We start from the raw sequence: 72,089 nt of genomic DNA, 5'->3' as shown, positions 1-72,089 counted from the left end.
AGGCATCTGCTATTAACAGTGTAAAAATGGCAGCAATTTAAATATTCCACTTGAAAATCAACAGGTGAATTTTGATCGGCCATTATAGGCTCCACCCACTTCCCTGAATATTAATTTCAGTCACTCAGTGACCATCTGGGCAAAGATTGGGAACCCTGAAATAAACAGTGTAAGAAGGGCTGCAGTTTACACTTTCCCAGTGAAATTTGTTTTTGGCTCCGCCTACTTTTTGTAACCTGGACACAAAGTCACTACTCAATGCCCAAGTTTGTGAGTTTTGGAGTCCTTGGCATCAATAATTTGTATTTTCCCATGAAATGAAACAAATCTGATTCACTGTTTGTGGCTCTGTCCCCTTTTCTGAATTTGATCTTCAGTGACCCAATGACCGACTGTACCAGGTTTGAGGCTTGTGCCATTAACAGTGCAAGAATGGCAGCAATTTTAATATTCTCCTTGAAAAGTGACGTGATTTTTGATTGGCATTTTTAGGCATCAAAATTGTGCTAATGGAAGAAGTTTATCCAGCAAAGAAAAAGACCACTTTACTTACGGTAAAGTCTTTTCCAGTAGTCATGAGGACAGCACCCCTGGATGAGACCTGTCTCCCTCCCCAATGTGGACAGGAAACTGTTAAAAGAAGAATTTGCATAAGCAATAGGCAGCCACATATAAGATACTACACCTGACACAGTACCTCAGTTAATAAAAAGATGACACGGACATTTAATGATGCTTACACAAACTTATTTCTCTTTCCTACCCAAATAAGGGCGGGTTGCAGGGATGCTGTCCTCATGACTACTGGAAAAGACTTTACCGTAAGTAAAGTGGTCTTTCCCAGAACGTCATTTCGGACAGCACCCCTGGATGAGACGATATACAAGAGTTAAAACCTTAGGGTGGGACCACAGCTTGCAAAACTTTCCTTCTGAAGGATAACCCTGCAGAGGCAGATACATTAAGGCGATAGTGCTTTACAAACGTATTGTGACTTGACCAGGTCGCAGCTCTGCAGATCTGATCTATAGGAGGCCCCTGCCCTCTCTGCCCAAGAAGTCGAAATTCCTCTTGTGGAATGAGCCATGATAGAATTGAATTGCTTCCCCTGTGTCTGATATGCTAATGAAATAGCCCAAACAAATTTATAATCTGTGTAGGATTTAATTAAGGAAGATTTCTCCCAATTAATGATCCAACCTAGATCTTGTAGTAAGACTATTGTCGTAACAATCTGATCTCTTACCGAATTGGGAGATGTCCACCAAAACAGAAAGTCAAGGTAACCCAAAATGTTAACCTTTCTCTGTCTAAGTGTAGCCAGAACCCCAGACATTACCTTCATAAACAACCCTGGAGCTGAGGATAATCCGAAGGGCAAAGCATTAAACTGATACATGCTTACCTCTTCCTCCATCTGGATGGCAAACCTTAAGTATTATTGAGAAGACAGATGTATCGGTAATTGAAGATACGCATCTTTTCAGTCTAGAAAGGCTAGGAAATCGTCCTTCTGTAAGAGATGAATAATAGATCAAATCCATCCTGAATTTTCTGTATTTTACCTTCTGGTTTAGACCCTTTAAATTTAGTATGAACTGATAATTTCCCTGTAGCTCCTTTACTAGAAAAAACACAGGGCAATAGAATCCCTGTCCTCTGACATTTCGGTACTTCTCGAATTACCCTTTTTTTCTAAACAGGGAAAGGACTTTCGATTGTAGGGCTGAAAACTTTATTTGGTCCTGCAAGCGGGGAGTAATGCAAAAGCTCTTAAAAGGAGGCTGGCTGCACTCTATTCTGTATCCCTCCAAAAAAAAACACCTTAAAGGCTCTTTCCCACTAAGACGTTGCGTTAGATGCGACGCTAAGGTCACATAACGTGCCCCCAGCGCAACGCATGTGAGCTTTGAAGTTGGATGCTATTTAGAGCCACGTTATGCGTCTCCTGATGGGTCTGTGATGCGTACTTTTTGACGCATACTATCGGACGAAAACGGCACATGCGGCAAAGACTGTGGAGACCACGTGATCGGAAAACTCCGCATCACGTGGTCCTGCCAGCCAATAAGCGGCCGCTCCAGGAAGTTAACACTGCAGTGCATATTAATAAGTCATGTGGATGGCCACAACAGCGGACTCTCCCCTCCTCTCCTGCAAGAAAAAACAAAAAACACACATTATTGAGCATATGCAAACAGTCTAATGCGGCTAAAACCGTGTATAACGCACAGCATGATGCACTTTCTTTAAACGTCCAGCGTTAGGGTGTAACACAACGTGGGCACTGTGAACAGCCCATTGATTTTTCATTACTGTGAGCTGGGCTGCGTTACAAGCTGCTCTAACCTGCGCCTGTAACGTCCCACTGTGAAAAGCCTAAATAACCAATATTTTGTGCACTGTAGTTGCCATGTTTTGAAATTTGCAATTCTCCATCTCACTGGAATACTAGCGTCATTGCTTATCTGACTTCTTAGTAAAAGTGAAGTTGGACTTAGGGCCGGTTCACATTACAAACGCGGACGGCCACGCATGCGGAACGCAACGCGTACGACGTTGCGTGGCTGATCCCATCACTGAAAAGTGAATGGGACAGCCGCGCGTTTTTTGCTAAATCTGCGTGCAGCATGCGTTCCCGGACCGCACAGGTCCGGAACTCATGCAGTGTGAACATCAGGCAGTGCACTCTATGCACTGTCTGATGTCGTGCGTGTTGGCCTTCTGCACGCGTTTCCAAAACGCAGCTGGAAACGTGTGCAGTCTGAACAGGCCCTTAGGCTTCTGTGACTTGTAGAGAGCCCATCTCCTGCCCTTAGAGGACTAGGGATCTGACTTATTCTTAGAAGGAGGGACGAAAGGACCGTTTACTTTGAAAAGGTCCTTTCTTAAAGGAATACTATCAATACCCAAGTGTTCTAAAATGACAGTGTGCAAATAATGTCTAAGTAGCTGTGCAAACATTTTCGTCCTTTATATGTTAACCACTTGAGGACCCACCCTTTACCCCCCCTTAAGGACCAGCGCTGGTTTAGGTGATCTGTGCTGGGTGGGCTGTGCAGCCCCCAGCACAGATCAAATGGCACTCAGAGCGATCAGATCGCCCCCCTTTTTTCCCCACTAGGGGGATGATGTGCAGGGGGGGTCTGATCGCTCCTCCTGGCTGGCATTTTGCGGGGGGGGCACCTCAAAGCCCCCCTCCGCGGCGAAATCCTCCCCCTCCCTCTCCTACCTGCTCCCCCGGGAGATCTGGGCTGCACAGGACGCTATCCGTCCTGTGCAGCCAGTGACAGGACGTCCCCTGTCACATGGAGGCGATCCCCGGCCGCTGATTGGCCGGGGATCGCCGATCTGCCTTACGGCGCTGCTGCGCAGCAGCGCCGTACAAATGTAAACAAAGCGGATTATTTCCGCTTGTGTTTACATCTAGCCTGCGAGCCGCCATCGGCGGCCCGCAGGCTATTCACGGAGCCCCCCGCCGTGAATTGACAGGAAGCAGCCGCTCGTACGAGCGGCTGCTTCCTGATTAATTAGGCTGCAGCTGGCGACGCAGTACTGCGTCGCTGGTCCTGCAGCTGCCACTTTGCCGACGCACGTTATGAGTGTGCGGTCGGCAAGTGGTTAAATATCAGAGGCAAAAGCTGTAATTTATTGAGGGTAGGATTTAGCTATATTGGGACAAATCAATTGCAGAAGGGGTGTCTACTTCAATGCACAGCCAGAGTTGCATATCAGACTACAGGAAGCAAATATCAAACAAACTCTGAAAGTATTTTGCTAACAGTAAACAAAGAAGTTGCTACTAAAATGTATACACCAGTACTTAGCAACACTTCCCAAACAATTCCTGTGTCAATTGAAAATGTGAATCGATAGAATTCCTTTAACAGGAATCCTTTTTTTTTTTTTTTTTTTTTTTTAACATGTGTGTCTGCCGTTCTGTCTAGAGGGTTGTCTAACTGACTCAAACAGCAGACCCCCTTCACAAGGTACACCACATAACTTGATTTTGAAGAATTGTCATCATTCCAAGTTTTTACCCATACACCTCTTCTGGCTGAATTAACTAATGCCGTAGTTCTGGCCATAAGTTTAACCGTATCATCTGAAGCGTCCACTAGATAATTGGAAGCATTCCAAACTTTGGGGAAATCATTCAAAATTTCCCAGAAATCCTCAAAAAAGTAGGTCAGTTTTGTTTGATACCCTTGAAAAATATGGTTCTGATTTAGGTGGGGTTCCCAAAAACCCTGATCTTCAGGAGAAAAACAACATTTAGATAATGATCTGGGCCAAAAAAAAAAAACCTTTTCCTAGGATTATCCCACTCCTTAATCCTAATCTTAAAAGTAGAATGGACTGGAATAAACCGAGAATGAGGATCCGCCAAACTCTCATACATTTGATCCAAAGGTGTCAAAGATTTCTGCTCAGACTTAATACCTATTAGTAAGTCTTTCATTAATTCAGGAAAAAACATTGCGGTTAGGGTACTTTTCCACTATGAAATGCGATCGCAACAACATTTGCGATCCCAATCGTACTTCAATTTCCACTATGCGATTGCGCTACTATACTTCTAGTACAGCTCAATTGCATACAATGCAGGAGGATGACGATTGTGCTTTGTCCAAATCGCATCGCAATCAGATTGCACTAATGGAAATTGCTGCTGCAGTTTCCATTAGTTTAACGTACCTCGTGATCAGAATCAAATCTTAACTCGCAGGGTAATGAAAAAAAGGCCCTTAGTCAGTTTTACTCAAATCTTCCTCCTAGTTTGATACATTTTCTCTGTGCAGAGAGAGTTACTATAAAGGAGGCAGCCCCAGCATTCCTTTACATGTGCATTTTTGTTTAAATTGCCTCTCCTTGCCCTGAATCTGTCTAGTTCTTTTAAACAATCTATTTAATTGCTGCAGCTTAGAAGAACTTCAAGAATGTTACACATGCAGGCTTTCTGATGTGAAATTTATCTGAAAACAGGTACCCAAGGGGTTAAAAACACAGCCTGGGTATTCTGGGATGCAGTTTGTTCTGCTCTCACTGCAGCTGCCCGGGAGGACTGTCTCTCTATTAGCTTGCCTGTTATTGCTGGCTTATCGCCTTCTCTAAACAGCCAGGGTTTCTCTGCTCACATTCGCCTGCTTTAATTTTTATGAATTAACCTTCAGTGACCTGTGTTGTGATAATCTCCGCACAAGGCGGTAATTTCCCGCACCTGCTCAGGAATTATAGATTTTCATGCGGACACAGGTTTTATGAATGCACACTTTGCTAAATGGTGGGAAAAGTCAGCTGTTTTGAGCATTACCGCATGCAGGAATGCTCAATAAATAGAGGCCTATGTCTCTTGGAAGCAGGAGGCATAGTTAGAGGTGCAGAGCAGACAACATAGGAGATGATGGATTAGCTATAACAGGTAGATAAGCCATAGCAGTACTAGTCCCAGGCCCATCTGAAGCAGCTGAGGCGGTAGAAGCAATAGCAGAATCTTTAATTTCCTATTGCTGTGGACCTTCTCTGTACAATACTGGCACCATTTCCATTCAGAGTTGCCAATCCATGCTGACTGGACTGAGTAGAAGATTTTTCAGACTTTTCAACCTTCTCAGTCTTATGTCTTTTGGGTATAAAACATAATAAACGATAGCCAGCCATTAGACAAATCCCTCTATACATAACATACATCCAGCCAAGCAGAAGAAACATAATCACATCTACTTGCCAGAGAGGGATCCTGGGCAGATTCAGCAGATTGTGCAGGAGCTGACCCAGAGGCGTCCTCCATGATCCCAGCCACAAACCAGAGTGCATCATGGACTCTACAAACTTATAGCTGTGCTGCTGATTTGATGCAGCTGATCCAATTATGCATGCAGCCCCTGCCGGCTAAGCATATGCTTAATCAGCTTCTTACCTTAAGGAATCAGCTGTATGCCGATTCCTAATCACCGCCGCGGCCCCTGCCGCCCGGCTCAGACTTCAGATCACGTGGGACGCCAGCGCGTGACTACTTCCGGTTCAACCGGAAGTGAACTCTCTCCAATGCACGCACATGCGCGCATAAAGTTGCTGCCTCCGATGGAGAAGCCTCCTCCACGCTGCAGGGCTCCTGACTGTTCACTGAACAGCGCTGCTTGGAGCCCTGGAAAACGCTGCCCCTGCCGCCTGACATGGATGGCACTCCTGGAGACCTCTCCCATGCATCCCGTCCGGGACAGGAAACTAAACTGAGGTACTGTGTCAGGTGTAGTATCTTATATGTGGCTGCCTATTGCTTATGCAAATTCTTCTTTTAACAGTTTCCTGTCCACAGTGGGGAGGGAGACAGGTCTCATCCAGGGGTGCTGTCCGAAATGACGTTCTGGGAAATCTGGCTGTTTTTGGCTCCGCCCCTTTACTGAATTTGAACCCCAAACACTTAACGACCGACTGTAGCAGGTTTGAAGCCTCTGCTATTAACAGTGTGAGAATGGCTGCAGTTTCAATATTCCCCTTGAAAATCAAAAGGTGAATTTTGATTGGCTCTTCTAGGCGCCACCTACTTTTCAGAATATTAATCCCAGTCCCTCAGTGACCAACTGTGTGAAGTTTGAGAACCCTGCCATTAACAGTGTAAGAAAAGCTGAAGTTTACATTTCCCCATGTAAAAAGTTAGTTGTTTTTGGCTCCGCCCACTATTTCTAATCTTGACATACAGTCACTTAATGACCAAGTTCGTGAGCTTTGGGGTCTTTGGCATCAATAAGTTGCATTTTGCCATTGAAATTAAACAAATCTGATTGGCTGTTTTTGGCCCGCTCCCTTCAGAATTTAAACTCCAGTCTCCCAGTGACTGACTGTAGCAGATGTTAGGCCTCTGCCATTCACAGTGCATGAATGGCAGCAATGTAAATATTCCCCTTGAAAATCAAAAGGTGAATTTTGATTGACTGCTGTAGGCTCCACCCACTTATCTGAATATTAGTCCCAGTCACCCAGTGGCCAACTGTGTCACGTTTGAGAACCCTGCCAATAACAGAATGGCTGAAATCAACCTAACAAATCTGATTGGCTGTTTGTGGCTCCACTCCTTTGGACCCCAGTCACCCAATGACTGACTGTATCAGGTTTGAGGCCTCTGCCACTAACAGTGTGAGAATGGTAGCAATGTGAATATTCCCCTTGAAAATCAATAGGTACATTTTGATTGGCTGTTGTAGGCTCCACCCACATTTCTGAATATTCATCCCAGTCACCCAGTGGCCAATTGTGTAAAGTATGGGAACCCTGCAATGTAAAAAATGTTGTTGGCACCGCCCACTTTTTCTAACCTTGACATACAGTCACTCAATTATCAAGTTTATCAGCTTTGGGTCCTTGGTATCAATGCTTTGTATATTCCCATTGAAAAATAAACAAATCTGGCTGTTTGTGGCTCCGCCCCCTTCCTGAATTTGGACCCTAGTCACCCAGTGACCAACTGTACCAGGTTTGAGGCATCTGCTTTTACCAGTATAAGAGAATGGTAGCAGATGAAATATTCCCTTTGAAAATCAAAAGGTGAATTTTTATTGGCTGTTGTAGGCTCCCCCCACCTTCCAAAATCTTAATCTGTCACCCAATGACCAACTGTGCAAAGTTTGAGAACCCTGCCATTAACGGTGTAAGAATGGCTGCAGTTTATATTTTCCCAGTAAAAGTTGTTTTGGCTCCGCCCACTTTTTGTAACCTTGACACACAGTCACTCAATGACCAAGTTTGTGAGCTGTCAGGTTCCTGGCATCAAAAATGTGTGAATGGAAGCAGTTTATCAACCAAGGAAATCTGATTGGCTGTATGTGGCCCCGCCCCTTTAGTGAATTTGGACCCCAGTCACCCAATGGCCGACTGTAGCAAGTTTGAAGCCTCTGCCATTAAAAGTGTAAGAATAGCAAAAGTTTAAATATTTCCCTTGAAAATCAACAGGTGAATTTTGATTGGCTGTTGTAGGCTCCACCCATTTTCTTGAATCTTAATCTCATTCACCCAGTGACCAACTGTGGCAAGTTTGAGAACTCTGTGATTAACAGTCTAAGAATGGCTGCAGTTTACATTTCCCCATTTAAAATGAACGGCTGAAATTTGATTGGCTGTTGTATGCTCCGCCCACTTTTCCTGGATTTGTAACCTCGGTCACCAAGTGACCAACTGTGCCATGTGTGAGGACTCTGGCTTGATTACTGTGAGAATGGCAGCCTTTTACATTTTTTCCATTGACTTGAATGGGTGGAATCTGATTTGCTGTTTGTAGCTCCTCCCAGGTGCGCAGGGGGGCCGCGAGACCCCCAGAACATATCATCCCAGGTAGTAAGGGATCTGTGTACCAAGTTTCGTTCAAATCGGTCAAGCCGTTTTCGCGTGACAGAGACACAGAGACACACAGAGACACAGAGACACAGAGACACAGAGACACAGAGACACAGAGACACGATTTTATATATATAGATTTAAAAGACTTGTTGAGCGTGTGTATAGGGTAAGCCTGTTTACAAATCAGGGCTGTGGAGTACAATCAATCAATCAACTCAGACTCCTCAGTTTATAAAACTACCGACTCCAACTTCGACTCCATGTTCCCAAAACTGCTCTGACTCCTCCTCCAACTCCACAGCCCTGTTACACACGTTAGAATGAGAGGTCACCTGATCCCACCTTATCGCTGCCCAGGTAGGAGCTGTTACTGCGTACGCTGGTGTATGACAGGACCGAATCACCATTACTGCTACACTCACTGCAGAGAGGAGAGATCAGACACCATGTGACACCAGAGGAATGCAGAGATTTATGTACTGACTATACACTGAACACAAAGATACATTGTAGTGTTAGGATAGAATTACGCCAGGCCCCGCCCCCACACAATATGAATACTATGGCCGCAGGCTAAATAAAGCGCTCAGGTCTGCTTCTAGAACTGATTGTAGAACAGATGTATGGAAAAGACGGTTTCTCAGGTCTGTGATTACCTGAACACTGGCCTGGTGCCTAGCCTCAGCTGGACTGCTCATACAGCTCATGTAGCATCAAAACAAAAAAGAGACGGCACACTACTGGCTCTGCAAAATTTGCTGTGTATTAAGCGAATCAAACACTACATGTTACGGATCATTGATCCTTCATCAGGTGTATAACAACAGTGAAATGTGTAAGAACAGGTATAAATACACAATCAAGTGTGGACAACCACACCCTTAGCAGCTCCACCCACATAACCTTAACCCATTAGTCCATGATGCCCAGTTGGATAATATGGCATCACCCTAGTGTGAATACAGCGGTCATATGGCACTCCATCTTGGCTACCAAAAAAAAAATAATATAAAACTGACTGTGCTTCTGGCACTTCCCCTCAAGGACTGCCACAGAACCACCTGTGGAAAAACATGGGATTAAAAACTAGTGCATATACCAGCCAGATATTATATCGTATCCCTACCAATAAGCTGCACGAGGTATATTATAACATAAAAACAAATATAAAAACACATCCTGTATGACACATATTACAAAAAGCATTTTAGGGGCAATCTTTCGTTCATGCCTCTGGGGGTTACCACATCCATATCATGGATCCACCTCGCTTCTCGTTGTTTTAGCAACTTCTCGCGATTTCCCCTCTCTTGGGTATGGCTACAGCCTCTAACACACACCACCTTAATTGTGCAGCGTTGTGACCTGCTGCACAGAAATGTCTGGCCACAGAGGTGTCAGCTTTTCTGCTCTCCTTCCGCATATTTAGTGATGGCCCTTTTGTGTTCTTGTATGTGGGTCCTGACAGTTCTGGTGGTTTCCCCCACATACATGAGTCCACACGGGCACTTCAGCCCGTACACTACCCATGTAGTGGAGCAATAGTGTCTACCCTTAATTAAAACATCACGGCCTGTGTGTGGATGTCCGATTTTTTTCACCCTTGATGATGCCACTGCACACATTGCAGTTTAAGCATGGGTAAGTCCCTGCCCTCCCTGTTATTGTGTTGGCATCAATGGGGGCTGTATCAGTACGTCTCACCCTGTCATATACAGTCCTACCTCTTCTTATGGAGAATAGGGGCTCATTACAAAACAAAGAACCTAACTCCCTATCATTCCTCAACATTGGCCAGAACCTCCGTACAGTGTTCTTGATCAACTCAGTGTTTTTACCCAAATTGATCACAAAAGGGACACCTTTCTGCTATCTAGTGCATACATTACTTTATAACAGAGTGGACCTGTCTGTTTCACCAACTTCTTTATTGACCACTGCCAATTGGTGTAAATTGTACCCCTTCTGTGCAAATTTTGCGGTCAGCACTTGACCAGCCTTTGAATAATCATCATCGTTAGTGCAGATACGTCTGGCCCTGAGGAACTGTCCCCTGGGTATGGCTTTTACCACATGTCTGGGATGGTGACTGTCAGACCGCAATAAATTCTTGCGGTCTGTAGGCTTCCGAAACAACTTAGTAACAAACCGACGGTCGGAAATTCTAAGAGACACATCCAAAAAATGTATGGCGTCCCTAGATAGCTCAAGAGAAAATGTAATCGTCGGATGCGCCGTATTGGCCTCATTCACCATCTCATGGAGCAGCTCCTCAGGGCCCCTCCACAGGAGTAATACATCGTCAACAAAACGGAAATACTGATCTATATATCCATTGAATTTTGGATTGCATAAAAACATGGTGCGCTCCAATGATTCCACGAATATATTGGCAATAGAGGGAGCAGCCGGGGATCCCATGCTTGCCCCTTGGCGTTGTATGTAAAAATCATTATGAAACCTGCAGAGCCAGTGGTGTGCCGTCTCTTTTTTGTTTTGCTGCTTCTAGAACTGTAGGGGACATAAAAAAAAAGTAAAGGTCATGCAGAAAGCAAATAGGTGGTCTGGCACTATCAGCAGAAAGGAATCGATTCCTTCCACACACAGCACAGCGATTGCATCTCTCCTCCTAATTGAAAAGCAGCACCCCTTCTCCTCCAGCACAGGTAGCCGGGTGGCCATCCCCCCCCCCCCCCACCTTCTTCTCCAGCACAGGTAGCCGGGTGGCTGTCCCCCCCCACCTTCTTCTCCAGCACAGGTAGCCGGGTGGCTGTCCCCCCCACCTTCTCCTCCGGAACAGTAGTGTTGGGCGAACACCTGGATGTTCGGGTTCGGGCCGAACAGGCCGAACATGGGCCAGATGTTCGGCATGTTCGGCCCGAACGCCGAACTCAATGGGAGTCAATGGTACCCCCGAACATGCCCATTTTGGGGGCCCTATGGGGTCGCAGGCATAAGGGGGGAGCATGCCCCGGTCGCGGGGGGGGGTCGGAAATTCCCCCCACCCCCTCCGCTAGCGCTCCCCCCTCTGCCCGCTTCTCCATACAAAAAGTTTGAAACAAGTTTAATAGTACCTGGCTGGTGGCACTGGCTGGCAGTGGAGTGAGGAGGAGGAGGAGTCCGAGTAGCAGAGTGACGTTGAGGCCGGGCAGCGGGCGGTTCAGCGCTAGTACCCTTGTGGTACTTCCGCCCTTTCTCTGACCTCACGTCCTCTGCGTGATGACGCATACGAGGGTACGCGTGATGCGTACCCTCGTATGCAGAGGACGTGAGGTCAGAGAAAGGGCGGAAGTACCACAAGGGTACTAGCGCTGAACCGCCCGCTGCCCGGCCTCAACGTCACTCTGCTACTCGGACTCCTCCTCACTCCACTGCCAGCCAGTGCCACCAGCCAGGTACTATTGAACTTGTTTCAAACTTTTTGTATGGGGAAGCGGGCAGAGGGGGGAGCGCTAGCGGAGGGGGTGGGGGGAATTTCCGACCCCCCCCGCGATTGGGGCATGCTCCCCCCTTATGCCTGCGACCCCATAGGGGGCATAGGGGGGCAGTATTCGGCCGAACAGGGCCCTGTTCGGCCGAACAGGGGCCCTGTTCGGCCATGTTCGGCCATGCATTCTGCAGTTCGGGCGAACCCCGAACAGTTTGGCCGAACACCACCAGGTGTTCGGCCGAACTCGAACATTACCCGAACAGGGTGATGTTCTGCAGAACCCGAACAGTGGCGAACACTGTTCGCCCAACACTACGGAACAGGTAGCCAGGTGGCTGTGCCCCCCCACCAGCACAGGTAGCCGGGTGGCTGTCCCCCCCCCCCACCTTCTTCTCCAGCACAGGTAGCCGGGTGGCTGTGCCCCCCCCCCACCTTCTCCTCCAGCACAGGTAGCTGGGTGGCTGTGCCCCCCCTCCACCTTCTCCTCCAGCACAGGTAGCTGGGTGGCTGTTCCCCCCCTCCACCTTCTCCTCCAGCACAGGTAGCTGGGTGGCTGTGCCCCCCCTCCACCTTCTCCTCCAGCACAGGTAGCTGGGTGGCTGTGCCCCCCCTCCACCTTCTCCTCCAGCACAGGTAGCCAGGTGGCTGTACCCCCCCCCACCTTCTCCTCCAGCACAGGTAGCCGGGTGGCCGTCCCCCCCACCTTCTCTTCCAGCACAGGTGGCCTAGTGGCTGTTCCCCCACCTCCTTCTCCAGCACAGGTGGCTGTTCCTGCTTACCCTCCAGTACAAGTAGCTAGACGGCCGTTACCACCCTTCACCCACATGGCCCAGTTAACGGGCCTAAGAGGCGACTCAAGGCCATGCCATTTACTCTCTTAGCTCTAGACCAGGGATAGGGAACCTATGGCTCGGGAGACAGATGTGGCTCTTTTGATGGCTACATCTGGCTCACAGACAAATCAGTAGGGGTTGAGTCACTAAGCTACACGGCTCAAGCAGTGCAGCTTAGTGTGGCAGCGCAAGTAAAATTTTGAAAGTAGGCATGCTACTGCTGTAGCATGCGCTACTAACCTACTCGCACTCCCCCCAAAACAGCCGCTCCAATTGTCCCACTCTGGACCCAGTCAGGTCTAGTGACTTTGTAGAACGAGATCACACACTCTGATTGGCCCAATAGCTGCCTGTCACTTGACAAGCAGCCTATTGGGGCAAAGTGCAGGGATCTCGTTCTACAAAGTGAATCAACCCCCAAGTCAGCTAGCTAATTGTACAAGCTGTTAGTTGGTATTCCTCCTGTCTGGCTCTCGGGGAAATGGCTGATGTTGCAGAAACCGAAGAGAAGCTGAAGACGTGTCTGACACTTCCGTTGCCAGGAGGATCAACTGTGTGTACACATCACCATGGCTACAGGGACGTGAGCCCTCTGCTGCACATGCGCACTGTTCCAGTTTGAAACCTATTGTATGGCTCTCACGGAATTATATTTTAAAATATGTGGAGTTTATGGCTCGTTCAGCCAAAAAGGTTCCTGACCCCTGCTCTAGACACAAAACATGTTGTCTTATTTCTGTTCAAACAATACCAGTTGCCTGGCGGACCTGCTGGTCTATTTAGCTGCAGTAAAGTATAAATCACAACAGAAACAACCATACAGCTAATCTTGTCAGATCTGACAATAATGTCAAAAAGCACCTGATCTGCTGCAAGGCATGCATGCTCTGGGTCTATGGCTAAAAGCATTATCAGCAGAGACAGCCAGGTATGATCGGAAAGTGCAAATTCCGTTCCACCGGAAATCACAGATTCCGTCAGTGTTAAATTCCGTCGCTATGAAAATTCCGCCGGATTTGTACGAAATTCCGTGGAATTCCGGATTCCGTCAGAAAAATTGAAACTAAATAAATAAAATAAATCGCCAAAGTAACCTTGTTTATCTTATATGGTAGCCCATAGACCCTATTATCCCTGCCTCCTCCTCCAGCCTCCCCTCCTCCCTCCTCCCCAGAGGGAGGAGGGTCTCATGTTTCAGGGAATTGTAGTATTTCAAAAGCCAGCTTACATACCATGGCTGGGAATTGAACCCAGGCTGGGCTGGGAATTGAACCCAGGTCTCAGTGTGTGGTAGGTAACTCACTTAACCACTATACTACCACCAACACTACATGCTGAAGCCAGCCTAGCATGTACCATTATGATCAATCCAAGAGAAAAATTAGCTTGCTTAAGGATTTGTAGCATGTCAAAAGCCAACTCACATGGGCTAGGAATAGAACCCAGGTCTGAGTGTGTGGTAGGTAACTCACTTAACCACTATATCACCACCAACACTACATGCTGAAGCCAGCCTAGCATGTACCATTATGATATACCCAAGAGAAAAATAAGCGCTCTCACTCTCTCTCTCTCTAGGACTTGATGCCATTGAACTGAATTTTCAGCTTAAAACCATCAATGGATACCGGCAGAATATCACAGGCAATTTCGGAATTCCGCCAGATTGAAAAAGCAATTCCACTCCGACCAAATGGCATGACCAATTTCCGCCTAAAAATTCAGGAAAATACAATTCCGTGGAAAGAAGAGGGAGAGGGACAGAGAGAGAGAGAGAGAGAGAGAGAGAGAGAGGGACAGAGAGAGAGAGAGAGAGAGAGAGAGAGGGACAGAGAGAGAGAGAGAGAGAGAGAGAGAGAGAGAGAGAGAGAGAGGGACAGAGAGAGAGAGAGAGAGAGGGACAGAGAGAGAGAGAGAGAGAGAGAGAGAGAGAGGGACAGAGAGAGAGAGAGAGGGACAGAGAGAGGGAGAGGGAGAGAGAGAGAGAGAGAGAGAGAGAGAGAGAGAGAGAGAGAGAGAGAGAGAGAGAGAGAGAGAGAATCTACCTGGCTATCTGGGGTTCTCTTCGGACAACTGTTGAACACAAAAGGCAAGGTCATGCCTGGGTGGGCTTGAACCACCAACCTTACAGTTAACAGCCAAACACGCTAACCAATTGTGCCACACCGACTGTGTACCACAAAGACTGTGCTTGCAGTTGCTGTTGAATGATTTTATGGGGATGTATGTATGTCTTTTAGAGGGAGGTAGTAAGTCTGCTCCAAGAAGTTTCAGCATGTAGTGTTGGTGGTATAATGGTTAGGATAGCAGCCTACAGAGCAGTAGGCCTGGGTTCTATTCCCAGCCAATGTGAGTTGGCTTTTGACATGCTACAAATCCTTAAGCAAGCTAATTTTTCTCTTGGATAGATCATAATGGTACATGCTAGGCTGGCATCAGCATGTAGTGTTGGTGGTGGTAAAGTGGTTAAGTGAGTTACCTACCACACACTGAGACCTGGGTTCAATTTCCTGTCCAGCCTGGGTTCAATTCCCCGCCACGGTATGCAAGCTGGCTTTTGAAATACTACAATTCCCTGGAAGACGAGACCCTCCACCCTCCAGGAGGAAGAAGAAATTAGTTAGGAGAGAAAAGTAAATTTGAATTCCGTAAAATTCCACCGAATTTAAAAGCTTTTCAGAGGAATTCCGTTTTAGAGCTATAGCAATTCCGTTCTGTCATATCGGAACCACCAAATTCCGTCCGGAATCACGGAATTTACAATTTCGCGGAATCCAGCGACTATCCCTACAGCCAGGCAACTGGTTTAGAAAAAATAAATAAATATGGCAGCCATAATATACCACTTGCTTCAGGTTCCCTTTAACAAACAAACCGGAGTTCACACACTTATCCAATCGCTCCAAAAGTTGAGGAAGCTCACTGGAACTCTTCACAACACATTTTTAGCTAATTTAAAAGCGGAGGCCTGGGGCCCCGACGCAGCGGACCGCGGGTCGGGTCCTGCAAGGGGCCCCCAGGCCGGAGGCCTGGGGCCCCGACGCAGCGGACCGCGGGTCGGGTCCTGCAAGGGGCCCCCAGGCCGGAGGCCTGGGGCCCCGACGCAGCGGACCGCGGGTCGGGTCCTGCAAGGGGCCCCCAGGCCGGAGGCCTGGGGCCCCGACGCAGCGGACCGCGGGTCGGGTCCTGCAAGGGGCCCCCAGGCCGGAGGCCTGGGGCCCCGACGCAGCGGACCGCGGGTCGGGTCCTGCAAGGGGCCCCCAGGCCGGAGGCCTGGGGCCCCGACGCAGCGGACCGCGGGTCGGGTCCTGCAAGGGGCCCCCAGGCCGGAGGCCTGGGGCCCCGACGCAGCGGACCGCGGGTCGGGTCCTGCAAGGGGCCCCCAGGCCGGAGGCCTGGGGCCCCGACGCAGCGGACCGCGGGTCGGGTCCTGCAAGGGGCCCCCAGGCCGGAGGCCTGGGGCCCCGACGCAGCGGACCGCGGGTCGGGTCCTGCAAGGGGCCCCCAGGCCGGAGGCCTGGGGCCCCGACGCAGCGGACCGCGGGTCGGGTCCTGCAAGGGGCCCCCAGGCCGGAGGCCTGGGGCCCCGACGCAGCGGACCGCGGGTCGGGTCCTGCAAGGGGCCCCCAGGCCGGAGGCCTGGGGCCCCGACGCAGCGGACCGCGGGTCGGGTCCTGCAAGGGGCCCCCAGGCCGGAGGCCTGGGGCCCCGACGCAGCGGACCGCGGGTCGGGTCCTGCAAGGGGCCCCCAGGCCGGAGGCCTGGGGCCCCGACGCAGCGGACCGCGGGTCGGGTCCTGCAAGGGGCCCCCAGGCCGGAGGCCTGGGGCCCCGACGCAGCGGACCGCGGGTCGGGTCCTGCAAGGGGCCCCCAGGCCGGAGGCCTGGGGCCCCGACGCAGCGGACCGCGGGTCGGGTCCTGCAAGGGGCCCCCAGGCCGGAGGCCTGGGGCCCCGACGCAGCGGACCGCGGGTCGGGTCCTGCAAGGGGCCCCCAGGCCGGAGGCCTGGGGCCCCGACGCAGCGGACCGCGGGTCGGGTCCTGCAAGGGGCCCCCAGGCCGGAGGCCTGGGGCCCCGACGCAGCGGACCGCGGGTCGGGTCCTGCAAGGGGCCCCCAGGCCGGAGGCCTGGGGCCCCGACGCAGCGGACCGCGGGTCGGGTCCTGCAAGGGGCCCCCAGGCCGGAGGCCTGGGGCCCCGACGCAGCGGACCGCGGGTCGGGTCCTGCAAGGGGCCCCCAGGCCGGAGGCCTGGGGCCCCGACGCAGCGGACCGCGGGTCGGGTCCTGCAAGGGGCCCCCAGGCCGGAGGCCTGGGGCCCCGACGCAGCGGACCGCGGGTCGGGTCCTGCAAGGGGCCCCCAGGCCGGAGGCCTGGGGCCCCGACGCAGCGGACCGCGGGTCGGGTCCTGCAAGGGGCCCCCAGGCCGGAGGCCTGGGGCCCCGACGCAGCGGACCGCGGGTCGGGTCCTGCAAGGGGCCCCCAGGCCGGAGGCCTGGGGCCCCGACGCAGCGGACCGCGGGTCGGGTCCTGCAAGGGGCCCCCAGGCCGGAGGCCTGGGGCCCCGACGCAGCGGACCGCGGGTCGGGTCCTGCAAGGGGCCCCCAGGCCGGAGGCCTGGGGCCCCGACGCAGCGGACCGCGGGTCGGGTCCTGCAAGGGGCCCCCAGGCCGGAGGCCTGGGGCCCCGACGCAGCGGACCGCGGGTCGGGTCCTGCAAGGGGCCCCCAGGCCGGAGGCCTGGGGCCCCGACGCAGCGGACCGCGGGTCGGGTCCTGCAAGGGGCCCCCAGGCCGGAGGCCTGGGGCCCCGACGCAGCGGACCGCGGGTCGGGTCCTGCAAGGGGCCCCCAGGCCGGAGGCCTGGGGCCCCGACGCAGCGGACCGCGGGTCGGGTCCTGCAAGGGGCCCCCAGGCCGGAGGCCTGGGGCCCCGACGCAGCGGACCGCGGGTCGGGTCCTGCAAGGGGCCCCCAGGCCGGAGGCCTGGGGCCCCGACGCAGCGGACCGCGGGTCGGGTCCTGCAAGGGGCCCCCAGGCCGGAGGCCTGGGGCCCCGACGCAGCGGACCGCGGGTCGGGTCCTGCAAGGGGCCCCCAGGCCGTCCTTGTTAAAGTGATGATAGTATAGGTTGCAAAGGTTCTGTTCTGTTCTGTTCTGTTCTGTTCTGTTCTGTTCTGTTCTGTTCTGTTCTGTTCTGTTCTGTTCTGTTCTGTTCTGTTCTGTTCTGTTCTGTTCTGTTCTGTTCTGTTCTGTTCTGTTCTGTTCTGTTCTGTTCTGTTCTGTTCTGTTCTGTTCTGTTCTGTTCTGTTCTGTTCTGTTCTGTTCTGTTCTGTTCTGTTCTGTTCTGTTCTGTTCTGTTCTGTTCTGTTCTGTTCTGTTCTGTTCTGTTCTGTTCTGTTCTGTTCTGTTCTGTTCTGTTCTGTTCTGTTCTGTTCTGTTCTGTTCTGTTCTGTTCTGTTCTGTTCTGTTCTGTTCTGTTCTGTTCTGTTCTGTTCTGTTCTGTTCTGTTCTGTTCTGTTCTGTTCTGTTCTGTTCTGTTCTGTTCTGTTCTGTTCTGTTCTGTTCTGTTCTGTTCTGTTCTGTTCTGTTCTGTTCTGTTCTGTTCTGTTCTGTTCTGTTCTGTTCTGTTCTGTTCTGTTCTGTTCTGTTCTGTTCTGTTCTGTTCTGTTCTGTTCTGTTCTGTTCTGTTCTGTTCTGTTCTGTTCTGTTCTGTTCTGTTCTGTTCTGTTCTGTTCTGTTCTGTTCTGTTCTGTTCTGTTCTGTTCTGTTCTGTTCTGTTCTGTTCTGTTCTGTTCTGTTCTGTTCTGTTCTGTTCTGTTCTGTTCTGTTCTGTTCTGTTCTGTTCTGTTCTGTTCTGTTCTGTTCTGTTCTGTTCTGTTCTGTTCTGTTCTGTTCTGTTCTGTTCTGTTCTGTTCTGTTCTGTTCTGTTCTGTTCTGTTCTGTTCTGTTCTGTTCTGTTCTGTTCTGTTCTGTTCTGTTCTGTTCTGTTCTGTTCTGTTCTGTTCTGTTCTGTTCTGTTCTGTTCTGTTCTGTTCTGTTCTGTTCTGTTCTGTTCTGTTCTGTTCTGTTCTGTTCTGTTCTGTTCTGTTCTGTTCTGTTCTGTTCTGTTCTGTTCTGTTCTGTTCTGTTCTGTTCTGTTCTGTTCTGTTCTGTTCTGTTCTGTTCTGTTCTGTTCTGTTCTGTTCTGTTCTGTTCTGTTCTGTTCTGTTCTGTTCTGTTCTGTTCTGTTCTGTTCTGTTCTGTTCTGTTCTGTTCTGTTCTGTTCTGTTCTGTTCTGTTCTGTTCTGTTCTGTTCTGTTCTGTTCTGTTCTGTTCTGTTCTGTTCTGTTCTGTTCTGTTCTGTTCTGTTCTGTTCTGTTCTGTTCTGTTCTGTTCTGTTCTGTTCTGTTCTGTTCTGTTCTGTTCTGTTCTGTTCTGTTCTGTTCTGTTCTGTTCTGTTCTGTTCTGTTCTGTTCTGTTCTGTTCTGTTCTGTTCTGTTCTGTTCTGTTCTGTTCTGTTCTGTTCTGTTCTGTTCTGTTCTGTTCTGTTCTGTTCTGTTCTGTTCTGGAGAATTAACCTCTCAGATCTTCTGTAGATGTGAAGATGTAGGCTTCCTCACAACCTTCTGTCTCCATGTAATCCCAGACACACTCCATGTGGAGATCAGGTCTCTGTGGGGGCCAAATCACTTCCAAAGACTTCTTCATCCTAAACATGGTTCCTAATCACTTTAGCTGTATTTGTGGGGTTATTTTCCTGCTGCAGAATAAATGTGGGGCCAATCATACACCTCTCTAATGAATAAGACCAGCAGCATATAGTATACCCACATATAGGATTTTCACCTTTGTTTCATAAATATCACACGGAGCATCTTGTAAAACAGGTGGTCAAAGTGACAGCCAGTAACCGTGCCAAATTTTGCCAGGAAGAGTGAAGTGGGCGTCATGTGGAACAAACCCAACAGCCAATGAAAAGAGATCCCACCACAGGCAAATATACACAGCAGTGGAGAGAGGGATTAGTCAGTCCATCTTGTGTTCTACAGTGGGATGCCAAAGTTTGCACAACCTTGTTAATCCTCATGATTTTCCTGTACTGGTTATAACGGTTAAAAAGTCAGTTAAATATATCATATAGGGGCTTGCAAAAGTATTCGGCCCCCTTGAAGTTTTCCACATTTTGTCACATTACTGCCACAAACATGAATCAATGTTATTGGAATTCCACGTGACAGACCAATACAAAGGGGTGTACACGTGAGAAGTGGAACGAAAATCATACATCGTTCCAAACATTTTTTACAAATAACTGCAAAGTGGTGTGTGCATAATTATTCAGCCCCTTTGGTCTGAGTGCAATCAGTTGCCCATAGACATTGCCTGATGGGCGCTAATGACTAAATAGAGTGCACCTGTGTGTAATCTAATGTCAGTACAAATACAGCTGCTCTGTGACAGCCTCAGAGGTTTTCTAGGAGAATATTGGGAGCAACAACACCATGAAGTCCAAAGAACACACCAGACAGGTCAGGGATAAAGTTATCGAGAAATTTAAAGCAGGCTTAGGCTACAAAGAGATTTCCAAAGCCTTGAACATCCCACGGAGCACTGTTCAAGCAATCATTCAGAAATGGAAGGAGTATGGCACAACTGTAAACCTACCACAACAAGGCCGTGTACCTAAACTCACAGGTCGAACAAGGAGATCGCTGATCAGAAATGCAGTCAAGAGGCCCATGGTGACTCTGGACAAGCTGCAGAGATCTACAGCTCAGGTGGGGGAATCTGTCCATAGGACAACGATTAGTCATGCACTGCACAAAGTTGGCCTTTATGGAAGAGTGACAAGAAGAAAGCCATTGTTAACAGAAAGCATAAGAAGTCCCGTTTGCAGTTTGCCACAAGCCAAGTGGGGGACACAGCAACCATGTGGAAGAAGGTGCTCTGGTCAGAGGAGACCAAAATGGAACTTTTTGGTCAAAATGCAAAACGCTATGTGTGACAGAAAACTAACACTGCACATCACTCTGAACACACCATCCTCACTGTCAAATATGGTGGTGGCAGCATCATGCTCGGGGGGTGCATCTCTTCAGCAGGGACAGGGAAGCTGGTCAGAATTGATGGGAAGATGGATGGAGCCAAATACAGGGCAAATTTGGAAGAAAACCTCTTGGAGACTGCAAAAGACTTGAGACTGGGGCGGAGGTTCACCTTCCAGCAGGACAAGGACCCTAAACATAAAGCCAGGGCAAGAAGGGAATGGTTTAAAACAAAATATATCCATGTGTTAGAATGGCCCAGTCAAAGTCCAGATCTAAATCCAATCGAGAATCTGTGGCAAGATCTGAAAACTGCTGTTCACAAACGCTGTTCATCTAATCTGACTGAGCTGGAGCTGTTTTGCAAAGAAGAATGGGCAAGGATTTCAGTCTGTAGATGTGCAAAGCTGGTAGAGACATACCCTAAAAGACTGGCAGCTGTAATTGCAGCAAAAGGTGGTTCTACAAAGTATTGACTCAGGGGGCTGAATAATTACGCACACCCCTCTTTGCAGTTATTGATTTGTAAAAAATGTTTGGAATCATGTATGATTTTCGTTCCACTTCTCACATGTACACTACTTTGTATTGGTCTTTCACGTGGAATTCCAACAAAATTGATTCATGTTTGTGGCAGTAATGTGACAAAATGTGGAAAACTTCAAGGGGGCCGAATACTTTTGCAAGCCACTGTCTTTATATTGTACACAGGAATCTCACATATACTAAATAACATCTATGCTGTAAGTATAAAGCCTGATGTGTAGCCGTGTCACTAATCTAGATGTCAAGGAGATGGAAATAATTCTGCACCAATGCAAATGTATGCAAATGTATGCACTCCTTTTGCTCATGAAATCAAATATTTTGATATGTTCAAATTTGGTTTGGTGACTACAATTAAAGGGTACCTGAGACGAATGAAAAGAAAAGTTTTATACATACCTGGGGCTTCCTCCAGTCCCTTCAGGCCAATCAGTCCCTCACTGTCCACCTCCACCACCTGGAACTTCTGCTATGAGTCCCGGTAATACAGCCAGTCAGCGCTGTTCAGCCACATGCTGCTCCTACAGAAAGGAGCGTTCTGCACCTGCACAATAGTGCTGCGCAGGTGTAGTACGCTGCCGGCAGCGGAGTGTGTGCATGCGCACTACGCCCAACTGGCTCAAGTACCTGGACTCATAGCAGAAGATCCAGGTGGTGGAGGAGGACAGCGAGGGACTGATTAGCCGGAAGGGGGCTGGAGGAAGCCCCAGGTATGTATAAAACTTTATTTTCATCTGTCTCAGGTTTACTTTGTCACACAGTAGTACTATACTCTACATATGCACTCTCCACAGAGCTGCAGGGAATCCACTGAGAATGTTGTGCACATTGAACACAGAGGTGTTGTCTATCACCCATAAACCTGGTTCAGATTGTGCATGAAGAATGTGTAATAGAGGAAGAATAGCCTCATTCTCCTGCAGAATACATGCACATCACTCTTACATGTACCCACAGTAACATTGCCTAGGGCCTGATAGATGTTCTTTGTTCCGGTCTGTACCTTTTACAAGTACTAGTTTTAGTCTATGACTAAAGGGAATACATATAGAAGTCTACATATCCTTCTCACTTCAGTTGTCTTTTAAAATTCTTAAGTGTTGGTAGTTAATGGACTAATTTCATTTTACATACTTTCAAACAACAAGATTGTAAAATGCAAATTAGAGGAGTCGGAGGAATCCTCAGCTGAGGAGTTGGAGTCGGTGGATTTTTGTACCGACTCCACAGCCCTGGTTAAAACATACCACCAATTGATGGAAAGCTCCATTGCACATTACAGGTGAATTTGATGCAGTTAAAAGTATGCTTCAGTGCAACTGTAAGGGCAGGTTCACATTGGAGCGCATCCGCTCCGGCGCTGCCGTTCCGTTAGCGGAGTGGAAACGCAAGGTCCCGACATGTCGGGAACGTCCGCTCCGATGAGCGGAAGGCAGGGAACAGAACAGGAGCGGACCGGAGCAATGTAAACTTTCCCATTGAGAAAGAATTGCTGCTGCTCATCAGGGCGGAACGTAACTCAATGTGAACCGAGCCTAAATGTATGTCACAATGCCTTAGTGTGAGTAGCCTTGAGGCAGGGGACAACTGTTTTCATGCATGTTTTCTGAAGGAGTTCTGAGGAACTTGTTAATCAATGGCTAGTACACAATGCGCTTTTCGCGCAAAAAAAAAAAAAAAAAAAAATTCTGCAGGATGATTCTGCACTTTTCTTTAAAGGGACTCCGTGCAGTGCAGAAACTATGGAAAGATGCATATCATTTTAAAGCTCTCTTTCTCCTCTTTCCAATGATATATAAACCACCACCCTACGCCTTTTAGTTTTCGCTATTTTCGCGATTGAAATTGCTGCGGCCGCGATTTCGATCACGAAAATAGAGAAAACTAAAAGGCGTAGGGCAACGATTTAGGGGTCGTCAGAAAAAGGAGAAAGAGAGCTTTAAAATGATATCCATCTTTCCATAGTTATATTGTATTACACAGGGTGACTTTTTGTCAAAGTCAGCAGCTGCATTCAGCAGAATGCTGAGCGGCCTTTTCCTGTTAGATCACGGAGCGGGTCTCTGCGAATAGCCTGCGAGCAGCTGATTGCAGCTCGCAGACTAAATGTAAACGCAGGAGACGTTTGTCTCCTTTGTTTACATTAAGGCAGATCGGCGATCCCCGGCCAATCAGCGGCCGGGGATCGCCGCCATGTGACAGAGGACAGCACTACTGGCTCTACTTTCAGTTTCCACATGACAAGTGACACAGTTTGGCCCTTCCCGATTACAGCGATGCCTTATTTCACTACTAGCTGGGCATGCAGCAGACCATTATCCCAAGCATACATGTCAGTAGTGATCGGATGGGATTGCTATGGCAACAGACCAGGGGCCCCAGTGCTGTACATATGCATCACTAGGTAATGGCAGAGCAATGCATCTGTACAGCACTGGGTCCCAAAATTATTGCCTTAGCAATAACTACTGATCACTACAGGCGGCAGTCATTAAAGGTTTATTAACAGATATAGAGATTACAGGGGCAAAACACTGCACCAACTCAAACTGATTTGCATCTGATTGGCCACCCCCAATTAGCAGCTCTGCCAAGCAACTGGTATTAGAGAAAAAAAAAAAAAATATTACAAAATCAAGTTACAGAATTTTGCCTGCTCATCCCTACATACAAATATGCAAGCCTGGAATATCTAAAACCAATAGAAAGTAGATTATACATCTACTAGTAAAAAAAGCCACCCAAAAATGGGCGCTGAGCTACAGGCGCTCTCTCTCCCCCCCCTCCCTAGCAACGCGAGCACAGACGTGTTCCGCTCGACTGTCCTCCACCGCTGCCTGCAGTATATGCACACAGGGAGAAGTTGCATGCTTGGCAGTTGGAAAAGGCTATTATTTCCCACAATGCAATGAGGTTCTCCAACCAGGGCCAGTTTAACCTCCCTGGCGTTCTATTAAGATCGCCAGGGAGGCTGCGGGAGGGGTTTTTTTAAATAAAAAAAAAAAAACTGTATGAAAGCCCACTAGAGGGCGCTCCAGAGGCGTTCTTCCGATCGCCTCCGGCGCCTAGAACAAACAAGGAAGGCCGCAATGAGCAGCCTTCCTTGTTTTGCTTACATCGTCGCCATAGCGACGAGCGGAGTGACGTCATGGACGTCAGCCGACGTCCTGACGTCAGCCGCCTCCGATCCAGCCCTTAGCGCTGGCCGGAACTTTTGTTCCGACTGCGCAGGGCTCGGGCGGCTGGGGGGACCCTCTTTCGCCGCTGCTCGCGGCGGATCGCCGCAGAGCGGCGCCGATCAGGCAGCACACGCGGCTGGCAAAGTGCCGGCTGCGTGTGCTGCTTTTTATTTTGTAAAAATCGGCCCAGCAGGGCCTGAGCGGCGACCTCCGGCGGTGATGGACGGATATATTCGTCCATACCGCTGAGGAGGTTAACCACTTCCCGACCGCCCACTACACAGGGGCGGCGGGGAAGTGGAGCCCTGCAGGACGGCCTCACCCACAGAGGCGGCGGTCCATTTAAGGGCATGGGCGGAGCGATCGCGTCATCCGTGACGCGATCCTCCGCCGGCGCCTGTCACCGCTCGCTCGCCGCAACATCCCGCCGGCTATACGGAAGCGCCGGCGGGATGTTAACCCCGCGATCGCCGCATACAAAGTGTGTAATACACTTTGTAATGTTTACAAAGTGTATTATACAGGCTGCCTCCTGCCCTGGTGGTCCCAGTGTCCGAGGGACCACCAGGGCAGGCTGCAGCCACCCTAGTCTGCACCAAGCACACTGATTTTCTCCCCCCCCCGCCCCAGATCGCCCACAGCACCCATCAGACCCCCCCCCTGCCCACCCCCCAGACCCCTGTTTGCACCCAATCACCCCCCTAATCACCCATCAATCACTCCCTGTCACTATCTGTCAACGCTATTTTTTTTTTTATCCCCCCCCCCCTGCTCCCTGCCCCCTCCTGATCACCCCCCACCCCTCAGATTCTCCCCAGACCCCCCCCCCAGACCACCCCCCCCTGTTTACTGTATGCATCTATCCCCCTGATCACCTGTCAATCACCTGTCAATCACCCGTCAATCACCCATCAATCACCCGTCAATCACCCCCTGTCACTGCCACCCATCAATCAGCCCCTAACCTGCCCCTTGCGGGCAATCTGATCACCCCCCCACACCAATAGATCGCCCACAGATCCGACATCAGATCACCTCCCAAATCCATTGTTTACATCTATTCTCTCCTCTAAACACCCACTAATTACCCATCAATCACCCATCAATCACCCCCTATCACCACTTGTCACTTTTACCTATCAGATCAGACCCTAATCTGCCCCTTGCGGGCACCCAATCACCCGCCCACACGCTCAGATTGCCCTCTGACCCCCCCTTATCAATTCACCAGTGCATTAATTACATCTGTTCTTCCCTGTAATAACCCACTGATCACCTGTCAATCACCTGCCAATCACCTATCACCCATCAATCACCCCCTGTCACTGCCACCCATCAATCAGCCCCTAACCTGCCCCTTGCGGGCAATCTGATCACCCACCCACACCATTAGATCGCCCGCAAACCCGCCGTCAGATTACCTCCCAAATGTATCGTTTACATCTGTTATCTTCTCTAAACACCCACTAATTACCCATCAATCACCCCCTATCACCACCTGTCACTGTTACCTATCAGATCAGACCCTAATCTGCCCCTTGCGGGCACCCAATCACCCGCCCACACGCTCAGATTGCCCTCTGACCCCCCCTTATCAATTCACCAGTGCATTAATTACATCTGTTCTTCCCTGTAATAACCCACTGATCACCTGTCAATCACCTGCCAATCACCTATCACCCATCAATCACCCCCTGTCACTGCCACCCATCAATCAGCCCCTAACCTGCCCCTTGCGGGCAATCTGATCACCCACCCACACCATTAGATCGCCCGCAAACCCGCCGTCAGATTACCTCCCAAATGTATCGTTTACATCTGTTATCTTCTCTAAACACCCACTAATTACCCATCAATCACCCCCTATCACCACCTGTCACTGTTACCTATCAGATCAGACCCTAATCTGCCCCTTGCGGGCACCCAATCACCCGCCCACACGCTCAGATTGCCCTCAGACCCCCCCTTATCAATTCGCCAGTGCATTAATTACATCTGTCCTTCCCTGTAATAACCCACTGATCACCTGTCAATCACCTGCCAATCACCTATCACCCATCAATCACCCCCTGTCACTGCCACCCAACAATCAGCCCCTAACCTGCCCCTTGCGGGCAATCTGATCACCCACCCACACCAATAGATCGCCCGCAGATCCGACATCAGATCACCACCCAAGCGCAGTGTTTCCATCTATTCTCTCCTCTAAACACCCACTAATTACCCATCAATCACCCATCAATCACTCCCTATCACCACCTGTCACTGTTACCTATCAGATCAGACCCTAATCTGCCCCTTGCGGGCACCCAATCGACCGCCTACACGCTCAGATTGCCCTCAGACCCCCCCTTATCAATTCGCCAGTGCAATATTTACATCTGTTCTCCCCTGTAATAACCCACTGATTACCTGTCAATCACCTATCAATCACCCATCAATCACCCCCTGTCACTGCCACCCATCAATCACCCCCTGTCACTGCCACCCATCAATCACCCGCTGTCACTGCCACCCATCAATCAGCCCCTAACCTGCCCCTTGCGGGCAAACTGATCACCCACCCACACCAATAGATCGCCCGCAGATCCGACATCAGATCACCACCCAAGCGCAGTGTTTCCATCTATTCTCTACCCTAAACACCCACTAATTACCCATCAATCACCCCCTGTCACTGCTACCTATCAGATTAGACCCCTATCTGCCCCTAGGGCACTCAATCACCCGCCCACACCCTCAGAATGCCCTCAGACCCCAGCCCTGATCACCTCGCCAGTGCATTGCTTGCATCCATTCCCCCCTCTAATCACACCTTGAGACACCCATCAATCACCTCCTGTCACCCCCTAGCACACCTACCCATCAGATCAGGCCCCAATTTGCCCCGTGTGGGCTCCTGATCACTCGGCCAAACCCTCAGACCCCCTTCCGATCACCTCCCCAGTGCATGGATTGCATCTATTTTCCCCTCTAACCACCCCCTGAGACACCCATCAATCACCTCCTGTCACCCCCCTAGCACTCCTATCCATCAGATCAGGCCCAATACAACCTGTCATCTAAAAGGCCACCCTGCTTATGACCGGTTCCACAAAATTCGCCCCCTCATAGACCACCTGTCATCAAAATTTGCAGATGCTTATACCCCTGAACAGTCATTTTGAGACATTTGGTTTCCAGACTACTCACGGTTTTGGGCCTGTAAAATGCCAGGGCGGTATAGGAACCCCACAAGTGACCCCATTTTAGAAAAAAAAGACACCCCAAGGTATTATGTTAGGTGTATGACGAGTTCATAGAAGATTTAATTTTTTGTCAAAAGTTAGCGGAAATTAATTTTTATTGGTTTTTTTTCACAAAGTGTCATTTTTCACTAACTTGTGACAAAAAATAAAATCTTCTATGAACTCGCCATACACCTAACGGAATACCTTGGGGTGTCTTCTTTCTAAAATGGGGTCACTTGTGGGGTTCCTATACTGCCCTGGCATTTTAGGGGCCCTAAACCGCGAGGAGTAGTCTAGAAAACAAATGCTTCAAAATGACCTGTGAATAGGACGTTGGGCCCCTTAGCGCACCTAGGCTGCAAAAAAGTGTCACACATGTGGTACCGCCGTACTCAGGAAAAGTAGTATAATGTGTTTTGGGGTGTATTTTTACACATACCCATGCTGGGTGGGAGAAATTTCTATGTAAATGGACAATTGTGTGTAAAAAAATCAAACAATTGTCATTTACAGAGATATTTCTCCCACTTAGCATGGGTATGTGTAAAAATACACCCCAAAACGCATTATACTACTTCTCCTGAGTACAGCGGTACCACATGTGTGGCACTTTTTTACACCCTAAGTACGCTAAGGGGCCCAAAGTCCAATGAGTACCTTTAGGATTTCACAGGTCATTTTGCGACATTTGGTTTCAAGACTACTCCTCACGGTTTAGGGCCCCTAAAATGCCAGGGCAGTATAGGAACCCCACAAATGACCCCATTCTAGAAAGAAGACACCCAAAGGTATTCCGTACGGAGTATGGTGAGTTCATAGAAGATTTTATTTTTTGTCACAAGTTAGCGGAAAATGACACTTTGTGAAAAAAAACTATTAAAATCAATTTCCGCTAACTTGTGACAAAAAAATAAAAACTTCTATGAACTCACCATACTCCTAACGGAATACCTTGGGGTGTCTTCTTTCTAAAATGGGGTCATTAGTGGGGTTCCTATACTGCCCTGGCATTTTAGGGGCCCTAAACCGTGAGGAGTAGTCTTGAAACAAAAATGACCTGTGAAATCCTAAAGGTACTCATTGGACTTTGGGCCCCTTAGCGTACTTAGGGTGTAAAAAAGTGCCACACATGTGGTACCGCCGTACTCAGGAGAAGTAGTATAATGCGTTTTGGGGTGTATTTTTACACATACCCATGCTAAGTGGGAGAAATATCTCTGTAAATGACAATTGTTTGATTTTTTTACACACAATTGTCCATTTACATAGAAATTTCTCCCACCCAGCATGGGTATGTGTAAAAATACACCCCAAAACACATTGTACTACTTCTCCCGAGTATGGCGATACCACATGTGTGGCACTTTTTTGCACCCTAAGTGCGCTAAAGGGCCCAAAGTCCAATGAGTACCTTTAGGATTTCACAGGTCATTTTGAGAAATTTCGTTTCAAGACTACTCCTCACGGTTTAGGGCCCCTAAAATGCCAGGGCAGTATAGGAACCCCACAAATGACCCCATTTTAGAAAGAAGACACCCCAAGGTATTCCGTTAGGAGTATGGTGAGTTCATAGAAGATTTTATTTTTTGTCAAAAGTTAGCGGAAATTGATTTTAATTGTGTTTTTTCACAAAGTGTCATTTTCCGCTAACTTGTGACAAAAAATAAAATCTTCTATGAACTCGCCATACTACTAACGGAATACCTTGGGGTGTCTTCTTTCTAAAATGGGGTCATTTGTGGGGTTCCTATACTGCCCTGGCATTTTAGGGGCCCTAAACCGTGAGGAGTAGTCTTGAAACGAAATTTCTCAAAATGACCTGTGAAATCCTAAAGGTACTCATTGGACTTTGGGCCCTTTAGCGCAGTTAGGGTGCAAAAAAGTGCCACACATGTGGTATCGCCGTACTCAGGAGAAGTAGTATAATGTGTTTTGTGGTGTATTTTTACACATACCCATGCTGAGTGGGAGAAATATCTCTGTAAATGGACAATTGTGTGTAAAAAAAATTAACAAATTGTCATTTACAGAGATATTTCTCCCACCCAGCATGGGTATGTGTAAAAATACACCCCAAAACACATTATACTACTTCTCCTGAGTACGGCAATACCACATGTGTGGCACTTTTTTGCAGCCTAACTGCGCTAAGGGGTCCAAAGTCCAATGAGCACCTTTAGGCTTTACAGGGGTGCTTACAATTTAGCACCCCCCAAAATGTCAGGACAGTAAACACACCCCACAAATGATCCCATTTTGGAAAGTAGACCCTTCAAGGTATTCAGAGAGGGGCATGGTGAGTCCGTGGCAGATTTCATTTTTTTTTGTCGCAAGTTAGAAGAAATGGAAACTTTTTTTTTTTTTTTTTTTTCCTCACAAAGTGTCATTTTCCGCTTACTTGTGACAAAAAATAATATCTTCTATGAACTCACTATGCCTCTCAGTGAATACTTTGGGATGTCTGCTTTCCAAAATGGGGTCATTTGGGGGGTATTTATACTATCCTGGAATTCTAGCCCCTCATGAAACATGACAGGGGGTCAGAAAAGTCAGAGATGCTTGAAAATGGGAAAATTCACTTTTGGCACCATAGTTTGTAAACGCTATAACTTTTACCCAAACCAATAAATATACACTGAATGGGTTTTTTTTAATCAAAAACATGTTTGTCCACATTTTTCGCGCTGCATGTATACAGAAATTTTACTTTATTTGAAAAATGTCAGCACAGAAAGTTAAAAAAATCATTTTTTTGCCAAAATTCATGTCTTTTTTGATGAATATAATAAAAAGTAAAAATCGCAGGAGCAATCAAATAGCATCAAAAGAAAGCTTTATTAGTGACAAGAAAAGGAGCCAAAATTCATTTAGGTGGTAGGTTGTATGAGCGAGCAATAAACCGTGAAAGCTGCAGTGGTCTGAATGGAAAAAAAGTGGCCGGTCCTTAAGGGGTAGAAAGCCCTAGGTCCTCAAGTGGTTAAACAACAATGGGGCCCCAGGGCAAAATAAATCGCCCCCCCCCCCCTCCAAAAGCTACCCAGGAGCAAAAATTGGCATTAAGGGACCTTTTTTGCAGCTAGTATAGTCAGGGTTTGAAGCCCCAATCGGTCGGAGCTCCACATTCTGGCTACCCCAGCCTGCATGGGGGACAAGGGGTTAAAAAGTTTCAGGAGGGGGGACCCCACATAATTAAAAAAAAAAAAAAAAATTCCCACACTCTAAACATAAAATTTTTTGGGGGAAAAAAGGAAAAAAAAAATGCCAGGGATCTTCATACAGCCATATTGCAGCTGTATAGCGATCTCTGGCCAAAGCGCTGCGGCTGCGTATGGACCCCCTGGAAACCCCGTCAGGAAATGTATTGCTCTTTCTTTTGATACATGTAAAATTACACTACCGTTAGGTACTAAAAGTGACATTTACCGCATTTAAAAGTATACTTTTTTCCTTCGAAACTTTAAAATCGATTTTCTCAAAAACTATAAGGTCTTTTTGAAAAATTGTTTATTCCCAATGATCTCCTGAAAGAGACTCTGTAACAACATGTTCAGCCTTAGTTCTTCTATCCTATAAGTTCCTTTGCCTGTTCTAATGTGCTCTGGCTTACTGCTGCCTTTCCTAATTGCACAGTAGCTGTGTTATCTCTGTTATATGATCTAATCTTCTCTCTTCTGTTGGTTCTGTCAGCAGAGGCTGGAATGTGTGGAATGTGCTGCACTGCTTGTCATTGGCAGAAGCTATACACACCCCCTCCAGGCCCCCTGCAGCCTCTGTATGACTCACACACTCTGCTTATGTGAGCCTATCACAAGCTGGTTAGTTTGTTTGTAAACACTACCTAAAACTGGCAATTACAATTCTAGCATTTAAGGTGGATTTTCTATTAACCATTAAAGTCGGAAGGTTTTTAAATGTGTATTTTTTTTCCTTTGAAACTCACCAGATACACCAGATACGTGCTCACCAGATACAAATGCCAATCACAACAGTTGGCAGTAAGCGCGTTTGGCCCAGCCTGTTAGATAAATCCAGTATTCCTGTGTCCTCAGCCGTGTTTCAATGGTATATGCAAGGGAAAAAGAACACACATACTATGGCATAGTATATTTGAGAATTATCACCCAAACGTGCACCACACACAACAGCTAGCGTGACCCAGCACCTCAATATCCTCCTCATATGAGGGCTATTCTGATGTTCTGGCCTCTTACCATGTGTTATGGCTGACCCAGTTTGACCAGCATGCTCGCTTGTAGATCACCCTTTGCCTTCACTTCATCCAAGTAACAGCAGTACCTTAGACTCAAAAAGAGGCTTGCATAGCGTAATATTGTTTTTATTCCAGATAAAAAAAGATTAAAATTGCACTCACAATTCTGCAGATAAAATGCGCATATCAAATAAAATCCTCGAGGTCTAGCGTCTCCTTCCGCGTTTAGGCTCCGCCCAACTAGTTTCGTCAATGATGACTCATCAGGGGCATGACCTTACAGCAGAGGAGACGCTTTGTATCTGGTGAGCACGTCCACTATCTCTATGAGGATAAAGCATGTTGGTGTAGAAATTTCGCTCGACTATAAGCAACTTTTAAATTTGGGACTTGATAACTAGGACATTTGCGTAAATGCATGTGATATAGGTGTTCTCTGTGAAAAGGCATCATTGTGAATGTTGAAACCTAAGGAAAAGATTCATAGGAGAGTGGATTAATCTTTCTTTCCCCCTACAGGGAGTGTGGGACTCTTTTATGTGGTTCTTTTTATGAGGCCATTTTCCTTTTTAGATATTAGAGCATGTGTATGCAATTTTATTTTTGGTGCTGTTTTTGGGCAAATGTGTAATATCAGTTTAATTGCATAGTGGGAAACTGGGGTTTAGTGACCCACATTTGTGATACATATCTAAGACCTGCTGAGCGCTACTATCACTTGTATACATTACACCACTAATATTGCCAGGATCTTCTGGGGCGCCAGGATCCTGATGAAAACGACCGTAGGATTGTCGAAACATGTCGATCTAAGGAGGGGACCTTCCTGTACTCTGCAGGCTGTCTCCTCAGCGCCTGACTGAAATATGCAGTGTTTCTTCTAACACTAAGAAACAAGCGCTGAGGAGACAGCCTGCAGAGAGTAAGAGCGAGGACCTTAAACTTTCAATTTTCAACTGCTGTAGGTCCGTCCCAGGAGTGCTGATGCGGTCTAGATAATAGTGATGAATGGGCTGCAATTGTTCCTCTGCCCAGGCGGGACACAAGGGGTGGGGGGGGTGTCGCGGGACAGCAGGACACGCCCCCCAAACCGTGAAGGTCCCGCAGGATCCGGGACAGTTGGGGGGCCTGGCCCACCCAGTGTGCAGGAACTCCCACAATGCAGTAGTAGGGAGGGGCAAAGAGATGCAAATACTGCCAAGTTAAAGCAGAATCGTGCAATTTTATATGCAAATATATGCAGCTTGGAAATGGGACAAATAAATCCTGCCAAGGTCATGGTCCATTTTCATGCTTCATACATTTGTATGTAAAACTTGCATAATCCTGCACCAGCTTGGAATGATTTGCTTATCACTGATGATCCCTAGTCAGCGGCTCTACCACATAAACTGGCTATATTTTATTGTTCCAATTCTAAGCAGCAAACATTGCATACCATTAGCATAAAACTGACATCAGAGAATGGTTACAATTTCATTGACCAGGGGAGTTGTTAGGGTCCCGGAAGATCAGGAGCCCCTCTGCAGCGGTTTACCACTAAATAGCGGCAGTTGTGTTCCCCCCACAGAAATACCATAAACGGCAACTTTCAGACAGGCGTTTCATTCACTGCCTGTCAGCTGCTCTCCAGCACCAGCTGGGCACCTGTTAGCGCCTCGGTATCAGCACTGGAGTCAGATCTAGGCGTGGCCACAGCCATGCTCAGACTGGACATGTCACGGTGCTCTGCTGCTGGGTAACACCACTGCATGTTAGCGCCTCGGTATCAGCACTGGAGTCAGATATAAGCGTGGCCACAGCCATGCTCAGACTGGACATGTCACGGTGCTCTGCTGCTGGGTAACACCACTGCATGTTAGCGCCTCGGTATCAGCACTGGAGTCAGATCTAGGCGTGGCCACAGCCATACTCAGACTCCACATGTCACAGTGCTCTGCTGCTGGTAACACCACTGCATGTTAGCGCCTCGGTATCAGCACTGGAGTCAGATATAAGCATGGCCACAGCCATGCTCAGACTGGACATGTCACGGTGCTCTGCTGCTGCGTAACACCACTGCATGTTAGTGCCTCGGTATCAGCACTGGAGTCAGATCTAAGCGTGGCCACAGCCATACTCAGACTGGACATGTCACGGTGCTCTGCTGCTGCGTAACACCACTGCATGTTAGCGCCTCGGTATCAGCACTGGAGTCAGATCTAAGCGTGGCCACAGCCATACTCAGACTCGACATGTCACGGTGCTCAGCTACTGGTAACACCACTGCATGTTAGCGCCTCGGTATCAGCACTGGAGTCAGATCTAAGCGTGGCCACAGCCATGCTCAGACTGGACATGTCACGGTGCTCTGCTGCTGGGTAACACCACTGCATGTTAGCGCCTCGGTATCAGCACTGGGGTCAGATCTAAGCGTGGCCACAGCCATACTCAGACTGGACATGTCACGGTGCTCTGCTGCTGCGTAACACCACTGCATGTTAGCGCCTCGGTATCAGCACTGGAGTCAGATCTAAGCGTGGCCACAGCCATGCTCAGACTGGACATGTCACGGTGCTCTGCTGCTGCGTAACACCACTGCATGTTAGCGCCTCGGTATCAGCACTGGAGTCAGATCTAAGCGTGGCCACAGCCATACTCAGACCCGACATGTCACGGTGCTCTGCTGCTGCGTAACACCACTGCATGTTAGCGCCTCGGTATCAGCACTGGAGTCAGATCTAAGCGTGGCCACAGCCATGCTCAGACCCGACATGTCACGGTGCTCTGCTGCGTAACACCACTAGGGCTGATCGGAACAGCTGAATTCCGATTTCGTCGAAATTTCGTGTACCGCATGCGAAAACCGAGTTTCGTGTTCCGAATTTCTGTTCCGAGTGCATTTCTATTGAATTAAATAGTGTTAGCTTCTGCGGTTAATTGTAAAGCCCCCGTACATGCTATCATCACCAAATTTGCCATGTTTATTAAGCAGATGAGTAGGAACATGGTAAAAAAAAAAAAAAAAAAAAAAGTGAAAAGAGCTTATAGTTTTTGAGCAAATCGATTTCAAAGTTTCATAAGAAAAATGTTTTTTAAACTGTGTAAAATGACACTGCTGCAGAACAGGTTACTGCATTCCGAGTTCTGTATACATATTGTATACATTTCATGAAAACAGACAGCGTGGGGTCCCCCCTCCCAAGCCTCCTTAACCCCTTGTCCCCCATGCAGGCTGGGATAGCCAGAATGCGGAGTCCCGGCCACGTGGGGCTTCGCACCCTGAGCTATACCAGCCCGCATGGTCCATGGTATGGGGGGGCTCTGGAGGAGAGGGGCGGCCAACCTCCCCCTCTCCCCCAGAGCCCTTGTCCAATCCATGGACAAGGGAATCTTCCCCCACCTCCGGTGCCCCAGGAGGAGGTGGGGCCACCGAAGTCCTGGGGGGGGGGTTCATGGTGCCATCCGGGGTTCCCCTTTAACAAGCGGACCCCGGAAGCCGCCCCCTCCCCAGGAGAAATGAGTATAGGGGTACACGGTACCCCTTACCCATTTCAGCAGAGTTAAAATAAAAGAAATAAAAACACGACAACGAAAAAAGTCCTTTATTCTAAATTAACCAGGGATACTTACCTTGGGATAATCTCACGCCAGTAACCTCAGGAGTGGTTCCACGCCAGTATCCTCTTATGACATCCCACCTCCCTCCCACACTGACGAACTCCCACCACTGAATGGTCACAGTCAGCCTCTGCATCTGTATAGCAGAGGCTGAGAACACAAATGTTGCCTTTAAAACAAGAAATTTCGGCAAACAGTGATGCAATCAAAATGGCCACTGGGAAATCCCTGATCGCTGGAGGCCACACTAGAGTGGCGAAACCAGTGATTTTTCACATAGATGGTTGGTCCAGGTGACCAGAGCAGGAGGTTCCCTAATCCCCTGGACCCACCCCATCATGTGAAATAACGCGTATTATGACACTCTGAGGTGGCCTCCGGGGAACGGGGATTTCCCAGCAGCCATTTTGTTTATGACACTGTTTGCCGAAAATTCTTGTTTTAGCAAACAATTTTCGTGTTTCTAGCTTATGCAATACAGATTGCAGAGGCTGTCTACAGCCATTCATCCCCAGGAGTTCTGCAGGATCGGCAGGTGCGTGGGACCTCCTAAGAGGATAGAGGGGGGCACAGCGCAGGAAGGTGGGAAAGCCTCCCCTCCCTCACCTAGGGCCCCCCCACCTCCAGAATTCCAGCCAGCGGAACGGCTTGCCGAGAGCGATAGCTCTGTGTGCCGCTGGTCTGGTATTCTGCACTGACACTGTCCAATCACGCTCTCGCAGTCAGGGCCGGGCCGAGGCATAGGCTGGAGAGGCTCCAGCCTCAGGGCGCAGTGTAGGAGGGGGCGCAGAATTCATTCAGCTGTCATTCCTAATTGTGTTTGAAGCAGAAATAAATAAGAAAAGGGGATACATGGCAGTGACTGCAATCCAGATAACTAGATATTAAGGTGTTGGGGAGGTTGTGGGCCCTGTGGCGCCTCTTAGTCTAATAGCAATCAGTGTGTGACGGCTGAGGTGGGAGGGATGGAGGGGCGCACTTTGGTGTCTCAGCCTTGGGTGTTGGAAGACCTTGTCCCGGCTCTGCTCGCAGTACTTCCTGTGAGAGCGTAATTGGACAATGCAATGCAGGAGACCAGACCAGCAGCGGCACACAGAGCTCTTCTCTCGGTAAGTGATTCCCGCTCGCTGCCGCTGCTGGCTGCAATTTTGGAGAGGGAGCACGGAAGGGGGACCCTAGGTGAGGGAGGGAGGAAGGCTTCCACCTGATATGAAACTTTGAAATCGATTTGCTCAAAAACTATAAGCTCTTTTCACAAATTTTTTTTTTTTTTTTTTTTTTTTACCATGTTCCTACTCATCTGCTTAATAAACATGGCAAATTTGGTAATGATAGCATGTACGGGGGCTTTACAATTAACCGCAGAAGCTAACACTATTTAATTCAATAGAAATGCACTCGGAACACGAAACTCGGTTTTCGCATGCGGTACACGAAATTGGAATTCAGCTGTTCTGATCAGCCCTAGTGGTGTTATGCAGCAGCTGAGCACCGTGACATGTCCAGTCTGAGTATGGCTGTGGCCGCGCTTAGATCTGACTCCAGTGCTGATACCGAGGCGCTAACATGCAGTGGTGTTACCCAGCAGCAGAGCACGTGACATGTCGGGTCTGAGTATGGCTATGGCCACGCTTAGATCTGACTCCAGTGCTGATACCGAGGCGCTAACATGCAGTGGTGTTACGCAGCAGCAGAGCACCGTGACATGTCCAGTCTGAGCATGGCTGTGGCCACGCTTAGATCTGACTCCCGTGCTGATACCGAGGCGCTAACATGCAGTGGTGTTACGCGGCAGCAGAGCACCGTGACATGTCCAGTCTGAGTATGGCTGTGGCCACGCTTACATCTGACTCCAGTGCTGATACCGAGGCGCTAACATGCAGTGGTGTTACGCAGCAGCAGAGCACCGTGACATGTCGGGTCTGAGTATGGCTGTGGCCACGCTTAGATCTGACTCCAGTGCTGATACCGAGGCGCTAACATGCAGTGGTGTTACGCAGCAGCAGAGCACCGTGACATGCCGAGTCTGAGTATGGCTGTGGCCACGCTTATATCTGACTCCAGTGCTGATACTGAGGCGCTAACATGCAGTGGTGTTACGCAGCAGCAGAGCACCGTGACATGTCCAGTCTGAGTATGGCTGTGGCCACGCTTATATCTGACTCCAGTGCTGATACTGAGGCGCTAACATGCAGTGGTGTTACGCAGCAGCAGAGCACCGTGACATGCCGAGTCTGAGTATGGCTGTGGCCACACTTATATCTGACTCCAGTGCTGATACCGAGGCGCTAACATGCAGTGGTGTTACCCAGCAGCAGAGCACCGTGACATGTCGGGTCTGAGCATGGCTGTGGCCACGCCTAGATCTGACTCCAGTGCTGATACCGAGGCGCTAACATGCAGTGGTGTTACGCAGCAGCAGAGCACCGTGACATGTCCAGTCTGAGCATGGCTGTGGCCACGCTTAGATCTGACTCCAGTGCTGATACCAAGGCGCTAACATGCAGTGGTGTTACCCAGCAGCAGAGCACCGTGACATGTCGAGTCTGAGCATGGCTATGGCCACGCTTAGATCTGACTCCAGTGCTGATACTGAGGCGCTAACATGCAGTGGTGTTATGCAGCAGCAGAGCACCGTGACATGTCGGGTCTGAGCATGGCTGTGGCCACGCTTATATCTGACTCCAGTGCTGATACCGAGGCGCTAACATGCAGTGGTGTTACGCAGCAGCAGAGCACCGTGACATGTCGGGTCTGAGCATGGCTGTGGCCACGCTTAGATCTGACTCCAGTGCTGATACCGAGGCGCTAACATGCAGTGGTGTTACCCAGCAGCAGAGCACCGTGACATGTCCAGTCTGAGCATGGCTGTGGCCACGCTTATATCTGACTCCAGTGCTGATACTGAGGCGCTAACATGCAGTGGTGTTACCCAGCAGCAGAGCACCGTGACATGTCCAGTCTGAGCATGGCTGTGGCCGCGCTTATATCTGACTCCAGTGCTGATACCGAGGCGCTAACATGCAGTGGTGTTACCCAGCAGCAGAGCACCGTGACATGTCCAGTCTGAGTATGGCTGTGGCCACGCTTATATCTGACTCCAGTGCTGATACCGAGGCACTAACATGCAGTGGTGTTACGCAGCAGAGCACCGTGACATGTCCAGTCTGAGTATGGCTGTGGCCACGCTTATATCTGACTCCAGTGCTGATACCGAGGCGCTAACATGCAGTGGTGTTACGCAGCAGAGCACCGTGACATGTGGAGTCTGAGCATGGCTGTGGCCACGCTTAGATCTGACTCCAGTGCTGATACCGAGGCGCTAACATGCAGTGGTGTTACCCAGCAGCAGAGCACCGTGACATGCCGAGTCTGAGTATGGCTGTGGCCACGCTTAGATCTGACTCCAGTGCTGATACCGAGGCGCTAACATGCAGTGGTGTTACCCAGCAGCAGAGCACCGTGACATGTCGGGTCTGAGTATGGCTGTGGCCACGCTTATATCTGACTCCAGTGCTGATACCGAGGCGCTAACATGCAGTGGTGTTACGCAGCAGCAGAGCACCGTGACATGTCGGGTCTGAGCATGGCTGTGGTCACGCTTAGATCTGACTCCAGTGCTGATACCGAGGCGCTAACATGCAGTGGTGTTACGCAGCAGAAGAGCACCGTGACATGTCGAGTCTGAGCATGGCTGTGGCCACGCTTAGATCTGACCCCAGTGCTGATACCGAGGCGCTAACATGCAGTGGTGTTATGCAGCAGCAGAGCACCGTGACATGTCGAGTCTGAGCATGGCTGTGGCCACGCTTAGATCTGACCCCAGTGCTGATACCGAGGCGCTAACATGCAGTGGTGTTATGCAGCAGCAGAGCACCGTGACATGTCCAGTCTGAGCATGGCTGTGGCCACGCTTATATCTGACTCCAGTGCTGATACCGAGGCGCTAACATGCAGTGGTGTTACGCAGCAGCAGAGCACCGTGACCTGTCGGGTCTGAGCATGGCTGTGGCCACGCTTATATCTGACTCCAGTGCTGATACCGAGGCGCTAACATGCAGTGGTGTTACCAGCAGCAGAGCACCGTGACATGCCGAGTCTGAGTATGGCTGTGGCCATGCTTACATCTGACTCCAGTGCTGATACCGAGGCGCTAACATGCAGTGGTGTTACCCAGCAGCAGAGCACCGTGACATGTCCAGTCTGAGTATGGCTGTGGCCACGCTTAGATCTGACTCCAGTGCTGATACCGAGGCGCTAACATGCAGTGGTGTTACGCAGCAGCAGAGCACCGTGACATGCTGAGTCTGAGTATGGCTGTGGCCACGCTTATATCTGACTCCAGTGCTGATACCGAGGCGCTAACATGCAGTGGTGTTACGCAGCAGCAGAGCACCGTGACATGTCGGGTCTGAGTATGGCTGTGGCCACGCTTATATCTGACTCCAGTGCTGATACCGAGGCGCTAACATGCAGTGGTGTTACGCAGCAGCAGAGCACCGTGACATGCCGAGTCTGAGTATGGCTGTGGCCACGCTTAGATCTGACTCCAGTGCTGATACCGAGGCGCTAACATGCAGTGGTGTTACGCAGCAGCAGAGCACCGTGACATGTCGGGTCTGAGTATGGCTGTGGCCGCGCTTATATCTGACTCCAGTGCTGATACCGAGGCGCTAACATGCAGTGGTGTTACGCAGCAGCAGAGCACCGTGACCTGTCCAGTCTGAGCATGGCTGTGGCCACGCTTATATCTGACTCCAGTGCTGATACCGAGGCGCTAATGTATACAATATGTATACAGAACTCGGAATGCAGTAACCTGTTCTGCAGCAGCGTCATTTTACACAGTTTAAAAAACATTTTTCCCTATGAAACTTTAAAATCAATTTTTTCAAAAACTAAGGTCTTTTCACAATTTTTTTTTTTACCATGTTCCTACTCATCTGCTTAACATACATGCCAAATTTGGTGATGATAGCATGTACGGGGGATTTACAATTAAACATGGAATTTAGCACTATTGACTTCAATGTAAACGCGAATTTGGTACTCGGAATTGCCGAATTTTCGGGTTTCGAGAGCTTACTCGGAACTGCCAAATTCCCATGGCAAACTCGAAATTCGGAATCCGAGAGCTCAGCCCTAAACACCACTGCATATTAGCGCTTGACAAACGTCATCTAAGAACCACAGCAATTCTTTGTTTAAATTGCACCTGAAATGCACTGACAGGCAGCAGATGGGAGACTGAACTACCCAACAAGCGCACAGTTCAGCCTCCTATCTAAAAGAGACCTAAAGGAAACCAAAGAATTACAAGCATTTATACTTACCTGAGTACTTCCTCCAGCACCCCCTGTAGGCTGTGGGCTTCCTCATCATCCTCCCAGTCCCGCCCATTTTTCCACTGTCTAGCTCGGTAGTCTGGGAGTGCTGGAAATCTGCAGCCATGCACATTCTTGATCATACTCCTGTGGCTAGGAGCATTCTGCGCAGGTACACTGTGCTACTGGCCAAAGAAGCACAATGTGGGGGGGGCGCATGCACGCAGCCAGGTATACACATTGGATCATGACTGCGCCCAGACATGGCTTTACCCATTCCAGCCAGCGGAGGAACAAAACAGCCCAGGAGGTCAGCGAGGGAGCCCACAAGCTTCAAGGGGCTAGAGGAAGCCCCAAGTATAAATGTTTGTACACTTGTAAAGTACACCGAGCATCAGTACAGAAGAAAAAAAATGTTTTTATAATGAACCCGCCATAAGTGAGGTTTGCAACTCAGTATGCTGTTGGGAGGCCAGAATCCTACTGTAAAAGCACAGTCCCTGCCACAATGCATGCCAGGAAATGCAAGTGGCAATATATACTGGGAGCTGTAGTATGCATTGCGGCAATATATACTGGGAGCTGTAGTATGCATTGCGGCCAGAAGATGCAAAAGGCAATATATACTGGGAGCTGTAGTATGCAGTGCGGCCAGGAGATGCAAGCGGCAATAGATACTGGGAGCTGTAGTATGCATTGCGGCCAGGAGATGCAAGCGGCAATATATACTGGGAGCTGTAGTATGCACTGCAGCCAGGAGATGCAAGCGGCAATACATACTGGGAGCTGTAGTATGCACTGCAGCCAGGAGATGCAAGCGGCAATATATACTGGGAGCTGTAGTATGCACTGCAGCCAGGAGATGCAAGCGGCAATATATACTGGGAGCTGTAGTATGCAGTGCGGCCAGGAGATGCAAGCGGCAATATATACTGGGAGCTGTAGTATGCATTGCGGCCAGGAGATGCAAGCGGCAATATATACTGGGAGCTGTAGTATGCATTGCAGCCAGGAGATGCAAGCCGCAATGTATACTGGGAGCTGTAGTATGCATTGCGGCCAGGAGATGCAAGCGGCAATACATACTGGGAGCTGTAGTATGCATTGCGGCCAGGAGATGCAAGCGGCAATACATACTGGGAGCTGTAGTATGCACTGCGGCCAGGAGATGCAAGAGGCAATATATACTGGGAGCTGTAGTATGCATTGCGGCCAGGAGATGCAAGCGGCAATATATACTGGGAGCTGTAGTATGCATTGCGGCCAGGAGATGCAAGCGGCAATATATACTGGGAGCTGTAGTATGCATTGCGGCCAGGAGATGCAAGCGGCAATATATACTGGGAGCTGTAGTATGCACTGCAGCCAGGAGATGCAAGCGGCAATATATACTGGGAGCTGTAGTATGCATTGCGGCCAGGAGATGCAAGCGGCAATATATACTGGGAGCTGTAGTATGCATTGCGGCCAGGAGATGCAAGCGGCAATATATACTGGGAGCTGTAGTATGCATTGCGGCCAGGAGATGCAAGCCGCAATGTATACTGGGAGCTGTAGTATGCATTGCGGCCAGGAGATGCAAGCCGCAATGTATACTGGGAGCTGTAGTATGCATTGCGGCCAGGAGATGCAAGCGGCAATACATACTGGGAGCTGTAGTATGCATTGCGGCCAGGAGATGCAAGCGGCAATACATACTGGGAGCTGTAGTATGCATTGCGGCCAGGAGATGCAAGCGGCAATACATACTGGGAGCTGTAGTATGCACTGCGGCCAGGAGATGCAAGAGGCAATATATACTGGGAGCTGTAGTATGCATTGCGGCCAGGAGATGCAAGCGGCAATATATACTGGGAGCTGTAGTATGCATTGCGGCCAGGAGATGCAAGCGGCAATATATACTGGGAGCTGTAGTATGCATTGCGGCCAGGAGATGCAAGCGGCAATATATACTGGGAGCTGTAGTATGCACTGCGGCCAGGAGATGCAAGCGGCAATATATACTGGGAGCTGTAATATGCACTGCGGCCAGGAGATGCAAGCGGCAATATATACTGGGAGCTGTAGTATGCATTGCGGCCAGGAGATGCAAGCGGCAATATATACTGGGAGCTGTAGTATGCATTGCGGCCAGGAGATGCAAGCGGCAATATATACTGGGAGCTGTAGTATGCACTGCAGCCAGGAGATGCAAGCGGCAATATATACTGGGAGCTGTAGTATGCACTGCAGCCAGGAGATGCAAGCGGCAATATATACTGGGAGCTGTAGTATGCACTGCAGCCAGGAGATGCAAGCGGCAATATATACTGGGAGCTGTAGCATGCATTGCGGCCAGGAGATGCAAGCGGCAATATATACTGGGAGCTGTAGTATGCACTGCGGCCAGGAGATGCAAGAGGCAATATATACTGGGAGCTGTAGTATGCATTGCGGCCAGGAGATGCAAGCGGCAATATATACTGGGAGCTGTAGTATGCATTGCGGCCAGGAGATGCAAGCGGCAATATATACTGGGAGCTGTAGTATGCATTGCGGCCAGGAGATGCAAGCGGCAATATATACTGGGAGCTGTAGTATGCACTGCAGCCAGGAGATGCAAGCGGCAATATATACTGGGAGCTGTAGCATGCATTGCGGCCAGGAGATGCAAGCGGCAATATATACTGGGAGCTGTAGTATGCACTGCAGCCAGGAGATGCAAGCGGCAATATATACTGGGAGCTGTAGTATGCATTGCGGCCAGGAGATGCAAGCAGCAATATATACTGGGAGCTGTAGTATGCATTGCGGCCAGGAGCACACTCTACAGCAGGATTCTTATAGGTGCGGCCAGGTACAGCTGGCAACCATCACAGGGACAACGGGCTACATGAACAGTACTACAGGTAAGAAATTGTGCTCCCCTAACCCCCATCAGCATACTGAGTTCCAAACCTCCCTTATGGGGCGCTTCAATTTGGCAAAGAATACAAATTCTACAGGCGCACGTGAAGGAAACATGAGGCAAATGAAATCAGTGTAACTTTATTTACCTGGGACTTCCTGCAGCCCCGAGAAGTCTGTGTCCCTCGCCGCAGTTCTGCTGTCACCCATTCATCCACTCCGTATGTGTCAGCGGCTTCTGCGCATACATGGGTGCATGCGCCGCTCATGGTCACGGGTCTGGCCAGGAGTGTTCTGCGCAATAGTACTGCATAGAATGCTCCCAGGCAAGGCAGCACAAGCATCACCACTCCGTATGGGTCAGCGGCTTCTGCACATGCATGGGTGCATGCACCGCTCATGGTCACACGTCTGGTCAGGAGTGTTCTGCGCAATAGTACTGCATAGAATGCTCCCAGGCAAGGCAGCACAAGCATCACCACTCCGTATGGGTCAGCGGCTTCTGCGCATGCATGGGTGCATGCACCGCTCATGGTCACGCTTGTGGCCAGGAGTGTTCTGCACAATAGTAATTACAACAGAGAGAGAAAATGTGTGCTTCAACCAAGTGAACCTGACAAATCTGGCTTTGCAAATTTGGCCTATTGGCTAATCACGAGACATTGCTCATGCAAATAAGCATTTGCTTTCGCATGCCTAAATATGCAGGGTCAAAAACCGCAAAACAATCGCCCTGCGGGAATGCACCGCTCATGGTCACGCGTCTGGCCAGGAGTGTTCTGCGCAATAGTACTGCATAGAATGCTCCCAGGCAAGGCAGCACAAGCGTCATACACACATTCCGTGCGTGCAAAAAAAGCCACCGCTACAGAGGGGACAACAGAAGAATGGGTGACAGCAGAACGGCAGGGAGAGCTACACAGACTTTCAGCACTGAAGGAGGCTCCAGGTAAGTAAAGCTAAACTGATTTAAATGAACTGTAAACAACAAATTAATATTGTTTACAACATTCATTTAGTCAGCGTCTGCCCATGATAAAATCTTTCCTCTCTTTTATTCTGAAATGTATCACTGGAGGCTTTAGTTCTGCCAGGTGATCTGTATGGAATGTTAGAGAGTTCTTTGCACAGAGGGAGATAGTGCTTGCTTGGCAATAGGAAGCCCTTATTTCCCTCAATGCAATGAGGATCACAGACAGCAAACTGTCAGGACCATATCATGATGGCATCACACTGTGGGAGGGGTGAAACCACAATATCAGTCATACAGACAGCAGGACAGCCAGGCAATGTGCATTATTTAAAAGGAAATAAACAGGTCAGCCTCCATATTCTGCTCACCTTGGCTTTGCCTCATCTATAATTGAAAAGCACAACTGCAACAAGAGATATGGAGGCTGCAAAAAGTATTTTCCCTTTAAACAATACCATTTGCTTTGCTATAGAGCTGATCTATTTGGTTGCAGTAGTGACTGAATCACACCAGAAACAAGCATCAGATAATCTTGTCAGAAGTGACAATGTCAGAAACGCCTGATATGCTGCATGCTTGTTCAGGGTCAATAGCTAAAAAGGATTACAGGCAGAGGATAAGCAGGATGGCCAAGAAACTGGTATTGCTTAAAAGGGAACTGAAGAAAGAGGTATATGGAGGCTGTCATGTTTATTTCCTTTTAATCAATACCAGTTACCTGGCTGCCCTGCTGGTCTATTTCTCTGCAGTAGTATCTGATTAAAACCAGAAACAAGCATGCAGCTAGTCTTGTCAGACCAGACTTATAAGTCTGAACCACTGAAACACCTGATCTGCTGCATGCTTGTTCAGGGGCTATGGCTAATAGTATTAGAGGCAGAGGATCAGCAGGGCTGCCAGGCAACTGGTATTGTCTAAAAGGAAATAAACATGACAGCCTCCATATACCTCTCGGAACCTAAACTGAGAAGGATATGGATTTTTTATTTTAAAATAATAACAGTTGCCTACCTCTCCTGATGATCCTGTATCTCTAATACTGTTAGCCACATCCCCTCAACAAGCATGCAGATCAGGTGCTCTGACTGAAGTCAGACTGGATTAGCTGCATGCTTGTTTCAGGTGTGTGATTCAGCCACTACTGCAGCCAAAGATCAGCAGGACTGCCAGGCAACTGGTATTGTTTAAAAGGAAACATCCATATCCCTCTCAGTTAAGTTTCTCTTTAAAAGCAAGTGAGTGAGCTCAGCTACTTACTGTGAGGACAGCTGGGGCAGGAGGCTGGCTTCTGCTGCTGGCCCTGGTGGAGGAGGAGGCATGAGGCTGGCTTCTGCTGCTGGCCCTGGTGGAGGAGGAGGCATGAGGCTGGCTTCTGCTGCTGGCCCTGGTGGAGGAGGAGGCATGAGGCTGGCTTCTGCTGCTGGCCCTGGTGGAGGAGGAGGCATGAGGCTGGCTTCTGCTGCTGGCCCTGGTGGAGGAGGAGGCATGAGGCTGGCTTCTGCTGCTGGCCCTGGTGGAGGAGGAGGCATGAGGCTGGCTTCTGCTGCTGGCCCTGGTGGAGGAGGCACGAGGCTGGCTTCTGCTGCTGGCCCTGGTGGAGGAGGCATGAGGCTGGCTTCTGCTGCTGGCCCTGGTGGAGGAGGCATGAGGCTGGCAGCCAGAATGGAGGGAGTGAGGCAGGTAGGCTGTGAGCGCTCCATGCCAGACTAGATCAGCTGATACCCATGCACAGTACAGAAGTACTACTCAAAGCTCCCACCTTTGCACATCAAATCCACGCCCCCTGCCAGTGATTGGTCAGGGGCGGGGTTTCGTGTGACAGGCTCAGCTTCAGCCCATAAGGATAGCTGCAGGCTGAGCTAGATGATGATGATGATGATGTAAGCGCCAAACCCCACCCACAACACATTGCTAACCGTCTGTTAATTAACAAACTTTCTATAAATAGTGTTACTTTTTTTGTGTCTGGGATTCCTGTATGAATCGCTGCAATGCCCATAAATATGCCTGCAGACAAGACAGTCCCGCCCCTCAGCCCTGCTAAACCAATCACCGCAGCCTAGCCTCAGTCCCTCCCACTGACCAAGGATGTCGCAGTTTCTTTTACCCTCCGTATTGGCCCCGCCCCCACATGTGGTAATCTCCTGCAAGCAGCCAGAGAGAATGGAAGGAGGAGTGTGTGAAACAGGAGGATGTTATGTGAGTGACTGGCGTGTGCATGCCGGTGTTGTGTCTGATCACGCTGCCCTAAGGATTACTCTGCCGTGCATGCCCAGTATCAAAATTGTTGTAATCGTGTTCTATTGGCTGGCTGCAGAGTACTTCCTGTATTGTGTTTCCTGTCTTGTTGTATTGGCTGGTTGCAGAGTACTTTCTGTGTGGTGGAGGAGGTCACTGGTGACTGGAATGATGGCTGCAGAGTACTTCCTGTGTGGGGGAGGAGGTCACTGGTGACTGGAATGATGGCTGCAGAGTACTTCCTGTGTGGGGGAGGAGGTCACTGGTAACTGGAATGATGGCTGCAGAGTACTTCCTGTGTGGTGGAGGAGGTCACTGGTGACTGGAATGATGGCTGCAGCGCTGTTTCCTGCGATAAAGCCTATAGACTGGACTGTAGCTTTTTAGAAGTGTTGCTGGCAGCGTCTGAGTTCAGGACATGTGTGATGCAATGATTCCCTCAGGGAAGGAGCCGTCCAGTCTGGAGGTGCTGGGGGTGCCCTCTGCTGCCTGTGCATCACTTCAGCAATATAGACCACACAACGTGAGCACTATGTGTACTGTGCCTGTCAGTCACTGTGGTGGTCTTACTGACATTCACCATCATAACCCCCCCCCCCCTTCCCCCGCCCCATTCCTCCCAGCCTGTCATCAAACAATGGATACTATATCCTGGACACATGGATACTATATCCTGCCTAATGTGAGCACTATATGTACTGTAAAAACAAAGAACACCAAGAGCCCCAATAGTGTAATATGTACTGGTAAATGGTTACTAGATAAAGTAAATATTAATACTCACAAACCAGGGTTACCATTAGGCAACCACTGTAAGGGCCCGTTCACACTTAGATCCGCAGAACGCCGGCGATTACCGACGGCGTTTTGCGGGAGTGATTTTCCCACGATTAGCGCGGAAAAAAAAAAAAAAAAATCACTGGACACTGCGGCGGTTTTGGAGCGATCAGAGTGCTGTGCACGCTAATCACGATCGCAAATCGCGGAACGCTCGTCGCCAGCAAACCGCTGCATGCAGCGCGGTTGCGGTTATCGCTAACCGCAACCGTGAGAACACTGCCAGAACCGCTAGCGGTTTGCCGTGTGCGGGAATCGCACAATTCCCGCTCAGGTGAGAACGGGCCCTAAAGGCAGGTGGGGAGATTTTCCTGACCCCACTCAGGAATAAGAAGTCGCTCTCTGTAGATAAGAAAAAAAGGGGGTTCAACCCTCCACCCAGGGTGGACTCAATATTATGCAGGAGAACAGAGGCGCCAAAAGGATAAAAGGAAGCTAAATGAGCTTAAAAACCAAATTCTTGGTAAATAGAGGAGGTAGTGGTGGACTTACCTCCTCCAAGTAGACACACAACGACTGTAGTAAAGACAGTCAATATATTATATTTATGAACCCCAAATATGCAACCCGTTTCGCAGGTTTGATCCCACTTCATCAGGCAATAACAACGGAGCAATCACTGTAAACAGAGATAATTGGCTCATAACCCATGTGTAGTCATACAGTCATTAAATTGTATAAAAATAAAAAAAAAAATATATATATATATATATATATATATATATATATATATATATATATATATATATATATATATATATATATATATATATATATATATATATATATATATATATATATATATATATATATATATATATATATCTATCTATAACTATAAATAAATAATCAAACATTAGAGGTGAAATAGGTATTACAAAGTGGGGGTGATTGGGATAAAGACAGTGGAAAAGGTCATTGTGAGCAGTGATGAGCAAAACTTAATATTCTTTTCACATAAAATCTTGCAAAAATAATGTTTAATTCAAATTTCAAGTAAACAATTTTGGGAAAAATTCCCGTTAACTTGCGTGGTTTTTGCGTACATTGCACATTTCCACGAAATAAAAAACTAATCTTTTGGGCTAGAATAAAAAATATTGTTTTAGACGTCTTGCGCTAAAATATAGTTGTATGTTTTCACAATAAAATAATGATCTCGTGTATTTTTGCGCTAAAAGCAAAGAATGTAAAAATCCAAAATAAACTCGAATCAAAAACCGAATTCTCAATGCAAAAATTCACAAGCAATGGAAAAATTGAGGTATCATAAGGACTGAAAGCTGGGACTTACCATATGTGGTCAGTAGAAGAGCCAGGCACCTCTGTGAGGGCTCACTTCACAGGACTGCTCATTTATACTACTTTGGGGGTTGATTGACCAATCACAGTGCTTGGTAAATGTGCTGAGTCATTCTGCACATGTGCAGATGCAACTAGCAGTTGCTAGTGCCATTTTGGAATAGGGCAAGAGTAAGGGCAAGTTCATTTTAGTGATGCAGTCAGTGCCATCTAGTGGTGGATTATGATATATGCATATAGGTGATTGTATGAAAAAATGCATAGCAGAGCGTAACAATTACATATTGCCTGAACAGATAAAATAAGTACCTGCAAGACAGGTTAAAATGATGTGATACATGTAGAATAATAAGATAATCAAAGAATATTAATAACACATACTATACAAATATATAAAAACATCTAAGAAAAGCATGCTATAGAACAGGGTTTCTCAAGACGCGGTACGAGACTACTGCCGGGGGTACGCCTGCCATCCCCGCTCAGACCTCCGATCATCGCTGCCTGCTGTCCCCGCTGCCTCCGCGCTACAGTAGCAATGATCACTACACTTCAGATCAACGGGGACAGTGAAGGCGCATGGTCCCTGCGCACAGTACTGCATATGCCGAAGTGACGTCATTAGTCACTTCCGCATTTGAAGTACAGCCATCAGCCGCGCGGGGACCATGCGCCTTCACTGTCCCCGTTGATCTGAAGTGTAATGATCATTGCTACTGTAGCGCGGAGGCAGCGGGGACAGCAGGCAGCGCTGATCGGAGGTCTGAGGCTGCGATGGGAAGGCAGCGTGGATGGTGTGCACTGGACAGGTCTGTAACAGGGACGGGTGAGAGGCCGCTCATACTGCGGGGACCACTTGGGGGACCACTTATTGGTGAGCTGGGGGGGGCTGCTTATGAGGGCACTACTGACTACTTAAACTGGTGGGGCTGCCTATACCGAGGACACCACTCACTACCTAAACTGGGGGGGGGGGGGGGTCTGTACTGGGGGGACCTCTCACTATTTAAACTGGGGGAGAGGGGCTGCCTATACTGGGAGGGCTGTCTGTTCTGGGGCACCACTCACTTCCTAAACTTGAGGGGGGGGGGGTGCCTACACTGGGGGCACCACTCACTACCTAGACTGGGGGAGGGGGGGGGGCTGCCTGTGCTGGGGATACCTCTCACTACCTAGACTTGGGGGGCTACTTATACTGGGGGGTTCTTGTACTGGGGACATCTCTCACTTCCTATATTGATGGAGGGCTACTTATGGGGGGAAAACCTCTCACTTCCTGGGGGGCTACTTATACTGGGGGACAACTCTTACAACCTATACCGGAGGGGCGGGCTATTATACTGGGTGTACTCCTCTCACTACCTATGCTGGAGGTGGGGGGCAATCTCAGTGTTTGCCATAGGTGCTATATTGGCCAGATAAGCCTCTTTGGGGGAAGCCGGGGGCACAAAAGGTGACAAGAGATGAGGGGGGCGGGGTGGAGTTGGGGAAACAAGAGATGTCAGGGAGGAATGTGGGGGGACAAGAGATGATGGGGAAGCTGGGGGACAAAAGATGGTGGGCAGAAGCTGGGGTACAAGGTGACACAGGGAAAGCCGGAGGCGCAAAAGGTGATATGGGAGACGAGATGACACGTGGGGGGACAAGAGAGAACACAGGGGGGAAGCTTGGGGACAAGAGATCATACGCGGGAAGCTGCAGGCACAAAAGGTGACAAGGGGGGGGGGGGAGCCAGGGGCACAAGAAGTGACACAGGGGAACAAGAGGAGGTCCCTCACCACCCATCACCCTGTACCAGCCTCAGCCAGCACCCTCACCACCCATCACCCTGTGCCAGCCTCAGCCAGCACCCTCACCAGTCCCTTACCTGCCAGCACCCTCACCTGTCTCTCCCACCCTTCACCCTCTGCCAGCTTCAGCCAGCACCCTCACTTGTCTCTCCCACACTTCACCCTCTGCCAGCGTCAGCCAGCACCCTCACCTGTCTCTCCCACCCTTCACCCTCTGCCAGCTTCAGCCAGCACCCTCACCTGTCTCTCCCACACTTCACCCTCTGCCAGCGTCAGCCAGCACCCTCACCTGTCTCTCCCACCCTTCACCCTCTGCCAGCGTCAGCCAGCACCCTCACCTGTCTCTCCCACCCTTCACCCTCTGCCAGCTTCAGCCAGCACCCTCACCTGTCTCTCCCACCCTTCACCCTCTGCCAGCGTCAGCCAGCACCCTCACCTGTCTCTCCCACCCTTCACCCTCTGCCAGCTTCAGCCAGCACCCTCACCTGTCTCTCCCACACTTCACCCTCTGCCAGCGTCAGCCAGCACCCTGACCTTTCTCTCCCACCCTTCACCCTCTGCCAGCTTCAGCCAGCACCCTCACCTTTCTCTCCCACCCTTCACCCTCTGCCAGCTTCAGCCAGCACCCTCACCTGTCTCTCCCACCCTTCACCCTCTGCCAGCGTCAGCCAGCACCCTCACCTGTCTCTCCCACCCTTCACCCTCTGCCAGCTTCAGCCAGCACCCTCACCTGTCTCTCCCACACTTCACCCTCTGCCAGCATCAGCCAGCACCCTCACCTGTCTCTCCCACCCTTCACCCTCTGCCAGCGTCAGCCAGCACCCTCACCTGTCTCTCCCACCCTTCACCCTCTGCCAGCTTCAGCCAGCACCCTCACCTGTCTCTCCCACACTTCACCCTCTGCCAGCTTCAGCCAGCACCCTCACCTGTCTCTCCCACACTTCACCCTCTGCCAGCGTCAGCCAGCACCCTCACCTTTCTCTCCCTCCCTTCACCCTCTGCCAGCTTCAGCCAGCACCCTCACCTTTCTCTCCCACCCTTCACCCTCTGCCAGCTTCAGCCAGCACCCTCACCTGTCTCTCCCACCCTTCACCCTCTGCCAGCTTCAGCCAGCACCCTCACCTGTCTCTCCCACCCTTCACCCTCTGCCAGCTTCAGCCAGCACCCTCACCTGTCTCTCCCACCCTTCACCCTCTGCCAGCTTCAGCCAGCACCCTCACCTGTCTCTCCCACACTTCACCCTCTGCCAGCGTCAGCCAGCACCCTCACCTGTCTCTCCCACCCTTCACCCTCTGCCAGCGTCAGCCAGCACCCTCACCTGTCTCTCCCACCCTTCACCCTCTGCCAGCTTCAGCCAGCACCCTCACCTGTCTCTCCCACACTTCACCCTCTGCCAGCTTCAGCCAGCACCCTCACCTGTCTCTCCCACACTTCACCCTCTGCCAGCGTCAGCCAGCACCCTCACCTGTCTCTCCCACCCTTCACCCTCTGCCAGCGTCAGCCAGCACCCTCACCTGTCTCTCCCACCCTTCACCCTCTGCCAGCTTCAGCCAGCACCCTCACCTGTCTCTCCCACACTTCACCCTCTGCCAGCTTCAGCCAGCACCCTCACCTGTCTCTCCCACACTTCACCCTCTGCCAGCGTCAGCCAGCACCCTCACCTTTCTCTCCCACCCTTCACCCTCTGCCAGCTTCAGCCAGCACCCTCACCTTTCTCTCCCACCCTTCACCCTCTGCCAGCTTCAGCCAGCACCCTCACCTGTCTCTCCCACCCTTCACCCTCTGCCAGCTTCAGCCAGCACCCTCACCTGTCTCTCCCACCCTTCACCCTCTGCCAGCTTCAGCCAGCACCCTCACCTGTCTCTCCCACCCTTCACCCTCTGCCAGCTTCAGCCAGCACCCTCACCTGTCTCTCCCACCCTTCACCCTCTGCCAGCTTCAGCCAGCACCCTCACCTGTCTCTCCCACCTTTCACCCTCTGCCAGCCACTGAAAGCACCCTCTCCAGTCCCTCACCGCCCATCACTCTCTGCCAGCCTCAGCCAGCACCCTCACCTGTCCCTCAACAGTTTCTCCCCACCCAGCACCCTCATCTGCCTCTCCCCATCCAGCACCCTCATTCTCCAAGCGTGTGTGTGTGTGTGTGTGTGTGTGTGTGTGTGTGTGTGTGTATGTGTGTGCGCCCGCTCACTCGCCAGGGGGTACTTTGTAGAGATGGAGTAGCAATAAGGGGTACTTGGCTTAAAAAAGTTGAGAAACACTGCTATAGAACACTAGGAAAGATTGTCACATCTGTGTCACTTGATGTTGTGGCATCATGATATAAATAACTATATTGTTGTCTATCCATCCATAGGTTTTCACAGTTTTGTGGCAATGTATTGATTGTTCATAATTGACAGTAAAAATATAAAACTGTAAAACCATAACATCAGAAATTAAAAACTCAAAAGAGAGGACTAGATAAAAGTGTGAACGGAACAGTATGAATATATTGCTTAGAAAATTAATAGATTTTTTCTAGGACCTCGTTTAATTCTTCTGGAGCGAGTTTCCTAAGAGTCTGGATCCAGTACATTTCTAGTTTTTTGAGTTTCTCAAATGCCGCTTCTTCTGATTCATTAATGGGGTCTATTTCGGTGATGGAAAAAGTATTGGGTTTGCTCTGGTGCATGAGGTGAAAGTGGCGTGAAACACTGTGCATGGGAAATGTATCTCTCCCAGCCTGTCATCACACACAATTACTGACACATGGATACTATATCCTGCCTAATGTGAGCACTATGTGTACTGTGCCTGTCAGTCACTGTGGTGGTCTTACTGACATTCTTCATCATACCCCCCCTGCCCCCCCCCCCCCCATCTCTCCCAGCCTGTCAACAAACATAGTTTCTGACATACGGAGACACCTCTGTACCCCTGTCTGATGTACATCATTACTGACAGTCCTTGTGTACCTCTGTCATCTCATACCCTTACTGGCACATGTACACCCCTCTATCTTTTTTTTATCATACAGCCTTACTAACACATCAGTCACATCACTTTGCCCCTAATTTGCCAGATGTAGCCACCCCAGTGCCCCTAATCTGCCAGCATCAGCCACCACTGTGTCCCTAATATGCCAGCAGCAGCCACCCCAGTGCCCCTAATGTGCCAGCAGCAGCCACCCCAGTGCCCCTAATGTGCCAGCATCAGCCACCCCAGTGCCCCTAATGTGCCAGCAGCAGCCACCCCAGTGCCCCTAATGTGCCAGCAGCAGCCACCCCAGTGCCCCTAATGTGCCAGCAGCAGCCACCACTGTGCCCCTAATGTGCCAGAAGCAGCCACCACAGTGCCCCTAATGTGCCAGCAGCAGCCACCCCAGTGCCCCTAATGTGCCAGCAGCAGCCACCCCAGTGCCCCTAATGTGCCAGCATCAGCCACCCCAGTGCCCCTAATGTGCCAGCAGCAGCCACCCCAGTGCCCCTAATGTGCCAGCATCAGCCACCCCAGTGCCCCTAATGTGCCAGCAGCAGCCACCCCAGTGCCCCTAATGTGCCAGCATCAGCCTCCCCAGTGCCCCTAATGTGCCAGCAGCAGCCACCACTGTGCCCCTAATGTGCCAGAAGCAGCCACCCCAGTGCCCCTAATGTGCCAGCAGCAGCCACCCCAGTGCCCCTAATGTGCCAGCAGCAGCCACCCCAGTGCCCCTAATGTGCCAGCAGCAGCCACCCCAGTGCCCCTAATGTGCCAGCAGCAGCCACCACTGTGCCCCTAATGTGCCAGAAGCAGCCACCACAGTGCCCCTAATGTGCCAGCAGCAGCCACCCCAGTGCCCCTAATGTGCCAGCAGCAGCCACCCCAGTGCCCCTAATGTGCCAGCATCAGCCACCCCAGTGCCCCTAATGTGCCAGCAGCAGCCACCCCAGTGCCCCTAATGTGCCAGCATCAGCCACCCCAGTGCCCCTAATGTGCCAGCAGCAGCCACCCCAGTGCCCCTAATGTGCCAGCATCAGCCTCCCCAGTGCCCCTAATGTGCCAGCAGCAGCCACCACTGTGCCCCTAATGTGCCAGAAGCAGCCACCCCAGTGCCCCTAATGTGCCAGCAGCAGCCACCACAGTGCCCCTAATGTGCCAGCATCAGCCACCCCAGTGCCCCTAATGTGCCAGCAGCAGCCACCCCAGTGCCCCTAATGTGCCAGCAGCAGCCACCCCAGTGCCCCTAATGTGCCAGCAGCAGCCACAACTGTGCCCCTAATGTGCCAGCAGCAGCCACCACAGTGCCCCTAATGTGCCAGCATCAGCCACCCCAGTGCCCCTAATGTGCCAACATCAGCCACCCCAGTGCCCCTAATGTGCCAGCAGCAGCCACCCCAGTGCCCCTAATGTGCCAGCAGCAGCCACCCCTGTGCCCCTTATGTGCCAGCAGCAGCCACCCCAGTGCCCCTAATGTACCAGCAGCAGTCACCACTGTGCCCCTTATGTGCCAGCAGCAGCCACCCCAGTGCCCCTTATGTGCCAGCAGCAGCCACCCCAGTGCCCCTAATGTGCCAGCAGCAGCCACCACTGTGCCCCTAATGTGCCAGCAGCAGCCACCCCAGTGCCCCTAATGTGCCAGCAGCAGCCACCACAGTGCCCCTAATGTGCCAGCAGCAGCCACCCTGGTGCCCCTAATGTGCCAGCAGCAGCCACCACAGTGCCCCTAATGTGCCAGCAGCAGCCACCCCAGTGCCCCTAATGTGCCAGCAGCAGCCACCCCAGTGCCCCTAATGTGCCAGCAGCAGCCACCCCAGTGCCCCTAATGTGCCAGCAGCAGCCACCCCAGTGCCCCTAATGTGCCAGCAGCAGTCACCCCAGTGCCCCTAATGTGCCAGCATCAGCCACCCCAGTGCCCCTAATGTGCCAGCAGCAGCCACCCCAGTGCCCCTAATGTGCCAGCAGCAGCCACCTCAGTGCCCCTAATGTGCCAGCAGCAGCCACCCCAGTGCCCCTAATGTGCCAGCAGCAGCCACCCCAGTGCCACTAATGTGCCAGCAGCAGCCACCCCAGTGCCCCTAATGTGCCAGCAGCAGCCACCCCAGTGCCCCTAATGTGCCAGCAGCAGTCACCACTGTGCCCCTTATGTGCCAGCAGCAGCCACCCTGGTGCCCCTTATGTGCCAGCAGCAGCCACCCCAGTGCCCCTAATGTGCCAGCAGCAGCCACCACTGTGCCCCTAATGTGCCAGCAGCAGCCACCCCAGTGCCCCTAATGTGCCAGCAGCAGCCACCACAGTGCCCCTAATGTGCCAGCAGCAGCCACCCTGGTGCCCCTAATGTGCCAGCAGCAGCCACCACAGTGCCCCTAATGTGCCAGCAGCAGCCACCCCAGTGCCCCTAATGTGCCAGCAGCAGCCACCCCAGTGCCCCTAATGTGCCAGCAGCAGCCACCCCAGTGCCCCTAATGTGCCAGCAGCAGCCACCCCAGTGCCCCTTATGTGCCAGCAGCAGCCACCCCAGTGCCCCTAATGTGCCAACAGCAGCCACCCCAGTGCCCCTAATGTGCCAGCATCAGCCACCCCAGTGCCCCTAATGTTCCAGCAGCAGCCACCCCAGCCTAGGGCTCGCTACATGATAGCCGCTGTTCAGCGGCCTCCCCCTACCCTCTTTGATCACCTCCGGCGATCGGCGATCAGGAAATCCTGTTCAAATAACGGGATTTCCTGGAGGGCTTCCCCCGTCGCCATGGCGACGGGGCGGGATGGCGTCACCGACGTCATTGGGAGTCCCGATCCACCCCTCAGCGCTGCCTGGCACTGATCGGCCAGGCAGCGCACGGGGTCTGGGGGGGGGGTTACCGCCAGGAAGGTTAAACGAGCTGAAGGAAACATTTGATGGTCTGTGGCCACCTTTGTATTGCTTTTGGCACACAGTGATTTACCCTTCAGCACTTACAGTTATGTATCTATACTGGTATGATGTGTTGGGTGGGATATCTGTGATGCTATGTGGCACCTTGCTGTGTATTGGGGCTCCCAGTCTGTACAGTACATGTGCTGCAAGGCGGGAGGCATCTGCTCTATTGTTGGACTGGATTGATTGATGTGATTGTTTCTATGATATTGGATCTTATGGGTGGGTCGCTGTGTTTTTTTTCTTGGTTTTATCTGTTTATCTATTGAGTTTGTCTGACCTGGTCTTTATTTTCTGTAACTGCTACAGCAACACACACGACTGCTGGCAGGACAATGACTGTTCTCTGCTATTATTTCTCCAACAGATTATGGTGCAGACGATAATGGTGCCGCACTACATTTACCAGCAGGAAACTCCATTGCAGAAAATATACACAGCGGACGTCACCATAAGGACAAATCACCACATCTCTCCAATCCTGAGGAATCTTCTGATAGATCCCATCCTGTTAGCTCAAATACCCATCCTTTTTTATCTTCTGAGTGTGGGAAATGTTTGTGTTTGAAAACTGATCTACGTACACATCACAGAATTCACACAGGATAGCGTCCTTTCTCATGTGCAAAGTGTGGGAAATGCTTCAGTCAGAAATCTGATCTTGTTAGAAATCTAAGATATCACACAGGAAAGCGTTATTATCCATGTTCCGAATGTGGAAAATCTTCCCGTGTCAAATCAAATGTTATTAAACATCAGAGAAGTCACACAGGAGAGCGTCCACATTCATGTCCAGAGTGTGGGAAATGTTTCACGTAGAAAGGTAGTCTTAATATACATCAGAGAAGTCACACAGGAGAGCGTCCACATTCATATGCAGAGTGTGGGGAATGTTTCATGCAGAAAGGTAGTCTTATTATACATCAGAGAAGTCACACAGGAAAGCGTCCACATTCATGTCCAGAGTGTGGGAAATGTATAAGACTACCTTTCTGCATGAAACATTTCCCACACTCTGGACATGAATGTGGACGCTCTCCTGTGTGACTTCTCTGATGTATAAGACTACCTTTCTGCGTGAAACATCAGAGAAGTCACACAGGAGAGCATCCGCATTCATGTCCAGAGTGTGGGAAATGTTCCACGCAGAAAGGTAGTCTTATTATACATCAGAGAAGTCACACAGGAAAGCGTCCACATTCATGTCCAGAGTGTGGGAAATGTATAAGACTACCTTTCTGCATGAAACATTTCCCACACTCTGGACATGAATGTGGCCGCTCTCCTGTGTGACTTCTCTGATGTATAAGACTACCTTTCTGCGTGAAACATCAGAGAAGTCACACAGGAGAGCATCCACATTCATGTCCAGAGTGTGGGAAATGTTCCACGCAGAAAGGTAGTCTTATTATACATCAGAGAAGTCACACAGGAGAGCGTCTACATTCATATGCAGAGTGTGGGAAATGTTCCACGCAGAAAGGTAGTCTTATTATACATCAGAGAAGTCACACAGGAGAGCGTCCTTTTACATGTTCTGAATGTGGGAAATGTTTCATTCGTAAATGTATTTTTCTTAGACATCACAAAGGAGAGCGTCCTTATTCATGTCCAGAGTGTGGGAAATGTTTCAGACAGAAAGGTAATCTTACTACACATCAGAAAAATCACGGGTAAGCGTCCTTTTACATGTTCTGAATGTGTGAAATGGTTGTCAGAAATTAGTTTTTCTTAGACATCACAGGAGACACAAAGGAGAGCGTCCCTATTTGTGTGCAGAGTGTGGGAAATGTTTCAGTCAGAAAGCCAGTTTTATTATACATCAGAGAAGTCACACGGGAAAGCGTCCTTAGTCATGTCAGGAGGAAAGTTACAGTCAGACAGCTTATGAAGCTACGGGGAAACAAGCACACGTCTCCTGGAAGCACATCTTATTAGAGCAGCAGCAATGACGTGGCCTCACAGTGCTGGAACTACACTATAGATGTCACCTGCTCTACATTCAGGACTTTCTCCAAGCTGGGGAATCGCCCTAACCTCTCATTTCTTGCTGATCATCTCAGAGTACATATGCTAGAAGATTACTGAGGAAGACTAGAGTTATTAGTTACCTGGTAACATTGTTTCCAGTAATCTTCCAGGACAAGTGCCCCCCCAGGCTTGCCTGGTCACCTGCTAGGAGTCAGACTGTATGCCCATATGACTGACATATAACCCAACTCATTGTTTACAGCGACGGAGCGCATATGGAGAGCGCGTCCGCTGCTTATCCAAAGGGAGCTGAGCGGCATGCGCTCCAGTGATGGCAGAGACAGGCCGAGACCCAGAGGCTTGCGCCTCAGCGTGGATCTCGCTGTTCCGCCACCATGAGCAGCCAGTGGATCTTACAGAGGACTGGAGCTCCACACCTGTGCTTTAGGCAGTGCTAACATTTGTCAAATTGCCTGCATATTTTTGCATACAAATTTGCCTATTAATTTAAAACCAGTTTCGGTCAGTGGGATAGTTAACACTAAAGGAGCCATTTTCTTTGGTTACGCTTTTGGGCAGGTTCGTTTAATTTTTCATCTCCTTAGTGAACATTACATATTTACTTTATTGTTCACATTGCAGCGCTGCTTTCATTCATTCGCCCAACTACGTTACTCATCATACCTAAATGATCTGTCTTGTTTTTGTTTTGTTTTTTTTAGGGCCAAATTAGGGGTTTTGTGTGGTTTTTTTTTTGTTTTTACTATTTTCTATGCATTTTAAAAGGGTGAAATTGAAGAATGACAATGTCTTCATTAAACAATGCTATTGTAGATAAAACTCACACATGTTGTTTGCCCATTTGTCCTGGTTATCACAACATTTAGGTTATGTTACTACTACAATGACATTATTGTATTTAGAAATAAAGGTGTATTTGTTTTCCATGTTGTGTTTTTCTCCCTCGTTGTAATCTATTAATAATTACAAACCCTTATTTGTAAAAAACAACAGTAATACACCCTCATGGCAACATATTTCAAAAGCAAGATAACAATAATTTATGACCTATACTTTTATTTATTTTTTGGGGATGTAGGATTGAGTTTTTCCCTTCCTATTTTTTATGTGACAGGGGTCCGAGCTGAAAGACACATCAAAATTTATTCCACACCTCATTTTGATTACGTTAAGTCACCTATACGTCATTTGATAACAAACTTGATGCACAGCATTCCATTATTTTCAGGCCGGTTTCACACTGTATTTTGGTGTCAGCGGTGCGGCACGCCCACCGCACCATCAAAAACAGGCCTTCAGGAAATACTGCGTTACTATGCGGTATTCCCCTTCTGGCTTCCGGCCAAACAGGAAGTACAGGACGGTGTTGGGGAAGGTAGCAGGCACCTCATGGAAGGGTAGGTGGCACAGTATGGTTTAGGAGGAGGGTAGCAGGCACCTCATGGGAGGGTAGGTGGCACAGTATGGTGTAGGCGAGAGGCTAGGTGGCACAGGATGGTGTAGGGGGAGGATAGCTCTCCTTGGTGGTCTTGTGGCTCCACTCCCCTTCCTCTTCCTGTTGGTCCCCCTTTACACTTCCATTGATATGCCTGGGAGTTATGAGTATTAATTAGTATTTATATAATGCTGACATCTTCCACAATGCTTTAAATAGAACATAGTCTTGTTACTAATGACTTCAAAAAGGTTTGGAACCACGAACATAGATGGTTGAAGTGTTTTTATTTAAAGAAAAAAAAAAAAACACATTTGTAGTAAAAAAAAAAAAAAAAAAAAAAAAAACCCCACAAACATCTTTGCAAACAAATTGGCCATGGTTAACCACTTGAGGACCATAGTCTTTCTACCCCTTAAGGACCAGACACGTTTTTTTCCATTCAGACCACTGCAGCTTTAACAGTTTATTGCTCGGTCATACAACCTACCACCTAAATGATTTTTACCTCCTTTTCTCGTCACTAATACAGCTTTCTTTTGGTGCTATTTGATTGCTGCTGTGATTTTTAGTTTTTATTATATTCATCAAAAAATACATGAATTTTGTCAAAAAATGATTTTTTTTAACTTTCTGTGTTGACATTTTTCAAATAAAGTAAAGTTTCTATATACATTTTTGTCCAAATTTATTGTGCTACATGTCTTTGATAAGAAAAAATCCAATAAGTGTATATTTATTGGTTTGGGTAAAAGTTATAGCGTCTACAATCTATGGTGCCAAAAGTGAATTTTCCCATTTTGAAGCATCTCTGACTTTCCTGAGCACCTGTCATGTTTCATGAGGTGCTAAAATTCCAGGATAGTATAAATACCCCCCAAATGACCCCATTTTGGAAAGAAGACATCCCAAAGTATTCACTAAGAGGCATGGTGAGTTCATAGATTTTATTTTTTGTCACAAGTTAGCGGAAAATGACACTTTGAAACAAAAATAAAACAAAAAAAAAGTTTCCATTTCTGCTAACTTGTGACAAAAAATGGAATCTGCCACGGACTCACCATGCCCCTCTCTGAATACCTTGAACTGTCTACTTTCCATAATGGGGTCATTTGTGTGGTGTGTTTACTGTCCTGGAATTTTGGGGGTGCTAAATTGTAAGAACCCCGGTAAAGCCTAAAGGTGCTCATAGGACGTTGGACCCCTTAGCGCACCTAGGCTGCAAAAAGGGGTCACACATGTGGTATCACCGTACTCAGGAGAAGTAGTATAATGTGTTTTGGGGTGTATTTTTACACATGCCCATGCTGGGTGGGAGAAATCTCTCTGTAAATAAAAAAATAAAAAATAAAAAAAATCTCATTTACAGAGATATTTCTCCCACCCAGCATGGGTATGTGTAAAAATACACCCCAAAACACATTATACTACTTCTCCTGAGTACGGCGATACCACATGTGTAACACTTTTTTCCAGCCTAGGTGCGCTAAGGGGCCCAACGTCCTATGAGTGCCTTTAGGATTTCACAGTTCATTTTGAGGCATTTGGTTTCTAGACTACTCACACTTTAGGGCCCCTAAAATGCCAGGGCAGTATAGGAACCCCACAAATGACCCCATTTTAGAAAGCAGACACCCCAAGGTATTCCATTAGGAGTATGGTGAGTTCATAGAAGATTTTATTTTTTGTCACAATTTAGCGGAAATTGATTTAATTTTTTTTTCACAAAGTGTCATTTTACACTAACTTGTGACAAAAAAATAAAATCTTCTATGAACTCATCATACACCTAACGGAATACCTTGGGGTGTCTTCTTTCTAAAATGGGGTCACTTGGGGTTCTTATACTGCCCTGGCATTTTAGGGGCCCAAAACCGTGAGGAGTAGTCTGGAAACCAAATGCCTCAAAATGACTGTTCAGAGGTATAAGCATCTGCAAATTTTGATGACAGGTGGTCTATGAGGGGCAGAATTTTGTGGAACCGGTCATAAGCAGGGTGGCCTCTTAGATGACAGGTTGTATTGGCACTGAAGTGCAGGAAGCGCAGGATGTTCTCAAATCATGACCTGGACATGGCAGCAGAGAACATGGGCATGTGATATATTGGGTGCGTAGACCAATAAGACCGCAATACATTATTTTTTAATATACCCATGTTAAGGAGAAGGCCTCAAAAATGTTATGTTTGGAAAAGGCTGGGCATGGTAGCTTCTTGGATTGGAGGTTGCGTATTGTGTGGCATAACGGTTGGTCTCAGCCACAATTAAGTCGTAGAGACCAGCAGTGATCAGAAAAAAAAATTTCTGTCACTGCGGTGGGGTGGTGAAGGGTTTGGCCGGGTGATCAGAAGCCCGCAGGGGGGCAGATTACGGCCTGATCTGATGGATAGGAGTGCTAGGGGGTGACAGGAGGTGATTGATGGGTGTCTCGGGGTGATTAGAGGGGAGAATAAATGCAATCAATGCCCTGGGGAGGTGATCGGAAGGGGGTCTGAGGGTGTGGGCGGGTGTTTGGGTGCCCACAGGGGGCAGTTTAGGGTCTGATCTGATGGGTAGCAGTGACAGGGGGTGACGGGGTGATTGATAGGTGATCAGGGTGTGATTAGAGGGGAGAATAGATGCAAGCAATGCACTGGCGAGGTGATCAGGGCTGGGGTCTGAGGGCGTTCTGAGGGTGTGGGCCAGGGATGCTCGGATGTGCCTCATCCACGAATTCGGAAATCCGCGTGGTTGCAAAAAAAAATCCGCATTCGGCCCCGCCGCATGCGGATTTTCGTCCGCGTCCACGCAACCACGCAGATTTTTTCCCGTGAATGGCGTAATCACGCGCGGATTCACGCCCGGAGGCGGATTTTCTTTTACCGTTAATAACAAAGCCCCCATACATGCTACAGTCCCCCAAATAGCATGGATTATCGAGGTGATAAGGGGCAACATAACTTCAACATAAAAAATTCCCCCCAAAAAATTTTTTCTAGAGAAAATGGAAGTTAAAGTGAAATCAACACTTTAAATGGGGCTATTAATTGGTAATAAGTGGTTTTAAAAAGGGATATACGCGTTAAGCAGTCAAAGAGGTGAAGGCGAGTTCCAATGGCACTTGGCGGCGAAGGTACCGCTGGAGGAGGATGAGTGGCTGACGGCAAAAAGGCTCCAGAGAGGTTTTTGTAATTTTTTTTTTTTTTTTGCAGCAATTAGCAATGACATCGCAGCAGAGTTGTCAGTGGACACGGGCAGTGTGAACGCAGAGTGCAGTGGTGGTAGCGACTGAGTCAGGAGAAGGACTATGCAGGCGGTCAGTTCAGCAGCACAGAAGGACCACGGCAACATACTGGTGGTAGTAGTAGCAGCACAGCGTCATAGTGCTGGCCAAAAAATTAAATGCACCAGGCGACCCGGGCAGTGTGAACGCAGAGTGTAGTAGCGACTGAGTCAGGAGGACAAAGCGGGCGGTCATTTCAGCAGCAGCAGCAGCACAGTAGTAGTAGCACAGCGTCATAGTGCTGGCCAAAAAATTAAATGCACCCGGCGACCCGGGCAGTGTGCACGCAGAGTGTAGTAGCGACTGAGTCAGGAGGACAAAGCGGGCGGTCAGTTCAGCAGCAGCAGCACAGTAGTAGTAGCACAGCGTCATAGTGCTGGCCAAAAAATTAAATGCACCCGGCGACCCGGGCAGTGTGAACGCAGAGTGTAGTAGCGACTGAGTCAGGAGGACAAAGCGGGCGGTCAGTTCAGCAGCAGCAGCACAGTAGTAGTAGCACAGCGTCATAGTGCTGGCCAAAAAATTAAATGCACCCGGCGACCCGGGCAGTGTGAACGCAGAGTGTAGTAGCGACTGAGTCAGGAGGACAAAGCGGGCGGTCAGTTCAGCAGCAGCAGCACAGTAGTAGTAGCACAGCGTCATAGTGCTGGCCAAAAAATTAAATGCACCCGGCGACCCGGGCAGTGTGAACGCAGAGTGTAGTAGCGACTGAGTCAGGAGGACAAAGCGGGCGGTCAGTTCAGCAGCAGCAGCACAGTAGTAGTAGCACAGCGTCATAGTGCTGGCCAAAAAATTAAATGCACCCGGTGACCCGGGCAGTGTGAACGCAGAGTGTAGTAGCGACTGAGTCAGGAGGACAAAGCGGGCGGTCAGTTCAGCAGCAGCAGCACAGTAGTAGTAGCACAGCGTCATAGTGCTGGCCAAAAAATTAAATGCACCCGGCGACCCGGGCAGTGTGAACGCAGAGTGTAGTAGCGACTGAGTCAGGAGGACAAAGCGGGCGGTCAGTTCAGCAGCTCAGAAGGAGGACCATGGCAACTTACTGGTAGTAGTACCATAACACCAAAAAATTAACCAAGGTAGGCACTAGGCAGGTAGTAAATGTCTTTATAAAGGCAGGCATAGTTAACAACAGCACATGCAGCAGCCACTTCATGTCCCCCTGTGTCCGACAATAGGGGCCAGAAACTCACCTTCCACCCAAGCCTGGTTGATTTTCAGAAAGGTGAGTTTGTCCACAGAGGCGTGGGAGAGCCGAGAGCGCTTCTCTGTGACCACGCCACCGGCCGCACTAAAGCATCTCTCTGAGAGGACACTGGAAGGAGGGCAGGATAGGAGTTCCAGGGCGTACTGGGAAAGCTCGCTCCAGATGTCCAGTCTCTTGACCCAGTACTCCAAGGGGTCCACGGGGCTGTCGGTGTCATTGAGCCCGCTGGATGACCCCATATAGTCAGACACCATGGTGGTCAGTCGTTGCTTGTGCTGGTTGGTGGTGGATGCTGTGGCGGGCACCTCTGTTCTGGGCTGCTGCACTGCATACAGGCTCTTGCTTAGGCTCTTCAGGTCTCCGGGGCGCCAGTTGCTGCTGCTGCTGCTGGTGGTTGTTGTTGTGCTGCTAGTGGCAATGGCAGGCACCTCTTGCTGGCTTGGCAGAGCAGTTACAGTGGGGGTGGAAGGCTGGGGGAATGCTTCCAGTAGTCTGCGCACAAGGGCCTCCTTCAACTCCCTTGTGCGTTGCTCGGTGGTGGATGGCGTCATTAAGTCTCCCAGCTTCCCCTTCAGACGGGGATCAAGCATCAAGGTAATCCAGATGTCCTCCCTTGAACGCATCTGGATCACCCGGGGGTCCCTGCGAAGGCAGCGCAACATGTGCACAGCCATGGGAAACAAGTGGGCCCTGCCAGCAAGATCTTCCTCGTCCTCGCCATTGTCCCATAACGCATGCCTGTCCTCTTCCTGTGCCATGTCGTTGTCCTCCTCAAACCGCCATCCACGTACTCTGCTCCTCCTCCTCCTCCTCATTCAGGTTAGGGACCTCCAACTCTTCCACTACCTGCTGTGAGCCCTCCTCTGAGCTGGACTGTGCTGCCATCTGCTCCTGTTCTTCCAACTGCCTCAGGGCTTCATCCCCACTCTCAATTAAATTGTCCATTGCCTGCTCCAGTAGACAAACCAAGGGCACCCACTGGCACACAGAGGCCCGCTCCTCACTGACCATCTTGGTTGCCTCCAGGAAGGGACTCAGCACCAGGCATACTTGCTGCATCAGTGTCCACTGAGTGGCAGTAATCATGGGGACTTGCTGGTTGCTGGGGACACTTGGGTCTAGCATGTAGGCCCTAAGAGCCAGCCTGTGCTGACACAGCCGCTCCAACATGGCCAGAGTCGAATTCCAGCGAACTGGCATGTCGATGATCATCCGGTGTTGTGGCCTTCCATACTGCTGCTGTAAGGTGGACAAGAGTGCAGAGGCAGTGGCTGACAGGCGGAAAAAGCGTACCACCGCCCGGGCATCCTGCAGCAGCTCGCTCATCCCCTGGTAGGTGCGCAAGAAGCGCTGCACCACAAGATTGAGCACGTGGGCCAAGCAGGGGATGTGCTGGAGGTTTCCCTGCTGCACTGCTGCCACCAGGTTGGCCCCGTTATCGGCTGCCACATACCCCACTTCCAGGCCTCTGGGGGTCAGCCACCTCCGCTCCTGCTTCCTGAGGGCGGCCAGGACGTTGGTGGCCGTAAGCCTCTCCTTCCCCAGGGTCACCAATTTTAAAAGGGCTTGGCAGTGCCGAGGCTTGGCGCTGCTGCTGCCGAGGCGGGCTTGCTTTCCGGGTGCTGAGGGAGTGTCGTGACAGGACCCTTCTGCATCCCCCCTGATGCCGCGTGGTGGCACCACTAGCTGGGCTGATGCGCTCTTGTCCTCCCTCCCTTCCATCAGTGTCACCCAGTGGGCCGTAAAGGACAGGTAGCGACCTGTCCCAAATCTGCTACTCCACGAGTCCATGGTCACGTGGACCCGCTTGCCCACAGAGTAGTCCAGGGAACGGGCCACGTTTTCCACCGCAAACTTGTGGAGTGCTGGGATCGCGCTCCTGCTGAAATAGTGGCGACTGGGGACTTGCCACTCGGGGATGCCAAATTGGAGCAGCGTCCGCATGGTGCTCCCCTCCTGCACCAGGGAGTAGGGAAGCAGCTGTGATGCCATGGCCCGGGCCAGCAAGCCATTTAGTTTGCGGATCCGCCTGTGGCTTGGAGGCAGAGGCTTGGTCAGACCCTGAAAGGTGTCGCTCAGCAGGGTCTGACGACGCTGGGATGCAGGGGAGACAGAGGAGAGAGACGAACACTGGCTGCCAGCCTCAATGTCTGTGTCCTGAGCAGCCGAGGTGGAAGAGCGCTTGCGTGCTACTACTGCTGCTGCTGTGGGGGATTCACGACCCTGAGGGAGGGAGGATGCTGCTGCGCTGGTGGGCCTTCTGCTCTCAGGAACCCCTGCCAGCAGTGCCTGCTTCCTCTTAAAGTCCGCATACTCGCGGCAGTGGCGGCTTCTCAGGTGGCCCTGGAGGGATGAGGTACCCATCTTGCTCAGACTTTTCCCACGGCTCAATCTTTTGCTGCATAACCTGCACACCGCATACCTTTTGTCATCAGTACATTCCTCAAAGCAATCCCACACTGGTGACTTTAATTTACTGCGGCCCCCACTAGCAGAGGGTGCAGCGGAGCAATGTGTGGTAGTAGTTGCCGGGGGTTGCATGGTGGTGGTGCCGGCTGAAGCAGTGTCCTGTCTACTTCCTCCACGCCCACTGCTGCCGATGCCCCTGCCCCTGCCTGACATATGGCGATATCCTTGCCTAGGCCGAGGTGACTCGTCATCCTGCTCTGACCATTCTTCCACGGACTCAGCAGGCTGCACATAGTTAGGGTCCACAACGTCATCATCAGCAGCATCATCATAATCCAGCTCTTCCTCTGACTCCCCCGCCTCCTCTTCTGTCCCTACATCCCCAGACACAGACCCCTCTTCTTCATCACCAGAACTCAACAACGCTTGTGATTGTGGCCCGATCTCAATCTCTGACACATCAGTCCCCAGTAAGTCCTGTGCTTCTTGCATCAGCAGGTTCCCAGATGCCGGACTGAGGGACAGAACGCTGTCATCCTGGGAGGGCTGCTGACCAGTGGGTGCTGGGGTGGATGTCACAACAAGCGTGGGATGTTGGCTGCTGCTGCTACTGCTTGGAGTGGTGCTCACAGTAGAGGTCTGGGAGGAAGTCATGATGTCCATGAGTACGTCAGGTTCCATTTGCTCAACCACCACACGGGGACCAGAAACTTTAAAATATTTGGACAATGGCGTCCGCTGACTCGGCCCAGGCTTTGCTGCCCCCTTTTCTGCTGCATCACGACCACGTACAGCTGGGCGTCCTCTCCCTGGACGTGGAGCAGTCCCAGAAGTGGCTGAGGCAATTGAACTCCCTTTCCTCTCACCCCGCGAAACCCTGCCAGACATGTTGCTAGTAATGAATCACTGGATGCAGTGGGCACAGTACAAGGTCACTGAAGGATGCAGTGGGCACAGCACAAGGTCACTGAAGGATGCAGTGGCCACAGTACAAGGTCACTGAAGGATGCAGTGGGCACAGCAGTGGGCACTGGATATACAACTAGGTCACTGAAGGATGCAGTGGCCACAGTACAAGGTCACTGAAGGATGCAGTGGGCACAGCAGTGGGCACTGGATATACAACTAGGTCACTGAAGGATGCAGTGGCCACAGTACAAGGTCACTGAAGGATGCAGTGGGCACAGTACAAGGTCACTGAAGGATGCAGTGGGCACAGTACAAGGTCACTGAAGGATGCAGTGGCCACAGTACAAGGTCACTGAAGAATGCAGTGGGCACAGCAGTGGGCACTGAATATACAACTAGGTCACTGAAGGATGCAGTAGGCACATTACAAGGTCACTGAAGGATGCAGTGGGCACAGCAGTGGGCACTGGATATACAACTAGGTCACTGAAGGATGCAGTGGCCACAGTACAAGGTCACTGAAGGATGCAGTGGGCACAGCAGTGGGCACTGGATATACAACTAGGTCACTGAAGGATGCAGTGGCCACAGTACAAGGTCACTGAAGGATGCAGTGGGCACAGTACAAGGTCACTGAAGGATGCAGTGGGCACAGTACAAGGTCACTGAAGGATGCAGTGGCCACAGTACAAGGTCACTGAAGAATGCAGTGGGCACAGCAGTGGGCACTGGATATACAACTATGTCACTGAAGGATGCAGTGGGCACAGTACAAGGTCACTGAAGGATGCAGTGGGCACAGCAGTGGGCACTGGATATACAACTAGGTCACTGAAGGATGCAGTGGCCACAGTACAAGGTCACTGAAGGATGCAGTGGGCACAGCAGTGGGCACTGGATATACAACTAGGTCACTGAAGGATGCAGTGGGCACACAAGGATGTCACACTGTGTAATGAGATGCTCATATGCCAGCGAGCGAGCGAGCAGTGGGCACTGGGCACGGCACAAGGTCACTGACAGAATGAATGAACAGCGCTGGCAGAGAGTGGCGGCGCCGGCGGTGTGACTGGCTGCCTGCAAATAGTACAAGTGTATAACTGTCACTGGAATATACAAGTGAACACTGCAGCTGCACTAACCTGCCTGCCTGCACTCTACACACAGATAATCCCCACTCCCACTACACTGCAGCACTGAACCTGCCTGCACAGCACTACACACAGTTAAATAATCACTAGACTCCCACACTCCCACTACACTACACTGACTACAACTAACTACAGCAATCACTCACTGACTAGCTAACTGTGTACAGTATAAGAGCAGTGTTAGCAAAAAAAACGCTTTGTTTTTAACACAATAAATGCACTTGCTCAAACAACAATGGCCTGGAGATAATCCTCTCAGCACCACAGTCTAGTAGCAAGGACAGAGCTTTTCCATCATGGCCGCCGCTTTATATTCAGGAGGGAAGGGCATAGCTCCCCTCCTGTGATTGGTTGCTAGGGCCTGGCTGGGGCACTCTGATTGGCCTGCAATGTGTCACTTCCGCATAGTTTGACGCATTTCCGCAAACCACGACTTCAGCCCCGGGTTTCACGAGTGTGAATGCGGATTTCTGTCCGCATTCACGCGTAGCCGAAGCAGATTTTCGTGGTTGAAAATCTATTCACGGCTTAGCGTGTCCGAGGCGGAATGCGTCAAAATGGTCGTGAATCCACGCGTAAGCGTGATCACGACCTGGCGGTGAGCACCACTGGTGTGGGCGAGTGATTGGGTGCCCAAGGGGCAGATAGGGGTCTGATCTGATGGGTAGCAGTGACAGTGGGTGATTGATGGGGGATCAGTGGGTGATTTAAAGGGGAGAACAGATGTAAACAATGCACTTTGGAGGTGATCTGAGGGTGGGTCAGCGGGCGATCTGATGGTGTGGGTGGGTGATCAGATGCCCGTAAGAGGCAGGTTAGGGTCTGATCTGATGGGTGGCAGTGACAGGTGGTGACAGGGGGTGATTGATGGGTGATTGACAGGTGATCAGTGGGTGATTACAGGGGAGAATGGATGTATACAGTACACGGGGGGAGGTCTGGGGGAGGTTTGAGGGCGTTCTGAGGGTTTGGGCGGGTGATTGGGTGCCCAAGGAGCAGATTAGGCTCTGATCTGATGGGTAGCAGTGACAGGTGGTGACAGGGGGTGATTGACGGGTGATTAGTGGGTGATTAGAGGGAAGAACAGATGTAAACAATGCACTTTGGAGGTGATCTGATGGTGGGTCTGCGGGCGATCTGAGGGTGCGGGCAGGTGATCAGATGCCCGCAAGGGGCAGATTAGGGTCTGATCTGATGGGTGGCAGTGACAGATGGTGACGGGGGGTGATTGATGGGTGATTGACAGGTGATCAGTGAGTGATTTTACAGGGGAGAATAGATGTATACAGTTCACAGGGGGGGGGGGGGGGGTCTGAGGGCAATCTGAGGGTGTAGGCAAATGATTGGGTGCCCACAAAGGGCAAATGAGGGTCTGATCTGATGGGTGGCAGTGCCAGGTGGTGACAGGGGGTGATTGATGGGTGATTGATAGGTGATAAGTGGGTGATTTTACAGGGGAGAATAGATGTATACAGTACACAGGGAGGTTCTGGGGTGGATCTGAGGGTGTGGGGGGTGATCAGGAGCCCCCAGGGGGCAGTTTAGGACCTAATCTATAAAATAGCGTTGACAGATAGTGACAGGGAGTGATTGATGGGTGATTAGGGGGGTGATTGGGCGCAAACAGGGGTCTGGGGGGTGGGCAGGGGGGGTCTGAGGGGTACTGTGGGCGATCAGAGGGCAGGGGGGGCAGATCAGTGTGCTTGTGTGCAGACAGGGAGGGCTGCAGCCTGCCCTGGTGGCCCCTCGATCACTGGGACCACCAGGGCAGGAGGCAGCCTGTATAATACGCTTTGTATACATTACAAACGGCCAGCGGGTTGACGTTGCGGGTGGGCGGAGCCTATTGCAGGCGGATGTGCGCGCATAACAGTGCGCGATCCCCGACAGCTGCCACATAAGGAGCTGCCTCCGATCAGCTGAAGGCAGACCACCTTATGTGGTTAAGGCAACCATATATTTAGCGATGATGAGCCGACCAAAATACAAATCTCTCTGTAACCGAATTTGATTAGGAATCTGATTAGAGAGAGATTGATCAGCTGGCCATACACTGAGGCCGATCACCGGTCAATTTCATGCTGAAATGCCACTGTAACATTGCTGAAATCGATCACGAATTGGCCTTGTGACGCCGCATCTGGCCACCTCGCTTGTGATACTATATCCCCGTAATGTTAAATGTCCCCCCGCCCTCCCATTGCAAGTTATACATTACCTCTCCGCCGTGCCTGCTGCTTGTCCTCTGCTGGCTCCTGGCTTCCTCCATTCTCCGTACACGCATGCTCCACGTGGTTGCCTAGTAACATGCCCGCGTGTGGGACATCTGACATCACACGCGCGTCCTTACTAGACAACCACGTGGATCGCAATTGTCAGGAGAACGGAGCCAGTGGAGGATACGGACAGGTAATGTATCACTTGCACTGGGCAGTGGGGGAACATTTATCATTAGGGGAGAATACGCCAGTTGCATTGTCAGTCGTGCATGCACTTGTCGCCACAGATTTTCATCCAATTCGATTATAATATAATTGGATGGTCGATCATCCACCAAGTCATCTGATGTATGGTTACCATTACTACACTTGTGCACAAGGCATTGCTACAGGTGGTGATAAGTGTATTCCACATTCGAATTACAAGACTTCAAAGGAACAATTACAGTGTTCTCATAACTATTGTTTGAAAGTATTTTGAGGTTGCAAGTACTGTCTAGCCAGCAATTACATTTTCACACACCTTTGGAGCCTCAATGAACATTGTACACAAAAAAGTCATTGTTATGAAAATGCTGAAACCGATAACAAGTAGCCATTGTTTTGTGGCCTTTTGAAGGGACAAGTGACCTGTTTGCAACATTAGAATATGTCTGACAGCGTACTCAGGGTATGTGTACAAACACCAGCTGAGAGCACTACAACAACTGTGGAATAACTACCTGTTATGGTCAAGAGGGAAAACCAAAAGGGGAACGACTTGGAAGGGTAGGGGAGACCAGAGGCGGAACGCCGTAGCTGTGACCATGGATGCAACAGGATCCCCTCCGTTGCAGATGCCCATCTTTCCAGGTCGTCATCGCCTGCGCAAGCACGTGTCCGTGTCACTCACAATTGCGCT

The sequence above is a fragment of the Hyperolius riggenbachi genome, chromosome 11 (genome assembly GCF_040937935.1).
Source record: "Hyperolius riggenbachi isolate aHypRig1 chromosome 11, aHypRig1.pri, whole genome shotgun sequence".
Classification (NCBI taxonomy): Eukaryota; Metazoa; Chordata; class Amphibia; order Anura; family Hyperoliidae; genus Hyperolius; species Hyperolius riggenbachi.
Note: the sequence above shows the minus strand (reverse complement) of the source record.